Source organism: Carassius auratus, chromosome 38 (assembly GCF_003368295.1).
Source record: "Carassius auratus strain Wakin chromosome 38, ASM336829v1, whole genome shotgun sequence".
Taxonomy (NCBI): Eukaryota; Metazoa; Chordata; class Actinopteri; order Cypriniformes; family Cyprinidae; genus Carassius; species Carassius auratus.
This window is the reverse complement of record NC_039280.1, coordinates 20,472,485-20,544,573: the sequence shown is the minus strand read 5'-3', so window position 1 is coordinate 20,544,573 and position 72,089 is coordinate 20,472,485. Positions and strand designations below refer to the sequence as shown.

Below are 72,089 nucleotides of genomic sequence, written 5' to 3'. Positions count from 1 at the left end.
ATGTCTTTAATAAAATAAATAATATTACAATTTTAGTGACCTTTTTTTTTTTTATCCGTTGCTCAAATGCTGTGTAGCCTCTCAATTTTCTGTGTCATTATAGTCATCTGACTAGTGACTGGTCTCTGTGAATGTCCACAAATCTAGTCTTTCTGAGTGTATTTAAGTGGTATTTTAGAAAGCAACATTAAGAGATGTGGGGTGGATTATTTAAAGGAGGGACATTGTGACTTCACAATATCTGGAAGAAGTGCACTGTAGTCCAGCAGATCAGTTTATTGTAGTTCTTGGAAAGTGTTTTGTTAAAGGAATATCACCTTTTAGAGTGGAATTTGAGCTTTGTAATCTTGCAGTTTTTTTATGCTCGAACAGCAACATTACACACTAAAGTTGAAAAAGTGAAAAAGCCTAATAGAACCCCTATAATGAACTGACCGATAATGCAGAATATTAATAACTACATGATACATGGGCAAGTGTTTCCTGTGTTTATTCATTTGTCCCTGAGAAATGTGAGTAGATTCTGTCATGCACAAGACATTTAGAGCTGGTCAAAGAGACTCAGACTTTTGCTTTCTTATTTCAGATCAGCTGCAGCTTTCAATATTTCTACCCTTTAGACTAAGATGCCCCATATTTAATGCATCCCATAATAATGTCTGTGTGCCCTCCCTCTGCAGATTCAGAGCATCCTATGTGTCCAATAGTCAACACATAATTTGTGTATGTTCAACATATAGTTGTAAGTACCTCAATAGTTTCTGCCTGTTTCTATTTCTGCAGAAGATTGTGCGCACAAGAAGAGTGAAGCGATGTGCTCCATGAACCATCCAGCCAACTGGGTTACATTTGAAGATGAAGGGACAACCTTCTCCTCAGCCCAGAAATCTATGTGCTCTCCTGCATCAAACTCGGGTTCAGTACCTCGGCCCAACGGGCTGAAACTTGTTCTGCCATCCCTGGGAAGTGAGTCATGGAGCTTCAGCTCTGCCATCGAATCCCCTTCCATGGATTCCGGTCTCAATGGGAGTTCATGTGTGCCCAGCAACACTCCTCTGCACACTCCGGTGGGTTTGACTCCGTCTCTCTTGCACTTCGCTCCTCAGGAGCAGCCAGACTTCTCCAGAGGTCTGTCCAGCTTCTCTCAGAGAGACTCCGTGAAACTGAATGAAGGCTCGGCTTCTGTCAACGCACCCAATGATGAGCCAGGCCATTTTAACCCCTTCTGGGGGGAAGCTGAGCACAAACGAGTGTCCTGGACCTCATCGTCTGACTCCGACTCTGGACCCAGTTTGCCCCGTTTCTTCATCCGTACCAAGGATGGCAATGAGCCGCCCCAAGACCACCTTCAGTACTCCTACTCCTACATATGCCATAAACTAGAACAGCTGAGAACAGAGGAGAACCAGCAGGAAGGAAATGTTGGGAAACCAGAAAAGGAGAAGCAACCTTCAGGCTTAGGTGCTGTGAAAGATCAAGCGATGAACAGAACTCAGTCCGCCTTCGTCCAGCAGGGATTGTTCCTCAGTCAGAGGAGACAGGGTTGGTCCTTGATGCTTCGGATCCCAGAGAAGAAGAACCGCATGTCCTCACGCCAGTGGGGTCCCATATACCTGCAGCTGCTGCCCGGAGCACTGCTCCAGCTCTTCTATGAGAAAGGCTTGGAGAAACCCTTCAAAGAGTTCCAGCTGCACGCCTACTGCACTCTCTCCGGTCCGAAGCTCGAAAGTTACGGCGAGCCACGCAAGATCGCCACGCTGAAGATCGAGCATGTCTCATACATCGAGAGAAAGCGCTATCACCCCAAACATGAGGTGACCCACGAGCCAGAAGTGGAGCAACTCTTGAAGTTTGGCACCACCGAATATGGTGACTTGGAGGACTTACTGGTGTCCGTAGAAGAAGAGCTCCTGCGGTTACCAGTGCTGCACCAGCATCACAAACACTACGAAGAGCAGGAGCTGTCCTTGCAGATATCTGACCGCATCTGGTTACAGCAAAGTAAGGATGGTGCTGTTCTCGAGTGCACGGCCATTACACAAATTCACTGTCTCGCCTTCTTGAATGGGGCGACGGAGTGTTTCCTGGCTCTGAATGACCTGGGGCTTCTCAGACAAGCTCCTTCGTATGCCTCTGATGAGGATGAGGAGGTCTGGATGGAGATTGCAGACTACCATTTCCATCGGTGTGTCAGAGAGACAGAGTTTGTGGACAAGCGGCTGATTAAGTTCTGTCCTCCGGACGCCTGTCGCGTGGAGCTGGTGCGCTACAGGACAGTGTCGCTCCGCTGTGGGGAGCCGCCCCTCTCTGTTAAAGCCCTGGTGACTGTGCAGGGTGCTTGCATCGAGCTGCAGGTCTTCCTCAACGTTTTGTCCAGTTTCCCATTGCCTACAGAGACGATGATCTGTGAAAACATTGTGGTTCAGGTGCCATTCCCAGGCGACTGGGTCAAAGTGTCCAACAGCATGTCCCTGCTGCGGCAGAAGTCTCTGAAGGCTCGCATGAACAGAAACGCATGTCTGGGCCTAGCGCATGTGGCCGAGTCTCAGTCTGTGATGCACGTGTCTGTCGGCACGGTCAAATATGAGAATGTGCATCGAGCCATCGTTTGGAGAATCGAGCGGCTTCCTCCAAAGAACGTGGGTAAGAAAACACTACACAACTTCTAATGTGAATATCAGTGGTTAAAGAAAAATACATACATTATATACACAGGACTTTTTAATTTTATCTCCGTGAGGCAAGGTTTTTGAGTCGAGACCTCAGATTGCATCAGATTACTGGTGTTCCACTGCATTACAGACATCATAACAGTCATAAGGATGGAAATTATGGAAATAGTAATAGTTTTTTTGTTTAAAGTACACATTGTCACAGTAAAAAATTAAAATAAAAAAATGCTGAGAAATTTGTGTTATTGTCAAAAGACTATGTCTGAATCAGATTCAGAATGATCATCATAACATAGATGGCACAGATCGTTTTCTTTAACACATTCGAAGCCTGAATGTCTTAAACCACTTTCTGGATCATTTCATTCTGTAATATTAGCTAATATTGATTTATATGCTGATTAATGTTTGATGATCCCACTGTTTTACGCATGCATCTGCTCACACATGCGATCGCTTGTTTCTGCTTCTTCACTGTTTTGATCCAGATGTTCAGTACTCGTTCAGAACATGTGTAATATCTCCTACTGAATAACATTCAAAACAAGAAGAGCCTGGAAATTCTGTCAACGGCGGGGAAAGTGTTCATAACTGAACAGCAGAAATATCAATAAAACATTTTTCGTTTATTGGTTCATTTTATGACAGTTTTATAAACGCACATAAAGTTTAATATATGGGTTTAGTATATTAATAAATACATTTATGAACCTGACAGACCAGCCAAGAGACGTAAATGGGATTTAATATAGTTAATCTAACTGTAAAATGACTTCCTGTTTCGTGTTCATATGAGTAATTGCTGCTGATCAGAGGAAAAATGATCTGATCCAGGACAAATATCAATACTTGCACTTGCTGATTAAACTAATAGAAAAAAAACAAGCAAATATATAAATGTAAACAGAACTATTTCACTGAAAAACTGTTTAGAAGAACCAATTTGTGTACATGAATTAGACTTCCCTAATTTCCCCTCAATATTACAGATAAATTGCATTTCTGTTAGAACCCATCTAGTGTTTTACTGGATTGCTGAACCTGTGTCGTAGCTGGAGCTCACATCTCCGTTACACACAACACATATGTGAGGAAAACTACATGCAGACGAGGTGTTTGTGAGGATTATAGAGGAAACTGATGGTGTTCTCTGTGGAACGGTAAAGACTGAATGATGAACACACAAAGACCGTCACCTTCAGTCATTTCTCTTGGGATTTGATGTCTCTGTGAATTACTGCTGCCAGTAACACACAGTGCTGTCATCTCAAGTGAGGCTCAGCACAGTGAAGGTCTTATCTGGTCCTTCATGCGAGGGTAAATCTCACAGGTTTTGTGATTGTCTTGTCCGTAGCTCTGGAGCAGCCTCAGTCGTTGGCGTGTAAGCTGGAGCTTGCGTCAGATCAGGAGATTCCCGCCGACTGGTTCCCGTTTGTCAGGGTTGAGTGTGAGGTGGCAGAGGCGGTGGTGTCCCACACGCGTGTGAAATCTGTGGGCATCGAGAGTGATGTTCAGCCGCAGAAACACCTGAGCAGCAGGGCATACTTCCACTGCCAGGTACAGGATCCTCACACATCACATGCAGCGTGGCATCTCATAGCAGGTACTGCTTCAGTATTGGCTCTTTTTGCAAAAATATTCAATCGTGTACTTTGTGTCTTGAAGGTGGAAATTGAGAAGAAGCTGATCGAGGCCGAGGCGGTGAAGCAGTCGAGCTGTGCGACACAGTGAAGATCGAGCACACGGATCACCGTCTGCATGTCGCTCACAGTGAAATCACAGTATTCTCTGTTATTGTAATTATTTTTATATCATTATTTCTCATGTAGAAGTCACACTCCAGTATGCCACACATCTAATACCATTAAGTAAACAAATGTTTATTAACCATGAGAATAATGCAACTTTATATACTGTATAAATGTATTTTTCCAGAGTATTTTAATAACTTTAATGGTCTTATTCAGTGGGCGGCACTTAACAATTCTGACCCCATTTTAGATTTATATGAGACTGTAAAAATATGGGAACATGTGCATGAATACAGATAATATGTACCTGTCTGATAAATGTTTGCAAAACATACATTTAACTCATAAGCCCTGAGACTGTCAGGTGTGCCCTGGGAGATTTTGGGGCAAGCTGAGGAGAAATGATTCGCCCACAGGACACTTGATCTGAATCTGCATGCAACAGGATTGGGGTTTTGATGTACGTGCACCTTAAGAGTCTGTAGTGTGTGATTGCTTAGAACAGTTATTAAATTACGCTTATGCATTTACCCTTATTTATGTTTATTCATGATGTTATATTGACCTAAGAGGAGCATATTAATTATTCAATAAAAGTTCTTCTCGTCCCTGTCACTCTCATCTCTACCGCTTCACTTTCTGACTCTTTAAAACATTCACTTCAGTTTCCATACGGTGAATGGTTTTACTTTATTATGACTTTATCGTTCCTGTGGCTCAGTGGTGGAGCATTGCGTTAGCAACAAGTTTGTGTGTTCAATTCCCTGGGAACCCATACTGTTAAAAAATAATATATATATATATATATATATATATTTGCAGAATTAAGCTTAGGTGCAGGGTTTATTAGGATAGGACAATACTGAGGGTGCAAAAAAAAAAATCTTAAATACTAAGAAAATCACCTTTAACGTTGTCCATATGAAGTTGTTAGCAGTGCATATACCTAATTAAAAATTATGTTTTAATATATTTATGGTAAGAAATGTACAAAACATCCTCATGAAACATGATCTTTACCTAATATCCTAATGATTTCTGGAATAAAAGAAAAATCGAGAGTCATGTGTCCTGCCATATGAGTCACAAGTATTACTATCCATGCGTGCTTGGGCTATCACACCGATCGTCTTGATGTTAGTGGCCTATGACTAGACTATGTCCAGAGATTGTGGATTAAAAACAAGAGGAAAACGTATGCTGATCAAAAGAAGGCTTACAGTAAGGGAAGAAGAAGGACCCGTGTAAATTTCAGATCAACAAGGAGTGGAAAGGCCTGTGATCGGACACCAAGTTTGCTGTTTCTTCTTGATAGGTGAGTAACATTAGTTGAATGCAGGATAAATGAAGGTGGAGTAAACTCTAAAGTGTTTTGGAAGCCCTTGTCAGAAGAAACAGTCGAGCTACAGATAAGGACAGCAGTTTGTACGTGTTTTGCCTAGTTTTCTCATTAGACTACTGCATGATCGTCATTGCTAGGAAACTTTGTTTTATTTACTATGTGTCTTACCCTGGTAAATACGTGCTGAAGTGGTGCCTGGTATCAGTGTGTATCAGTCTCTCCTCTCTTCCTTCTCTGCAAATTACTTCACTGCTAAAACAACATAATACCACAACGCCTCGACTCCCCTTTGTTTGGTTTTCCACTGTATAAAAGTTGTACCTTTATCTGTTTCCAGGTACTTTTTTTCGTACCACCTCCGGCGAGGTTCTAAGCGAGCTGAGGCGATACTAAAATGTGATGTGAAAACACGGCAGACTGCTGATTGGTCAGAGAGAATCGTCACTATTTACTGCATCATCAATGCACGCGGCAGACGGAGTATCCTGAATAACCCCGCCATTTTTTTATAATTTGGCCACAGATTGATATACACATTACTATTATAGCAACTTGGAAGAATATGCCGCGGTCAAACGAGGAGTCGCAGACTTTCCTTTGTTTGATTGCCGGAGAGAGAATCCAGCGAGAGATTGATGTGGCAATGAAGAATGAAAAAGTATATCAAGAAGTCTCCGAACTGCTGTCCACACATGGCTACAACAGGAATTTCCAGCAATGTAGGGAAAAGTAAAAAAAAAACTAAAGAGTGACTACAGAGCCGTAAAGGACTAAAACAGCCTCAGTGGTTCAAACCGAAAAAGCTAGAAGTGGTACAAACAGATGGACGGTACCTACGGCCTTTGTTGGAGTCGCTGATGGAGGACGGTAAGTGTTTTTAGTTCACATTACATTATGATGATACACAGCTCAATATTTCTTCGTGGCCTGGCAAAACACACCAATTTGAAAAACTAACGGAATGCATGGGCATAGAAACTGGATGACGAGTAATTTCTTACTGCTAAATTCAGAAAAAATTAATTAATTATAGGACCTAAAAACTCTGCTTGTAATAACCTAGAACACTGTCTAAGACTTGATGGTTGCTCTGTCAATTCTTCGTCATCAGTTAGGAACCTAGGTGTGCTACTTGATCGCAATATTTCCTTAGAAAGCCACGTTTCTAGCATTTGTAAAACTGCATTTTTCCATCTCAAAAATACATCTAAATTACGGCCTATGCTCTCAATGTCAAATGCAGAAATGTTAATCCATGCATTTATGACTTCAAGGTTAGATTATTGTAATGCTTTATTGGGTGGTTGTTCTGCACGCTTGGTAAACAAACTACAGCTAGTCCAAAATGCAGCAGCAAGAGTTCTTACTAGAACCAGGAAGTATGACCATATTAGCCCGGTCCTGTCCACACTGCACTGCTCCGGGAACACTTCACATAACACCCATTGCACTTGATACATCATTAGAAGAATGGCATCTACGCTAATATTAGTCTGTTTCTCTCTTCACTTCATCTACAGCGATATCGTTGACCTGATTGCAAATGATTGCACTGATACTATTGAAACTGAACTGAGATGATGACATCACTGAATTCAATGATGAACTGCCTTTAACTATCATTTTGCATTATTGAGACACTGTTTTCCTAATGAATGTTGTTCATTTGCTTTGACAAATCTTTTTGGTTTAAAGTGCTATATAAATAAAGGTGACTTGAAAAACATGCACATTTACTATTTTGCATTAATGTATATTTTTTTTCGCCAGTGTGAGCTGTTGACAACAGAGGACGGAGTTTACAAGCAGCAAAAATGTTTGTGGTTAAGGAAGGACTTTTTATCCTTTTTAGGAACAGTGGTTGAGCCCACAAGGGGTTTTCATTTTTATTCAGCCATAGACATTCAGATGTCATTGTTTTTAATAGTAGTACTATTATCATCAACGATACACCACGTAAAAACACTACATACATATAGGCATGCTGACTGATATACTATAACATTGCACTAAATGGATCGCAGGTATGGGACAGCACAATCGACGCGCTTGTATTTGCACCTAGTGAAACTTCAGTCACAAAGCTTGTTTTCACAGGTCACATGACAGCCTCATTTCAAGCAATGCTTCAGAACACGGTTTCCAAACACTAGTGTGACAAACACTTGAAAAGTGTGTCGACACTAGGTTTCACTTATCCCTACCTGAAACACAGAGAACAACATATCATTGCTAACATCCTTACAGGTGAAAATAACTATTAGTTATTTAATATGCATAACAAAATATGAAACAAATCATGCATCCATGCTTCCACAAAACATGCTTGTATTGTTACTGAAATATGAGTTAGTAATGTAGTCTAGTAATGGTCTGGTTTGGGAAGTATAACTAATAACTAATACTGATATACAACCCTAAATTACTAGCTAAATCATTGTAAGACTGAACTGAAGACACTTTTGATTTTAAATGCTGACTGTTAACACCGATTGAACTGGCTTTTATGCTTTTGGGTCCGAGTTGTAATTATCAAATTTGATTCATAATCAGTCTTACGGTCAATTTGCTAACATGGGGCCAGGCCACAGTGTATATTAGCACTATAATATGCTAATATCATATCAGAATATGTGAATAGCAAATAAAGAAACCACTCACCATTGCCCCAGAACAGAACAGCAATTCCATGGTTGAAAGGCTCTGACGAAAATGTAAATCACGATCGTGAGGATCGATCCCTGAACAAATTGTTCTTTAAGCCTGTTTATTCATAGAAAGTAACTGAACTGAATCGAGTTTTAGTCCCTGGCTGATGATGCAAGACGCACAGCCAAAGTTTGCTGACCCCTTCGTTTATACATTGATCAATTCTGACTACAAAATCTTTAAATTCTTGTTGTCACTGATAACATACAGCACAATCTGACTTTGCTGCAGTCTGGAATTGAACTACTGGTTCCGTCTGGTCAGAGGAGAACTGACCCCAACTGAGCCTGGTTTCTCCCAAGGTTTTTTTCTCCATTCTGTCACCGATGGAGTTTCGGTTCCTTGCCGCTGTCGCCTCTGGCTTGCTTAGTTGGGGTCACTTCATCTACAGCGATATCATTGACTTGATTGCACAGATACTACACTGAACTGAGATGATGACATCACTGAATTAAATAATGAACTTCCTCTATGCTTTATTGATATACTATTTTCCTGTTTAATGCTGTTGCTTTATTACAATCTGTACTGTTAAAAGCACTATTTAGATTAGATTAGATTCAACATTATTCTCATTATGCAGAATACAGAGCTAATGAAATGCAGTTAGCATCTAACCAGAAGTGCAAGAATATATTGTTTTATATACATAAAAATGCAGAGTAAGTGAAGCTTTGATTTACAGAATGTACAGTGGAGTTGCTATATACAGTACTGATCAGAGTATATACAGAATATAAACAGGAATGCAGTGTAGGGATTGTATGTACATCATGAACAGCAGGAACGTGAGAACAGTGGTAAAAAATAGAGTTGGATGAGTGTGCAAAAGTATAGTTAAACAATGTATTCTATGCAAAAACAGTAGTGCAATGATATTTTAATAGAAATAGTTTACTGTGTTTTGTACAGTAACAACTTTAGAAAGTTTACAGTGCAATACCTTGAACAATGTGCAGTCTGTGCAAAATATAAGTAGTGCAGACAGATGTATGTAAAGTACTGTGACCAGTGCAGTAATAAATCAGGTGCAGGTTAGATTGGTGGTGTGGTGTTCAGAAGTGTCACAGCCTCGGGGAAGAAGCTCTTCCTGAGTCTACTAGAGAGTGTAGACACCTGTAACACCTGCCGGATGAAAGGAGGGTGAAGAGTCCATGGTTAGGCTGAGAGGCATCCTTAAATGTTCTCAATGGAAGTTAACTGGGTGCCGGTGATGTGTTCAGCAGTTTTCAGCTGCCTTCCGTCCATTCACTTTACACAGAGTGGAGTAAACATCTGATGTGGAGAGTGTGAGAGGCAGTTCACTGGGTTGATGCTCAGTTTTGAGTGAAATCTCATTATTATTTTTATCAAAGCGAGCATAAAAGTGATTGAGCTCGTCTGGGAAGGATGTAGAGCTGGAGGGGGGCACAGAGTTAGGTGGTTTGTAGTCTGTGATAGTTTGTATGCCTTGCCACATACGCCGGGGTCTGAAGAATTAAAGTGTTCTTCAATCCTCTGTTTATGTGTGAGTTTGGCCTGGCAGATACCCTTCCTCAGGTTGGCTCTGGCTGAGCTGTAAGCCTCCCCGTCTCCAGACCTGAAGCCTGCATCTCCTGCTTTGAGCAGGAAGCGAACCTCTCTGTTCATCCAGGGCTTCTGATTGGGGACTTTTTTTTGTGTCTGTGTGTGGTCACTCTGCCCACACATCTGTTGTTGTGTTCTAAGAAAGAGTCGGTGTAAGAGAGTTTGTGGTGGCCTGGGCAGCAATCTCACTCCAGTCTGTGGAAGAGTGGAGTCAGCAGTCAGTGGAGTTTTAACAGTTATTATTGTAGGTTTCACACATTTGATTACAGAGGTATTGAGACGGAGGAGTCACATGCTGATTTGGGTTGATTTGGGCGGGGTCTGAGCTAATCGACCATGATGGTAGGACCATGGGCAACGCCTTCAGATCTTCACAGAGGCGCGACTAAACATTCCAGAGCTCTTTAATTTTTGTGCATTAATTATTTTTTAGGTGGGACAGAGACGGATCTACAAATACAAGAAAGAAAAGGAAGGAAGTAAAGCAATGCAAAAAGATAAGGCGAAAGAAAAGGGACAGGAAGTAAGCACACACCAAGCCCAAAACCGCGGTATTCTGAGAACCTCTCAGGTATCCAAAATATACGACCCATACGAGCTCCCTGCAGCAGAATGGCACAGAGACCTGAACCATTTACCTGCATGCACACATATGGACATTTTGAATAATCATGTTTTTGGTGTAAATTACTCCACAATGCAGGAGTTTAAAAGCCTCAAGTCTTTGGAAAGTTACGAGGCTTTCTGCTGTAGCTGGGTGCAGGACTTGGCCATCTAGAAGCTTCCAGGTGGTGAAAACAGTGTTGTACTGGCCAAGGTAAGTTTCTTCACATGCGTTTTAGTGTCTTGTGCTTACATTGCATTTAGCAGACACTTCTTGACCAAAATGACAAAGTAATTAACTGCGACTGGTTCGTAAACACTAGATTGTAACGAGATGTTCAATGTACAAAAACGTTTCCAACATGTTTTGATGTAGGCTAAAGCTGTATATGTTTAGGTTTAGTTGTAATTTGATTTTAGCCCAATGACAAATACTGTACAATGTTTTTATGTTGGGTATTGGGGGCTCCAAAGTGGACAAACCAGTTCTAGGTTGGCTAGGGTAGTGAAATGTGTGATTGCAAGATGTAAATGTCCTGATGCTGTGTCCATTCTGGTAACCTAAAAAACTGTATTTCATTGTTCCTGTGTTTTCCATATGTATCGTGTGAGGTACTGGAGCAGTTTTTAATGCAGCAGTGACTTCCAGGCATGGTAAAACAGTGTGGAATTGCAAGAACCTCCTCTACTACCCAGTTAACAACACACGTTAACCATCATGTTTTGCCGCCAGCATCCTGCCAACATTGGGGAGGGGGTGAAATCGAGGGGGAGGGGCTCGGTACCATGACGACAACCCCTCACTCTCAATACTTGGGGAGCAGGAACAAAGAGAGGTGTTCAGACTGACCCAGTTAAGGGAGGGCTGTGATTTTGTAGGCATCAGTCACAAATAAAATAAACGTGGTCCAATGTTTTATGTCCCCTTGTCCACCATAAGCCATTTCTGTGTGAGGGTCCAGATCTTTAGTTTGTCCATCTTGTTCATTAGAAACCGTACATTGGCAAGGAAGATGCTGGGCAGAGCTGGTCAATGTGGGTTTAGCCTTAGCTGAATTTATAAATAAAGGTGACTTGACTTGTGCACTGTGGTCATCAGGAGTTCGAATCCTGGATCGAGGACCTAAACTATAATCTTCTTCTTTTCTTTTTAATGGCAGCTGGTTAACCCACTTAAAAGGTGCATTTCCACCACCTACTGGACTGGAGTGTGGATCATGATGTATATTGTTGACAACATCAAAAAAAATTTTTTAAGTTTATTCAAAGGAGTATTACACAAGTATACAATTATTTTATATGCTTCATTATGTAATATTTTATTATTCCTTTCCTTTCTGCTTTACTAAGCGATATGTTTATATCTATATCGGTTTGTTTTAATGCCTTCTTTGCCATTTGATCAGCTTCCTTATTTCCCTCTATCCCAACATGTGCCATTATCCATAAAAATGAAATACAATAGGTGACCAACTAAATTGATCCTTTTGACCACTGAGTGGCACTTTAAAGTTTCAACTTTTAACGTTATTAAACAAACACATCAAAGCACATATTTGCAAATAGCTGTCAGCTTTGTCTCACCGTTGTGATAAATTTGAGGGCTGCAGGGGGGGGGGGGGGGGAAACAAACACTGTAGTTATTGAATATTCACAGATAAAAGTTTAGTACTTATGAAGTTATGTGCATTTGAAGTGAAGTGACATTCAGCCAAGTGTGGTGACCCATACTCAGAATTCGTGCTCTGCATTTAACCCATCCGAAGTGCGCACACACACACACACACACACACACACACACACACACACACCCGGAGCAGTGGGCAACCATTTATGCCTCGGCGCCCGGGGAGCAGTTGATGCCTTGCTCAAGGGCACCGGCCCCCACCCACGATTCCAACCCTCTAACCATTAGGCCACGACTTCCCTTCCCTATTTCATAGAACAAATACAAGCAAGATAAATGTCAAGTATATGAGCCTGTGCTTATATTTTCTCTAAGCTACACAGTATTACACCATATTTTAGATTTGACCCATTTAGTAAGTGTGTAGTATTTTATATATAATATGAATTATGTTATATTATCCTAAAGAAATAGTGGCTTTGCATTGAAGCATTAAAAGTGGTAGCCTATTTTAGTGAGCTGGGCTACATGGATTTAAATGCAGAATGTCATTATTCTCACATTTTAGGCCTATATTTGTCACAAATATATTTTTAATTTATATTTTAAAATTCTGGCTGAACTACCAGAGCACCAACCTCACTCCCCTTTTGACGGAGGGTGGTTAAGTTTGAAAGTCTTCCCATCCGCTCCTCTATGGTGGCTGGGGAACAGATACAAAATCCCACACCGCTGGATCTGGACATGATGTAGTCCGTCTGTCACGAATGCACACAGGAAACAAGAGATCCAATGCAGTGTTTTAATGGGTAATTTAGAATTCAATATCCAAAAACAGCAAGAGGTCATAACCATAAATCAGTCAGAACCAAGAACCAAGAACAAAGAACCAAGAACAAAGAAAAACACAGGGAACACGAGAAAGCCGGGTGATGGACAACAAGGACTCCATGAAAACAGAATGAGACAGGCTGGTATATATGGACAGGTGATTTATATGGTATATATGAAAGTGGAGACAGCTGAGTGCAATAAAAGGGGTGCAATTAACAGTGATGAAAGGACAAGGCTTTGTGGGAAATGTAGTGCCTGCAGTGGGGTGACTATGGGGAAGTGAGACCACTAGTGGACACCCAGGGAAACAGAGACCAGACACACTGTGACAGACATCAGCCATTAGATCATTTTAAAATGTCAAATAGCCTTCAGTTTACAGGTTATAACTGCATCTGTCTCGGTTGTGGACTTGTGAAGATATTTTTTTTAATCCCGCACTGTAACCGAAAAGAAATGTGCTCTATTATTATTCATATTCAAGTGTTTGTGTGAAAATTATTAATGCACATGCATGACAGGGAGATGCCCCCTGGATCACTTGAATTTCTATCTGATTTTGAAATAACTTAAAATTAGGGTGCCTCACATACATGAGAAATATATCTACAGAAAGCTTGACATGTCTTTTAAATTAACCAGTTCAAAACGAAGCAAATACTCCCTAATTATGCGCATCATGTGGAGATGAGAGTCAGGACCAGAGGCGGACAGAGTACAACGCTTCATTACTTGAGTAAAAGTACAGATACCCCTTGATAGATTTTACTCAAGTACAAGTAAAAGTACTACAGTCAGATGTCTACTTAAGTAGAAGTACTGAAGTACTTGTTTTTAAAAGTACTTGAGTACAAGAGTACATTTTCTAAATATTGCATTACTATTTACACAGTGCTTAAATTTACGTACAGAAACGTCCTTCATGGAGTTATGAAAGATGTTAATGGCAATACCTTGGTGAATGTAAAAGGAATTGAAAGTAAAATCAAGTCTTTTCATCTTTTTACTATGTTGCTTTATTTAACATTTCTCACTGGCCCACAAGGCAATAGCACAATGGCAACGCTCTGACAAACTTCTGCTAGAGATTTAATGGATTTTTGCACCCACATTTGATACTGACTGTGTTAAACACACTGCATACTAAAGAACAAAGCAAATGCTCTGCTTACATTAATGTGTAAGATCAGAAAAGATAATTCAGCTAACAATTGTGTGTACATGTGAGTTTCTCTGTTTTTTTTTCATCAATCAAATAAATAAAGCAAAACCAGCAAAGAAGGCAATATAGCAATGTTCTGACACACCTCTGAACTTGACCATGTTATACACGCAGCATAGTAGAGAAAATAATAAGGATTAAAGAATCAATCAGTCAGCTAATCAGCTGTGTTTAGGTCAGTGTACAAAGAAGGGAAAAAAATATTCAGCTCATTTGAGTGACAGAATTAAGCCCCTTCTTCTCACACTGACATACAGGCAAAGGCAGGAGAAAATACTTTCAGCTGAATAACACCATTCTCACACACACAATCTATGTGTGACAACTCTCTGTGTGTGTGTCGTGTTTGTGTGTGTGTGTGTGTGTGTGTGTGTGAGAGAGAGAGAGAAGAAGAAGAGAGAGAGAGAGAGAAAGAGAGAGAGTGTGTGTGTGTGTACTGTACTTCAATTAAATCGAATGTCATGAAGTCTTTGGCAGTCCCAATCATAGACAGTAAGAGAAATGGACACAGCGACCCCATTGGAACTCAACTGAGACAATTGAAGTTTTCTAGCACTTCCGTTTCTGAGGCGCAGACTCAAACGAAGCTTGACGACGTCAGCAACCTGTCTGCCAGATGTAAATCTTCTAGTAGCTGTGCGTGCAAACTGCCATCGTTAATCTTGCAGAGGCGGCGAGCTTGAGCGGGGAGTTCTTTGTCGTGAGTGAGCAGGAGTAAGTATTCTGATTAATTATTTTGTATAGTATTTTAAAATGTAACGCCAGTACGCCATATTAAGTTAATTGCCTGCGAGCTTCTCCTCTTGTCTGTACGGTAATGCGACAGAGAGTCGAGTGGTTATGACGCAATCATTAGCCTATTTTTTACAAAAACTGTTTATACGGGGCCATAATGTAACATAGAAGGTAATGGAGCCCTTTATACATTGTCGTGTATCTTTAGAAATAAATAATGGACAAATGGAGTCTTTAAACGCCTCAGATGTAAAGTTATTCGCTGTCAAAGTGACGCCAAAATGAATAGGAGTCAATGGGAATGCTAACGCAAGTGAAGTTCTGCTACAAGATGGCAGCCCCCACCCGACTTCAACTTCCGGTCGCCTTCCTTCACGCCTGGTTCCAATCAATGGCGCCTGCACAGTCCAATCACGTTTGAGAGGGAAATGAGGGTTTCCGAGATTTTTCCTTTTTCCCTTTTCTCTATCCACACGGAGATGCGTTTCTGTGAATATGCACAAATTCTTTATTGGATCGTCCACATGGATCCGGCGTTTTGGAAGAGTGAAAACGATGTTTTTTTAAACAAGTGGATAAATTTGATAACGCTGCCTTTGCGTTTTTGTTTGGATGGCGAATCCATAGTTTATGAAACGATGACGTCATCCGCCCACGTCTCGCCCCTAGTCAGACAACGCTATGTCATGTAACAGCAACAAAAACATGAACAAACTCTGAACGATTGTCTTTTTATTAACTAACATTAGCACAGATTAATAAATGTATTGTTCCATGTTCGTTTGTGAGCAGAGTCCATGTCTTCTCAGTTTTAAGTGTATCTCTGTGGAAGAATTACAGCGACACACGCTGGTCTGGCATGTTTACTACATAGTTTTGTAGTTTCATGTGGATACGGATATTTCTTGAGACGAGAGAGAAAAAAAAGTTCAGATTGAGGTAAGCTCCATCTCCGTGTGAACGGTAATAATTAAATAATAATAATAATTAAAATGTCTCCTTTTTCACAATTATTAGTCTACTTCGGCCTGTGTTTTGTGGCAAACTTAATGCATGTGCTTGAGCGTGGAAAATATTAAGGCTCATTATAGATGCTCATTATGGATTATAGATGTTAATTTTATAGAAATGTGTGATTTAGTTGAATAATGACTTAAATGAACAACTAGGCTACTAGAAAAATCTTACGTTGGGGCAGATCTATTAAAACCCCTCTGGGCAAAGTTATGTCCAGTGGACATCTTGTGGGCATCTTTTTATGTCTTTGGAGACATTGAAAAGATGTCCACTGAGGAGCCAGAATGAAAGATTTTATGACGTCTTTTTTTTTACTTGTTCTGTACATCTGATTTAGACGTTCACAGAACCTCCTTACTAGGTCATTTAAGCATGATTTATACTGTTTCTGGACCAAATCAACACTCTCAGGATGCGTTAGATTTAGACTCAAGTTATTTCAATGTAATTTGCAGACACTATGTTTGTCCTAAAATTAAGAAAATAAAAGAATCTTTATGACATAATGAAATAAAATCTTGTGGTAAAATCATGTGGTAGAGGAGGATCTAACATTTTGAAGGTTTGTTTTGTTGTTCTTGCTAAGAATTTTTTTTGATTACACACTTTAGAATGAACTACAACAGCCATACTCTCCCCTGTCAATTTATTAACCAAAGTACATCCTAAGTATTTGCCTTCTTGTTTAGAAGTAATAGTCAAATCTCCAACCTTTACTTCTAATTTGGAATATTTTCTCAATTTAGCAACAGAACTAAATAAAATAGCTTCAGTTTTCCCTAAATGTAAAAACAGCTTATTTTGAAAAAAAAAGAAACTTGAATACTTCTGCAATCTCTCTATTTAATTCACTTTCTATTATTTCTTTCCTCTCATCAGTAACAATTATTGTAGCACCATTATCATATAATAAAAGTTGACAGAACAGGCCATTTTCAGATCATTTGTGTACATTAAAAAAAGTAAGGGTCAAATACGCTACCTTGTGGTACTCCACAAGAATTGTAAAAAAATATCTGAAAACACACCATTTAAATCTACTATTTGACATCTATTCGAAAGATAGGAGTTAATCCATTTACATGCTTTAGAATCAAAGCCCATAGCATTTAATTTAGAAACCAAAATATTATAATCAACTGTGTCAAAAAGCTTCTGTAAATCTAGCAACACCATCCCACTTAATTCACCTTATTCCAATTCTTTCTTTATGTAATCTGTCAAATACAAAATTGTTGTCTCGGTGGAATGCATCCTCCTAAAGCCAGACTGAAATTCATTTAAAATATTACACTTAGAAATATATTCTTCAATTTGATCAAAAATAATCTTTTCAAACACTTTGCATAAGGAAGATAGAATTAACACACGTCTATAATTGTTACACTCAAACCTACTCCCTTTCTTAAAAAGGGGAAAAACTCTTGCTTGTTTTAATTCATCCGGTACCTTAGCTTGGCCAGTAGAGAGATTTCAAATGTGAGTAACCACAGGGGTAATAAAATTAGATGAATCTTTAATAAACCTAGCTGGAATATTATCTTAATGCTTTACTACATTTCAGTTCCCTTAAATTCTTACAAACTGAAGTCTCATTTACTTTATTGAATGAAAAACCTCCTAAAGTGACACCACAATTAGCATAATACTCATTGACTAATTTGTCATTATATAAACCGGTTTGAGCTGCTAGCTCCTTTACCAAATTGTCAGAAACAGTAGTAAAACATCTATTAAAACAAATTGCTACCTCTTTCTGATCTACCATCAGTTGACCATTAACTTTAAGACTAATTCTAGAACCTTTACTCTTAGCCCTTTTTCCGATACCCTATATCATTTAAAACTTGCCATAATTTTTGAGAATCCTGCTTTACTTCACTAATCTTATTCTTAAAAAAAGTTTTGATTTTTTTGCCTCTTACCTCATTTCTTTTATGTTTAAATTTCTTGTAGTCATTATTATTATCCCTTTCAAATGCTTTAAAATATCATTGCTTTCCTTAATATCTTTCAAAATTCTATCTGTCATCCAAGGTTCTGTTCTTTGTTTAATTCTTATCTCTTTGTAAGGCGAAACTTTATTCAAAACTTGCAAAAAATTCCTCTTAAACCTATCCCAAGCTTTGTCCACACTGCATCACCTCAATCCAATTAACCTTACTAAGTTCTTAAACAAATATTTGTGAACTATACCTTTTAAATAATCTAATTGTTAATGAATTATGCTGCTTTATGGCCTCCCTTTAATTTCCGAATTACATAAACTATATTATGATCACTTAATCCTGCCTCCAAAACACCACTTCTAAAGATCTTGGAATTGTCAATATAATATCAATAATTGTTCTTCTTGTAGGAGTAAATATTGTAGGGTCAACAATAATTTGTTTCAAAGCATATGACTTACAAAATGAACTATGAACACTATGAAAATGTTATGCACACTAACAAATCTTTTTCCAGCATATCTGTATTTAAGTCTTAACTCTTGACCTAAAACATAATTTGACACATTTTAAATTTCTTCTAGACTCTCATAAAAGTCACTTTGATCAGGACAGCGGTTCTCAATTCCAGTCCTCGCGCCCCACTGCTCTGCATATTTTACAGATATTCAGATAATCATCTAGTTAGAAGTGATCTCCGTGCATGAACTGTGTTCCCGTTGTTCATTAATCCCTACTCCCTGAGCAAGGGAAATCTGTTGAAGTTTACCTCACTTCGGAACAATCATTCACTGATTTGTGCTGTGCAGCATCTTTACACACGGACAACTGTGACATCATATACCTCTGTAAATCAATACAATTTATATGTACATCTCATACACTGCACTCTGATTGGAACATTTACATTCACTTCTACCTGGAATCATGGCGGAATATCCTGTGATGTTCTCTTTCTCAGGGCACTTACGTTTGAATAGAACAGAAAAACATGCTAAATGTGCAGAGCAGTGGTGCGTGAGGACTGGAATTGAAAACCTCAACTGCGGTATTTGCAAAAATCTTTTCTCTCTGACCTTATATATGCACATCCCAACCTCCTTTTCCTATTCCAATCTCTTCTTAACACACAATAATTGTCTATAGGATCTCTGTATCCAGTATCAAATCATCCAGCCATGTTTCGCTACAGCTGAACAACGCCACGTTAGATTCTTGGCATAAATAACGAAGTTCACTTATGTTTGGAAGCAAACTCCTGAGACAATATCTAATTGGTCAAGACAACATTTGAGGTATGGCCAAAGGGCCAGTTTAAATAATCAGGACACCATCAAATTTAGCTTTTAGCTTTTGTTTTTAGTCATGCCTGTGTGGCAGGATGGTTAGATCCTCCCATATTGATTGTTAGCCTATCAGTAGTTATGGGTGAGCCAGTGGCAGCTGGCAGACCTAGAAATAGATGCAGAATTATTTTTTATAGTCTCAATAAAAAATGTTTACTAAACTTGGGCTATTGTTATTTAGTTAGAATATATATATATTTTTAAATCAACCCTTACACGCGTAAATTACTAATATTTTAACTGACCCCTTGTTTCCATGGCGACGCGTCACGATTGTCACGTGACACAACGTAGTCACTAACAGATCAATCGGTATTCGTTTTATTTAGTTTTTCATTTTTTATTAAAATATATACACAAACTTGCTTACCATGTCAACTATCTGATATTCTGATTCTTCGTTTAAAAACCTTTATAAATGATCTTGATCTATAACGAGATGAGTGCTGCCGTTTTCTTTTACTGTCTATGGTTCATAGTCCTATCAGCCGGATTTAACGTACAGCACTTGAATTCCCCAGTTTCTCCCGAAATACATGAAAGTAAGTGGCTGTTGAACTGGACGAAGAATAGAGTAAACTTTATTGTTCTGCTATGTGTGCCTGATATATGAATAAAACACGTCTGCAAATTACATTTGATTAGATAGACATCAGTGTGTATTTTACAAACTACCAATGTATTGTTTTACTACACTGTAAACCCTGATAAGTTCACAGAACTCAAAAAATATTTTGTAACAGATTACACAAAAACATTTAAGTGATGTTTTTAAATGTTTTAAGTTTACATAAACTTAAAAAATGTAATTCCAGTTGCCTTAAATTATCTCAGAGTTATCTTAAATAATTATATTTCTGAACTTATAATTAGGGAGTAATTCACTCATAATTTTATCTATTTTTCAACTCCTATAATGTGGGAAATACACTCAAAATTAGGCTTTTGCTGTCCATCCTCAGTCTAACCACAGGCTCTACTCTTCACCACAACGGTAACACTACAAATCCAACATAACATAAACCTAATAAATAAAAATAAATAAAATCTAATAAATAAAATCTAATATAACACAACATTTATGTATTAACTTATGTCCCTCTATGTTAATCTTGTGTAAAAACACACAAAATAACACTTAATTTCTAAATTTATTTTCCTTGTTTTCTGATGCAAAGCATGCTGGGTACTAGAAAACACAATCATTTTAAGTTCACCTCACTACAACAAATTTTTGAGTTAACAGAACTTATTTAAATTAAGTCCAATGAACTTTCGTTATTATTTGAGTGCAATTAACTAATTTCATTTGATTAATTTCACTGTTCGGTTTTACAGTGTAGTGATTATGTATATTTAAATGTATGGAACGTAAAATAAATATTATGTGGTTGAAAACACTGCATATTATTTGTGATATATGACAAGCATTGAGCGCGTCTGTCTCAGGCTCAGTGCCAGCCAACGAGCGAAAGCTGTCTGTGTTGCCAGATTGGAAATGTCCAAGTATCATACCAGAAGTTCAAAATTGTCGTATTTGGAAGAAAATTATCGTACACGAGTCAAAATAGTTATTAATCTATTCTAAACCAACAACATTTTGACACAACCTGCAAATTACCCCAATAGATAACAAGGCGTATTGTTGGATGGAAGCAGTGAGACAAAATACTATGCCATTATTTTCAGTGACTGTCTGCGTCGCGGCGCATATTAAAATGATTTTTAACACTTGCTTTGTTGCTTCCATTGAAGAAGGAATTTAGCTGTTGCTGCATGGTGCAGTTAACATCTGAGCCGCTGTCACCGGAAGAATGCGTGTTGCCAGATGTTGAAGGGGTTCCTGCTATAATTTAGCTTTAAAGCAGGGCTCTCTCCTGCATTCTTAACACACCCTCAGGTGCACACGAACGCATTTAGAGTGTCTGTAATGAGCCGATTTCGTGTATGTACGAGTAAAGAAGCCCTATGACTGCAACTACCATCATTTAAATTTTCATAAAATTCGGAAATTATCGTATATGGGGAAGTCGTGGCCTAATGGTTAGTAGAGATGTTCCGATACCCTTTTTCTCTTCCCGATACCGATTCCGATACCTGGGCTCAGGGTATCGGCCGATACCGAGTACTGATCCGATACCTGGGTGTATATCTGTATATACAGCTGTATATACTACTAGCCCTGTGTAAATTGCTAGAATTTTTTTATGGTGTGCTTCAGACAGATCCCTCAATAAAACATGAACAAATACATGGTGAACTACTGTATTTATTACAGTATTTTTATTATCTAACATGAATTTGACAGTATTATTTATTTTCTTATGCAAAAAAGAACTTCAAATGCAGCCAAAAATCTAACACCGCAAACTAAAAAAGGTATTTAAGTTTTACAATATAACTGTATAAAAAAACTGCAACAAATAAGTCTAGGAATATAAAAAAAGATCTATTAATCAGATAATCTCTAACAAGTAAAAAACAAGTAAAAAACAAGCAACCATCTAGGCATAATTATTATTATTATAGAGATGTATTATTATTACTGTAGGCTACAACAGTAGCTTTATATATTGTCAATTTACTCATGTAAACCAAACATTTATTTTAATGGGCTGCCATGAAGATCTTTGAGTGTCTGTGTTTATGATATGACAGTATTCTCAAATGAAACGGTAAATTCTCATGAAGTGACGGTTTATGCGTTCGTGTCCTCATGACACACAGCAGAGACTACAAAACAGCGAGCTCTCGCGCATCTGTGCCAGTCACCCACAGAGATGTAGATTTTGCGGGAGTAATATTTAAATAGTATTTTGCAGTTTAATATTCACAGACACTAGTATATATTCGGCTACTGTCTGGAGCCCTGCGCTTTGACTTACACGGAAGCGACTGAACGCAGTTGCCGGTACTGAATATACTCGAGAGTCTGTAACTACCGGTACTACAGAGACATACTGCTAACCACTGATCTATAATATAGAAGCGGCTTCACTGTCTTTTGGCAGTTTAAAATGTGATGAGTGATCCAGTCATATATAGATAAGGGCTGCTAACGCGTTTTCATTTCTTCTTCGCTGCTCTAAACAGGGGTTGCTTGTGGCAACACAGCACAACTTCCTGTGTTTTCAATGCATTTTGAGCAGCGAAGAAGAACCGTGCAGCGGTTAGGCAAAGCTTGCGGTCATAACTAGGTCTTTTTTAAGAAAATGGTATCGGATCGGTATATGGGTTCATGTACTCGCCGATGCCGATGCCAGAATTTGTTGTGGTATCGGAGATATTTCCGATACTAGTATCGGAATCGGAACAACTCTAATGGTTAGAGAGTCGGACTCCCAATCGAAGGGTTGTGAGTTCTAGTCTCGGTCTGGCAGGAATTGTGGGTGGGGGTAGTGCATGAACAGTTCTCTCTCCACCTTCAATACCACGACTTAGGTGCCCTTGAGCAAGGCATCGAACCCCCAACTGCTCCCCGGGCGCCGCAGCATAAATGATGGACACTGCTCCGGGTGTGTGCTCACAGTGTGTGTGTGCTCACAGTGTATGTGTGTGTATGTGTGTGTATGTGTGTGTGTGTGTGTGTGTGTGTGTGTTCACTGCTCTGTGTGTGTGCACTTCGAATGGGTTAAATGCAGAGCGCAAATTCTGAGTATGGGTCACCATACTCGGCTGAATGACACTTCACTTTCACTTTCTATACATTACATTATCGTCGTACATCGTACAGAGGTAAAAATTATCGTACAAATACGATAATTATCGTACGTCTGGCAACACTGGTTTGAATCTGACAGTTCTGTGATGCCACTGAACATTCTAAATCATACTCTCAGGGGCACAGAAATAAGAATCCAATATATGGTGCAATAATGCTAAAATGTTAAAATGTAAAATTTGAAATTATTTTTGTTAAAATATATCTGCCGACATTTGGACTACCAATCAGCAAACAGCAGCTGACTGTGACCCCAGCAGTCTATGATATAAACAGATCATTTTTGATTGCACATTGCTAGCTATCAATATGTCGCAGAGCTGCTTTCTTAATTTTATTTTTTTAGCAAAAAACCTTGGCTTGATGGACAGCCGTACACAAGGCCTTAAAGTTACACCTGAATGAGGATGTTTCTCCCTCCACGGGCCCAACATCAACAGACAGTGTTGCCAGATTGGAAATCTCCAAGTATCGTACCAGATGTTCAAAATTATCGCATTTGGAAGAAAATTATTACATTTAACAATTAACTACATTTTGAAACGACCTGCAAATTACCACCAGGAGTATGGTTGGACGGAAGCAGTGCAACAGAAATACTATCCCATAATTTTGCACAGTAATCTGACAATAAATGTGGCACACCCAGATTTTCATATGCACACCCAGAGTCTCTTTTCTGGTCACACTACTGGGGTGAGCATATAAAAGGTGGAGTTGTGTCACTTGGATGTATTGCTCTCAAGTGCTCCCCCCACACTTTCTGGTACCAGCGTTTACACTGTTGTTAGCAGTGTGGTTAACTTTGTCACGGCTCACTTAAGCATCTTTTGTGCATCTATCTGAAAGTTAAGCATTAGAGTAATGTGACTTCTAGCATCTTTCTACTCCTGTTGTACTAATGTTAGTGTTTTGTTTTTTTGTATCACTTATAACCTGTGTTTGGTCAGACTGCTTATTCGGGTATGTGTAAGAATTGTAGTACAAAGTTTAACCATACTGTGGGAACTAGTTGTTTTTCATTGCACCAGTTTGTTGCTGCCCGCTCCTTGCTCCCACACCACACCAGTATCTGATAACAACTTCTGGTTTGGTTCAGTGCTTGTGCTGGCCCTGTCCATTTAATGTGGCTGAGCTATTTTTGTCACTGTGTGTAATGTTGTGGCGTTTTTCTATTCTGGTGGGGACTTAAACCTGAATACACACAGACTCATGGGGACTCGTGTCACGGTGGGGACCTAAATTGAGGTCCCGACGAGTAAACAAGCGAATAAATTACACAGAATGAAGTTTCTTGAAAATCTAAAAATGCAGAAAGTTTCCTGTGAGGGTTAGGGTTAGGGGTAGGGTTGGTGTAGGGCGATAGAAAATACGGTCTGTACAGTATAAAAACCATTACACCTATGGAGAGTCCCCACAAGGATAGCTGATCAGATGTGTATGTGTGAATGGGTGCACAGATAGTGTGTGATAATTGCCTTTTGTGCTTCTTTAGGAGTTGATTCCAGCTGACCATAGCCCTGTAAGTCTCTACTCCTTTTTGTGATCAGCAACATCATTAGCCATGTGATCATTAACCAATCATTAAGTGTGCCAGCTCATGTGATTTTCCTTTTTTTTTTTTTTTGGTAATTTTATTACTTGGATTAATAAAGTTTTGTATCTTGTTACCCACATCTCTTGCTCTATTTTGTGGAACTGAACCTGTATTGCCTTTATTAGTACCTGCGAGTGCGTAGTATTTCCCTGGGTGCAAGTGTCTAGTGTTATAGTTTCTGTGGCTTATGGCCATGCTGCTACACCTGCTTTTAGCTTTAAGTCATCACTTTTAGCCATGTTTTTTGCCATTACTTTTTGCATTCTTTTGAGCACTGTTCCAGCGTGCTTAGCCTCAATGAGAAGAAACACCACCTATTCTCGTCAAACTTTACTTCTGTTCATTACACAGGCAATCCAAGTAACTTGCCTCCAGACTAAGCTAATATCTGTGTATAATATAATTTTACCTCATTGAGGAACTCAATTCGAGGGTTAAGTGATTGATGGCTGTTCATGTCTGTGCAATTTCACATTTTGCTTTAAACTTGGGATTTTACATTTTCCTTAAACTCATGGTTTCCTAACTTTCGCTCTTCCTGCAACGTGTGAGTACGTGTGCTTATGTTAGAGTAGTCTGTCTTAGATTTACAATGGGTACAGAAAGTATTCAGACCCCCTTTAATGTCACACTCTTATATTGCAACCATTTGCTAAAATCCTCATTTAATGTTCACACAGCACCCCATATTGACAGAAAAACTCAGAATTGTTGACTTTTTTTTTCACATTTATTAAAGAAAAACTGAAATATCACATGGTCCTACGTATTCAGACCCATGTTCAGTAGTTAGTAGAAGCACCCTTTTGATCTAATATAGCCATCTTTCCCAAGAGTCTTTTTGGGAAAGATGCATCAAGTTTTTCACACTTTGATTTGGGGATCCTCTGCCATACCTCTTTCAGGTCCTCTCCAGTTCTGTCAGGTTGGATGGTAAACGTTGGTGGACAGCCATTTTCAGGTCTCTCCAGAGATGCTCAATTGGGTTTAAGTCAGGGCCCTGGCTGGGCCATTCAAGAACAGTCACAGAGTTATTGTGAAGCCACTAGCTTTCTCCACACATACCGCTTCGAATTAGAACCAAAATGTTCTACCTTTTTGTCTCATCAGTTTGGCCGGACAGCCAGCTCTAGGAAAGGTTCTGGACATCCCAAACATCTTCCATTTAAGGATTATGGAGACCTCTGTGCTCTTAGGAACCTTAAGTTTAAGTTTTTTTTTTTTTTTGTAACCTTGGCCAGATCTGTGCCTTGCCACAATTCTGTCTCTGAGCTCTTCAGGCAGTTCCTTTGACCTCATGATTCTCATTTGCTCTGATATGGACTGTGAACTGTAAGGTCTTATATAGACTGGTGTGTGGCTTTCCTAATCTAGTCCAATCAGTATAATCAAACAAAGCTGGACTCGGCTTGTTCAGTGAATCGCTGGCCGTCTCCGTGATCCTACGTAAAACCGTGATTCTGTCCAAATTCCCTTTAAAATCTTAAATTATTCCCTTTGAAATAAATTGATCTGTTTCCCTTACACTGGTGATGTCTGTCTAACTCCAGCAAGAGCCCTTTTTAATTAATTCAATGTACAACCAGATGAACCTCTTTGTACTTCACTATCTGGATTCTCTTTTAATAAAAGTTCTCTGGATCTTCTCATTTCATCAAATATTTCTGTTACTCTGCACTTTGACAAAAGATTGCACCAACAATTCTGCTTTTTCAGTATCTGTCATTATTGGGCTTTCTTAACTTCTTAAACTTGGTATATTGTTATATTTTTCAGATTCAACCTGCAGCCTTGATACGCAGAGGCACACTGCAAGAACTAGCTCCATCTGGTCCTGCAGGAGGTCCGTGCAGGTGTAGAGGAGGTGAGGACCAGCAAGATGGTAAGCCTGTACCAGCAGGGGGCATGGATGAGGTGGGAAGGAGCGCTGAAGAATAAACTGACCTGGAATGAAATATGGAAGGCAGAGCCACAGTGTATCAGTTCATGATTCAAGCTATCTATGATCTGCTCCCCAGCCCAGTTAACCTGTATGCCTGGGGCAAGAGTGACATTCCATCTGTCATCGCCACCCCAGGAGAGGGACCCTGGATCACATTCTGAGCAGCTGCTCGTGAGTCCTTGGATAGGGTTGCTATCGCTGTCAATATGACCAAGTCCTGAAGTCTGTGGCAGATATTATTTCCAGCACAGTGGTCAATAATAGACATGTCCACAGCCAGAGGAGCATTGCCTTTGTAAAGGCCAGAGAGCTTCCACGATCGCAGTTAACATCAGTTGCCAGTTTGCTCTCATCAGCACCAGACTGGGAACTCAATCAATCAATCAATCACCTTTATTTATATAGTGCTTTAAACAAAATACATTGCGTCAAAGCACTGAACAACATTCATTTGGAAAACAGTGTCTCAATAATGCAAAATGATAGTTAAAGGCAGTTCATCATTGAATTCAGTGATGTCATCTCTGTTCAGTTTAAATAGTGTCTGTGCATTTATTTGCAATCAAGACAACGATATCGCTGTAGATGAAGTGACCCCAACTAAGCAAGCCAGAGGCGACAGCGGCAAGGAACCGAAACTCCATCGGTGACAGAATGGAGAAAAAAACCTTGGGAGAAACCAGGCTCAGTTGGGGGCCAGTTCTCCTCTGACCAGACGAAACCAGTAGTTCAATTCCAGACTGCAGCAAAGTCAGATTGTGCAGAAGAATCATCTGTTTCCTGTGGTCTTGTCCTGGTGCTCCTCTGAGACAAGGTCTTTACAGGGGATCTGTATCTGGGCTCTAGTTGTCCTGGTCTCCGCGGTCTTTCAGGGATGTAGAGGTCCTTTCTAGGTGCTGATCCACCATCTGGTCTGGATACGTACTGGATCCGGGCGACTGCAGTGACCCTCTGATCTGGATACAGACTGGATCTGGTGGCTACGGTGACCTCGGAATAAGACCGAAACAGAAAAATATTAGTGTAGAAGCCATTCTTCTAATGATGTAGAAAGTACGGTGTTATGTGAAGTGTTTCCGGTTCCAGATTACCTAATTAATGCAGCCTAAAAATCCTTTAACGGATTTGGATATTAAAAGCATATTAGTATGTTATGTGTATGCCAGGTTAAAGAGATGGGTCTTTAATCTAGATTTAAACTGCAAGAGTGTGTCTGCCTCCCGAACAATGTTAGGTAGGTTATTCCAGAGTTTAGGCGCCAAATAGGAAAAGGATCTGCCGCCCGCAGTTGATTTTGATATTCTAGGTATTATCAAATTGCCTGAGTTTTGAGAACGTAGCGGACGTAGAGGAGTATAATGTAAAAGGAGCTCATTCAAATACTGAGGTGCTAAACCATTCAGGGCTTTATAAGTAATAAGCAATATTTTAAAATCTATACAATGTTTGATAGGGAGCCAGTGCAGTGTTGACAGGACAGGGCTAATATGGTCATACTTCCTGGTTCTAGTAAGAACTCTTGCTGCTGCATTTTGGACTAGCTGTAGTTTGTTTACCAAGCGTGCAGAACAACCACCCAATAAAGCATTACAATAGTCTAACCTTGAAGTCATAAATGCATGGATAAACATTTCTGCATTTGACATTGAGAGCATAGGCCGTAATTTAGATATATTTTTTAGATGGAAAAATGCAGTTTTACAAATGCTAGAAACGTGGCTTTCTAAGGAAAGATTGCGATCAAGTAGCACACCTAGGTTCCTAACTGATGACGAAGAATTGACAGAGCAACCATCAAGTCTTAGACAGTGTTCTAGGTTATTACAAGCAGAGTTTTTAGGCCCTATGATTAACACCTCTGTTTTTTCTGAATTTAGCAGTAAGAAATTACTCGTCATCCAATTTTTTATATCGACTATGCATTCCATTAGTTTTTCAAATTGGTGTGTTTCACCGGGCTGCGAGGAAATATAGAGCTGAGTATCATCAGCATAACAGTGAAAGCTAACACCATGTTTCCTCATGATATCTCCCAAGGGTAACATATAAAGCGTGAAGACTAGCGGCCCTAGTACTGAGCCTTGAGGTACTCCATACTGCACTTGTGATCGATATGATACATCTTCATTCACTGCTACGAACTGATGGCGGTCATATAAGTACGATTTAAACCATGCTAATGCACTTCCACTGATGCCAACAAAAGTGTTCAAGTCTATGCAAAAGAATGTTGTGGTCAATTGTGTCAAACGCAGCACTAAGATCCAATAAAACTAATAGAGAGATACACCCACGATCAGATGATAAGAGCAGATCATTTGTAACTCTAAGGAGAGCAGGCTCAATACTATGATACGATCTAAATCCTGACTGGAAATCCTCACATATACCATTTTTCTCTAAGAAGGAATATAATTGTGAGGATACCACCTTTTCTAGTATCTTGGACAGAAAAGTGAGATTCGAGATTGGTCTATAATTAACAAGTTCTCTGGGGTCAAGTTGTGGTTTTTTTTATGAGAGGCTTAATAACAGCCAGTTTGAAGGTTTTGGGGACATATCCTAATGACAATGAGGAATTAATAATAGTCAGAAGAGGACCTATGACTTCTGGAAGCACCTCTTTTAGGAGCTTAGATGGTATAGGGTCTAACATACATGTTGTTGGTTTAGATGATTTAACAAGTTTATACAATTCTTCCTCTCCTATAGTAGAGAATGAGTGGAACTGTTCCTCAGGGGGTCTATAGTGCACTGTCTGATGTGATACTGTAGCTGACGGCTGAATGGTTGCAATTTTATCTCTAATAGTATCGATTTTAGAAGTAAAGTAGTTCATAAAGTCATTACTGTTGTGGTGTTGGGAAATGTCAACACTTGTTGAGGCTTTATTTTTCGTTAATTTAGCCACTGTATTGAATAAATACCTGGGGTTATGTTTGTTTTCTTCTAAAAGAGAAGAAAAGTAATCAGATCTAGAAGTTTTTAATGCTTTTCTATAGGATATGCTACTTTCCCGCCAAGCAATACGAAATACCTCTAGTTTTGTTTTCCTCCAGCTGCGCTCCATTTTTCGGGCTGCTCTCTTTAGGGTGCGAGTATGCTCATTATACCATGGTGTCAAACTGTTTTCCTTAACCTTCCTTAAGCGTAAAGGAGCAACTGTATTTAACGTGCTAGAAAAGAGAGAGTCCATAGTTTCTGTTACATCATCAAGTTGTTTTGGATATGCTAAGGAATTCGGATACATCAGGAAGATAACTTAAAAAGCAGTCTTTTGTGGTAGAAGTGATGGTTCTTCGATACTTGTAACAAGAAGTAGAATTTACAATTTTGGCTATATGAAGTTTACACAGAACTAAATAATGATCTGAGATATCATCACTTGGCTGAATAATTTCAACACTATCAACATTAATTCTATGTGACAGTATTAAATCTAGAGTATGATTTCGACAATGAGTAGGTCCTGAAACATGTTGTCTAACACCAATAGAGTTCAGAATGTCTATAAATGCTGATCCCAATGCATCTTTTTCATTATCGACATGGATATTAAAATCACCAACTATTAAACCTTTATCTGCAGCCAGAACTAACTTGGATGTAAAATCACCAAACTCTTTAATAAAGTCTGTATGATGCCCTGGTGGCCTGTATACAGTAGCCAGTACAAACATAACAGGGGATTTATCATTAACATTGGTTTCTCTGGATAATGTTATATGAAGCACCATTACTTCAAACGAGTTATACTTGAAGCCTGCCCTCTGAGAAATCCTGAAAACGTTGTTATAAATTGAAGCAACTCCTCCCCCTTTGCCTTTTAAACGCGGCTCATATTTATAGCAGTAATCTTGGGGGGTGGACTCATTTAAAATAATGTAATCATCAGGTTTTAGCCAAGTTTCTGTCAAACAGAGCACATCTATATTATGATCAGTTATCATATTATTTACAAAAAGTGTTTTCGTAGAAATGGATCTGATATTCAATAAGCCAATCTTTATCATTTGTTTATCCATATTGCATTTGTTTTTTATTTGTTGAACCTCAATTAAATTGTTAACCTTAACTTGGTTTGGACGTTTTTTGTATTTTCTAGTTCGGGGAACAGACACAGTCTCTATAGTGTGATATCTAGGTGGGATGAAGACCATCTCTTTTAAACAGGTCAGGTCTGCCCCAAAAGCTCGTCCAATTGTCTATGAAACCTATGTTATTCTGTGGGCACCACTTAGACAAATCTGCTATGCATCTCGTCACCACGGTAAGCAGGGAGGGGACCAGAGCATATAACAGTGTCTGACATCGTGCTTGCAAGTTCACACACCTCTTTAAAGTTATTTTTAGTGATCTCCGACTGGCGAAGTCGAACATCATTAGTGCCGGCATGAATAACAATCTTACTGTATTTACGTTTAGCATTAGCCAGCACTTTTAAATTTGCCAAGATGTCAGGCGCTCTGGCTCCCGGTAAACATTTGACTATGGTGGCTGGTGTCTCTATATTCACGTTCCGTACAATAGAATCACCAATAACTAGAGCACTTTCATCAGGTTTCTCAGTGGGTGCATCACTGAGTGGGGAGAACCTGTTTAATGTTTTGATCGGAACAGAAGAGCGGTGTTTTGACCCATGACTACGCTGCCTCACCGTCACCCAGTTGCCCTGCTGCAGGGGCTCTGCTGGAACCGGACAATGTACAGGAATCCCTGAGCTAGACGCATCCAAAGCCGTATCTAGAGCCCTAACATTCTTACTGTCCTCAATTAAAGTTTGGATGCGTGTCTCTAATTCTGAAATCTTCTCTGTCAGCCTAACTATTTCCCTGCATTTATCACATGTGAATCCCTCATCAGCGACAGAGATAGATAAACTGTACATGTGGTGTAGCAGAAATGAGTCGAACCAGACAAATTAAAGAGTCTATCAGAGCTGTGTGCATTGAAACGAGAGCCGAACTCCTCAGGAAGTCATAAATCAGTTCTAGTGCCACAAGAACCAAGCAAGATAACCAACCAACCAACTTGTTCACACAACAGCTTTCAACATTAACAACAATAGAACAATTATTAACAATTTTAATTCGAAGAAGAGATTGTCAAATGTATTGTTCGTGATTGAAATGCAACGCTGGACATCACATGTAAACCCAGGAGATCAAGTTAAATACTTGCATTGACTTCCCCCCCAGCCAGTGAAACCAGACTGAAATTCCTAAGGGGGAAGGGCTTTAAACCTTTGTCTTCACAGAAAAGTCCCTTTGCCAGAGAATGGCAAAGAAACTGCTTTTTGTACATTATATAGGGACCAGAATGAACTCAAAAGGACTTATAAATGAATCATTCCATTGCTTAACTCCATATTCATTTATCTGTAACCCACACATTTGACTATCATGTATAATCACTTATTGTGTATGTCTTTTGATAACTATAGGATACATAGTCATGTCTAGTATTGATATAATCGAATTTTCTTGCTTGATATTGTCCTGACAATCATTTATTTGTAAAATATATCATAATCGTGTTATAGGAATCATGTCCAAAATTAGATCCTGCGAGGCAGGAACCACATGCTTGGTAAGATAAACAAATGATTTATGATACCCCCGAGCCAAGACAATATCTGATTGGTCAAGACAACATTTGAGTTGTGACCAACAGGGAAGTTTAAATACTTTGGACACCATGAAATTTGGCTTTTAATCCCTAGCTGCTGCTTTTAGCCATGTCGGCTTTTAGTTCCAGCCTTGCTCGTGCTATCAGTCATGCTATTAGTCTTGCCTGCTCTTAGCTTTTAGCTTGTAGCTTTGCTACCTAGCTTTAGCTTGTAGCATCTAGCCATGCGGTTAGTCATCATTGTTCTTTGAGCGCGGTTCCAGCGTGCCTGCCTTCTGCTACTATGCCACGATGAGAAGGAACACAACCTAGTCTCGTCAAACTTTATTTCTTTTCTTTTCCGTTTGAGAGTTTCGTGTTCTGAGTTAAGTTTTGTAACGTCCGTTCAACTTCAACCAGCGCCCACGACTCTGCACTTTCAGCCAACGCCCAACAACCACGGGCTTCCCAAGACGTCACTTCACTACTGAACTTCCAGCCAATCAGCGACACCGGGATACCCCTTTCAACGGGAGTCTCTTTCACAGCAAACGAAGGCAACGTATTCCCAGATATTTGTTGTGCTGGTGCATCTAATCTAATTTTAGTCACATTGAGGAACTCAATGCAAGGGCTAACTACGTGATTGATGGTTGCTCATGTCTATGCAATTTAACGTATTGCTGTAAACTTGGAATTCCATATTTCCATTCTCTTAAACTCATCTTTTCCTAACTTTCGATCTTCCTGCAACTTGTGTGAATGTGTGAGTGCGTGCGTTTATGTGTTAGATTAGTTTATATGTCTTAGATTTATCTAATAAAGCCTTATTCATATTGAAAAGAGAAGTATCTTGTGTTTTGTGCTTACAAGTTAATGTCTTAAACTGCCGATCTTGTTACTGTGCTAATTGATAGTGTTTTCACTATAGTTTGAATATTAGTATCCAGCGCAGATTTGATGTTAAATGGCTCGTTCACTGAATCGCAGGGCGTCTCCGTGACCAGCCGTGAAACAGTGATTCTGTTCAAATTCCCTTTAAAATCTTAAATGATTCCCTTTGAGCTAAATGGACCTGTTTCCCTTACAGTGGCAAGGGGTGCAAATAACGATAGTAGGCGAAGCCATTACTCACCGTGCTTGATGAAATATTCTTACTGCGGTTGTTTGATGAACTTGTGAAAAACTGGAGCGAGAGAGAGGAGAGGAGAAAAGAAAACGCTAATGACAAGCTAACGAGTGCTAACGCTTTGCAGGTGTACTGCAGTCACGGAAGAGTGAACGATCAAAGTTAATCTGATAAGATTGATCGATAATATCAGAAATATGGTGTGAATTAAGTTATATTTTACAACTTAAAAAACAAACAAACAAACAGACAGTGATAGTAAGAAAGATTATAGAGAAAAAATATAAAATAAAAACAGCTACACGGAGCTATGATTAGCTACAGAAGGCCAACAGGAAGAAGAGAAAACACTGTCCAACAGAACTCTGGATTGACTTGGGTAAGCAGCTCAAGTTCCCAGATTTTGTAACATCAACCTGTTTAAGACCAGATGTGGTGCTGACATCTGCTTCATCTAAGCAGGTTCTCTTGCTGGAAAGACCTGAAACACTCAATGATATAAGGAAACATCACTGATGGTTTTGTTCCAGCGCATCTACGGATGTATCTATGTACAATATATTTTTGTATTCCTTCCATCCACCAAATCATACCCCATATTTTACTAACTTCTATTTTTCCTCCAATATTTCCACATAATTTTCTTCCAATAATCTTTTACATGCACGGATAACCTTCCAACTGCCTGTGCTCTCTTATAATTGATCAGGTCATCAAAGTAAAATGACCTTCTGACCCTCCTAAACATTCTGTTCCTAATTCTAATAGCATCACTGCATTTGTCTGTCCACCAAGGTATTGTTTTTCTTCCTTTTTATTTTACCCCAATGACTTTTGCTGTACTGTATACAATTGTAACTGTTTGTTTTATTCCTCTATATTATCATGCATTTCTTTAATTTCTCTTTGAATTTCTGCCAGTTAGCAGTTTTAAACTTCCATCTAAGAATTTTGTTTATCACTTTGTTCTACTTCTAATCCTATTTTACAACAAATTGGGAAGTGATCATTTCCTATAATACTGTTCAAACACTTCCCATGTGAATTTCCTAGCCAATTCTTCTGAAACTAGAGGTACATTTATTGCAGATTAGTGACCGCTGGCAACATCAATCCTTGTTGCTTTACCATCATTCAAACACTAACCTATAATATTTCCATTTTGATCTTTCTTTACACCACTCCATATCTTACTGTAGGCATTAAAGTCCCCACACCACATAGCTTCTGAACTGAGCGCTGTTAACAACTTGGGTTGTCCTTGTCCTCTTTAGTCCGGGTGACATGGTGTCCCAGTTTTCCAAAAATAACTTCTTATTTGGAGAACAGTTTTCCACTTTGCTACAGTCCATTTTAAATGAGCCTTGGCCCAGAGAAAAGCCTGCGCTTCTGGATCATGTTTAGATATGGTTTATTTTTTTACCTATAGAGTTTTAGCTGGTAACGGTGAATTGTGTTCACCGATTATGTTTTCTGGAAGTATTCCTGAGCCCATGTTGTGATCTCCATTACAGTATCGTTCCTGTATGTGATGCAGTGCGTCTAAGAGCTGAAGATCATGGGAATCCAGTATGGTTTTCCGGCCTTGACCCGTACACACAGAGATTGTTCCAGATTCTCTGAATCTTTGGATGATATTATGCACTGCAGATGATGATAACCTCAAACTCTTTGCAATTTTTCTCTGAGAAACTCCTTTCTGATATTGCTTCACTATTTTTCACCGCAGCATTGGGGGAATTGGTGATCCTCTGCCCATCTTAACTTCTGAGAGACACTGTCACTCTGAGAGGCTCTTTTTATACCCAATCATGTTCACAATTGACCTAATAAGTTGCAAACTGGTCCTCCAGCTGTTCCTTATATGTACATTCAACTTTTCCAGCCTCTTATTGCTACCTGTCCCAACTTTTTTGTAATGTGCAGCTCTCATAAAATCCAAAATGAGCCAATATTTGGCATGACATTTCAAAATGTCTCACTTTCAACATTTGATATGTTATCTATATTCTATTGTGAATAAAATTTAAGTTTGAGATTTGTAAGTTATGCCATTCCTTTTTTACTCACAATTTGTACAGTGTCCCAAATTGTTTTGGAATTGGGTTTAAAAATAACAAATCAGGGTAACACTTTAGTACAGGGTCCAAATCACACTAATAACTAGTTGCTTATTAGCATGTCTATTATTAACATTGTTTATTAGTGCTTATAAGGCAAGGCATGTTTATTTATATAGCACATTTCGTACACAATGGTAAAGTTAAATAATCATGAAGAAAATAAATAACAAATGGCAAGTAAATGGCAAGTAAAATAATCATGAAGAAAATTAATAACAAATAAAACAAGCAATTTTAAAACATTTACTTAAAATGAATTTAAAAACCGTTAGAAAATGATTTTACGTAAAAAAATTAAAGAAAAACCAGTGAAAATTATAGTGCAATCAGTTCGGACATTGGACAGTGCTCATTCAATAAATGCACAGCTAAACATATGGGTTTTGAGTCTAGATTTAAATGTGACTAGTGTTTTAGCACATCTGATCTCTTCTGGAAGCTGATTCCAACTGCGGGCAGCATAGAAACTAAAGGAGGACTCCCCTTGTTTTGTGTGAACCCTTGGTATTTCTACCTGACTTGATCCTAGTGATCTGAGTGCTCTGTTAGGTTTATATTGTCCTTGTGGGATATGTCAACCACATGATGACTCGGACCCGGTGTGTGTGTGCTGAATGGATTGACACACTCTGCTGAAGGATGACGAAGGGAAAAGTAGATATTGTCCTTAAGCACTCTAGCACCAAGTTTGTTTGGGTGGAGGCCATCCGGTTTAAACAATTGTCTATGGCCCCAGAAAAGATAGAAGTTGTCGATGAAATTTACTCCTTTTATATTACAAGATCTTTGTAGCCATGTGTTCAGCCCAAGCATCCGTGAAAACATATTTGTTCCCCTTGCTGGGAGTGGTCCACTGATGAACGACTGAACTTTGAGTCTTTGAAGTGTTTCAAAGAGTTCACTGAAGTCCTTCTTAAGGAGTTCTGACTGCTCTTTCCGAATATCATTCTTCCCCAGATGGATGATGATTTGATTTGCAGTCTTGTGCTTCATCAGAATGTTCTGAAGTTCCTTGTTCACATCAGAGACCGTTGCTTGAGGAAGGCAGCATGTTGTTGTAGTCCTGCTACGGATGTTTCTGATAACAGAGTCACCCACTATCAGAGTCCTGGGCTCGGCTGCGCTCTGAGCTGAAAGCCGCTGTCTGCTCGTCCTTGAGCGCCTGTTAGTAGCGGTGTTAGCTGCTGGTTGATCAGATCCATATTTAAATACATTTGGGGATTCCTCACCCACATTTATTAATGCTTGAAATCTGTTCCCCAGATGTATAGGGGGTGGTAGAATACCAGTATTTACAAGCCTTGTCATAGTCGTGACTCGTGACAATCTGATGTCTCGTGTTCCTTTGGGTCTCGCTCCCTGTTTGTGTCATCGATTAGTGTGGCGATCAGTTTCGGCTTGTTCCTCTACACTTGGTATAAACTGTTGAGATTCAGCAGATTCATGGGACTCACCGGCTGTTTGCTGAGAGGTTCCATGACGACGGTCTGCTGAGTGTTCCGTCTGTTTTGGAAGTCCAGAAAGTAACTTTGTTTCAGAATCACAATCGTTTGTAGAAGTTTGCAGCAGTTCATGCAACAAGTAGATCCAACAGGAGGCATTTTCTCTCTCTTCTGTTTGGTAGGCAGTTGTTTTCCCGTCACCGGAATGTGAGCTGTTCTCAGTGGGAGACAAAGTCTTCTTTTTGTAGTATTATTCCCGTCCCAATGTTTTTAGTTTTAGCGTTTGTGCAAAAAATCTGTTGTTTGAGCACTGTGCTGATCTGCTGAAGTAAAAATCTTAGAAAAATCAGAGAAAAGTACAGAAATAAGAAGCAAAGCGCAGAGCAGTAAGCTAGAATATTCGAACAGTAGCAAAGCCGGAAGCATATAAAGTACATATAATGCATGACATCCATAATCCTACCCAATATCTGACTTTGCTGCAGCCTGGAATTGAACTACTGGTTTCGTCTGGTCAGAGGAGAACTGACCCCCAACTGAGCCTGGTTTCTCCCAAGGTTTTTTTCTCCATTCTGTCACCGATGGAGTTTCGGTTCCTTGCCGCTGTCGCCTCTGGCTTGCTTAGTTGGGGTCACTTCATCTACAGCGATATCGTTGACTTGATTGCAAATAAAAACAGACACTATTTAACTGAACAGAGATGACATCACTGAATTCAATGATGAACTGCCTTTAACTATCATTTTGCATTATTGACACACTGTTTTCCAAATGAATGTTGTTCAGTGCTTTGACGCAATGTATTTTGTTTAAAGCACTATATAAATAAAGGTAGAAAAAACAATACCCTAAACTTAACAACTACCTTATAAACTATTAATAAGCAGCAAATAAGGGGTTAATTGAGGCAAAAGTCATAGTTAATGGTTATTTAATAGTGAGAATTGGATCCTAAAGTAAAATGTGACCCAAATCAGATCTGTGTGTGTGTGTGTGTGTGTGTGTGTGTGTGTGTGTGTGTGTGTGTGTGTGTGTGCGTGTGTGTGTGTGTGTGTGTGCGCGAGTGTACCTGGTATTCACTATGTTATGGGGGAACAAATGTCCCCACAAGTATAGTAATACTTTTCGATTTTGACTTTGTAGGAACATTTTTTGGTTTATAAAGTTTAAAAATCACATAATGTAATTTGAGAATGTAAAAATGAGGGGTATGTTTAGGTGTGGGGTTGGAGAGTAAAAGGTACAGTTTTTACAGTATAAAAACCTATGGAATTAACCCATAAAACACTGGAAACCTGTATGTCTGTGTGTGGGGAGGCGGTGTGCGTGCACTTATGTGTGTGTGTGTGTGTGAGGGTGTATCTGTTGATGTTTCTGTCATTCTTTTCATTATCATGTTTTTTCTTGAAAACCAGTTTAACTTGTTCTGTAAAGTGAAAGAGATTTCAGATTTACGGTTCAACATGACAGTTCAGAGGAGAAAAATAGAAGGAAATACAAATATAACTTGTGGTGAGTGTTTAATCTTTCTTTAGTTGTTTTCATGTGTGAATATCATCTTATGTGTCATTGGTCACTTTGTGTGTTTCTGAGACATAAATGTTGTGCTGAGGTCATTGTTACGTTTTTTTAAAAAATTATATAAATCTCTTCATGTTGATCAAATATGATCAAATGTGTCTTTGTCATTGAATCACAGAAAACTGTTTGTTCTGATATTGTTACAGTGTGAAATTTTACTTTATTAGTGAGTCTGTGATTCTCAGGCGGTATTTCTTAAACTATCACTCGATTGCTTCATGCGTCTGCATTCAGTTTTGATCTGATACTGTTTCTAAATGAGTGTTAATGTGTGTGTTCCATTCTGAATTGTGGCATAAAAATTTTGTCAGCTGAATTGTCCTTATTACTTTGTTTTCTTAAATACTTATTGCTTTTTTAATTTTTTTGGAGTGAATTTTTAGCATTGAGAGACAATAGTAGAGCTGACATATTGAGTCACCAACTTTGCAAAAAAAAAAAAAAAAAACCTGTCTTGACAGTCTAAAAACATGCAATAATCATTTGGTCTAATAAGCATATTTATATGCCACACCAGTGAGGTGGATGGATTATCTTGGTAAAGAAGTGCTCACTAACACAGATTTAGACAAATTTGTGAACAATATTTGAGAGAAATAGGCCTTTTGTGTACATAGAAAAAGTGTTGTATCTTTGAGTTCAGCTCATGAAAAATGGGGGCAAAAACAAAAGTGTGGAATTTTTTATTTTGTTCAGTGTATATCTAGACAATTTAATTGAAAGAAAAATCTTCATAGGTCATATAACCCTTTTAATTATGTTATTATTGTATTTCAGTAGCGACAAATTTGGGGAGAGTAAAAATGTTCCAAAACCTTTTGGAAATACAACAAGAGAATTAACTGCACAATTTCTAGAAACGTGTACCTTAGATATTATATAATTTGCATACATAAAAAATAAGAGTTTTCATCTCTTGACTTTGGACCAAATCTGTAGAATGATCCATATATTTAAAAGCATTTAAAATATATTTTGCCCAGTCCAAGAAAATACACTGATATGTCAAAGTTGAAGTATGCAGACAAACCGGTTATGGGTGACAGATCAGAATACATAGTCAAACACAGGCACAGGGTTGAGAAGGCAGCTAACAATCTCAATAATAATCCGGGCAGAGCAAATCAGGATACAGTCATGAAAACAAACAAACAAACAGAACAGGAGTAACAAAAAAAAGTTAGCATGCTCAAGATTACACAATAAACAGCGTTTAGCTTAGCTAAATAGTCAAAAACAGTCAAAAACAGAAGTTGAGAACAGGAGAAACTAATATTCCTGTGAGGGCATATATTGTTGCATCCATGTGTTTATTGTCAGTCAATTCTATTATTTTTATTCAGCTACAGTGATAGTCTTTGTCCATATTAGGGATTTGCTGGAAATGTCTTTAGATATATTCCTTTGGTGAGGCCACAACAGCTCACAACTCTTTTTGAGACATTTAATGCAACACATATGTTTAGCTGAATTCAGCACTGCTCTGAATATGGACCCCAGTGTAGACTAGAACTTTATAATAAAGAAAATGCGTTATTTTTCAGTTTGTCTAAAGATGACTGTTGTGTGTACCTGTATGTCCAAATGCAGAACATTAAATCTTTATGGAAACACAGAAGAAGTTGTAAAATGAGTTTCTATCAGGAGAGAAAGGAGGAGGATGTTGATCACTCTCAGTCCCAGAGAGCAGCATCTCCTGAGCCAAGCTGTGTGTCTATGAGTGATACATCCATGACAGAACACCCTAAATTCAGTGATGAATCAGTGCCCTTTCACCCCAGGTGAGACAATAACTACTACTGGAAACAGTATTACAAGAATGATAAACATTAGTAATACAGAGAAAAAATCTGAATGATTGATGCTATTTTCTCATTATCACCAGAAAAGAGAAAAAGAGGGCAGCATCTCCAGAGCCAAGCTGTGTGTCTATGATGAGTGATACATCTATGAAAGATCGCCCTAAATTCAGTGGAGGATTAGTGCCCTTTAACCCCAGGTGAGACAATAACTACTGCTGGAGACAGTATTAAAAGAATGATAAACATTGGTGATAGAGAAAAATAATCTGAATTATTGATGTGACTTTCTCATTAACACCAGAAAAGAGAAAAAGAGGGCAGCATCTCCAGAGCCAAGCTGTGTGTCTATGATGAGTGATACATCCATGACAGAACACCCTAAATTCAGTGATGAATCAGTGCCCTTTAACCCCAGGTGAGATAACAGACCATATTTAAACATTAGTGATGAGGCTGTGACCTCTGAGCCTGTGTGGTTGCAGACATGCAGCTGATTTAACTGCTGCTGTAAAATGAAAGCAAGACAATATTTGAAATCACTATCTTCTTTAACCATCAACACCATAACTGAATGCACATTACACGGTTTAACTATATTTTGAGCATCATCACAAATGTACCATTATAGAGCGATTATAGAGGATTTTTACTAAGTCTCATTTTAAGAATTAAAATAGTTCTTGACCATCTGTGATTAGTTTCTGCATAAAAATAGTCTGAGTCTGTATTAAAGCTGTTCATTGTGTCTCAGCTGGTCCAGAGAATGACACACATGGCTTTACTAGTTCTTTTCATACTCTACTCATTCAAGTTTCAATTCAATTTAAGTTTATTTGTATAGTGCTTTTTATGATACAAATCATTACAAAGCAACTTTACAGATAATTAAGTTTCTACAATTTTTAGTAGTTGCTTATAAGTGGTGACTGTCAGTTTATGTGCATATGACAGGATTTTTAAGAAAAATCAATACAAGACGTAGTCAGCCAGACAATGAACATTATTAACATCAGTTATTATATGATGCAGTCACACTTGTATCAATAATTGTTAGTTCTGTTGTTGATTCAGGGTTAGCATCATCTGAGGTCCTCTGAGGGTCAGCATCATCTCTTCTCAGGTGTTCCGGATCCAGACTGGAGCTTGTGTAAATCCTAGTTACATAGAAACAAATAGAGACATCATTAGCATAGCCTCTGATCCAACAAAGTACAATTAATTAGTTTAAACCAAACTAAAGAATAAGAATGTGCATTTGATCAGATACAACTACACTCACAATTTAAGAGATACATTATTTGAATTCTTAGCAAAAGAGATGTGTTTTTACTCTGGATTTAAACAGAGAGAGTGTGTCTGAACCCCAAACATTATAATGAAGACTATTCCAGAGTTTGGAAGCCAAATGTGAGAAAGCTCTACCTCCTTTAGTGGTCTTTGCTATCCTAGGAACTACCAAAAGTCCAGCGTTTTGTGACCTTAGGGAGCGTGATGGGTTGTAGCGTGGTAGAAGGGTAGTTAGAATGTAATTACTAATAACGCGTTACTGTAACGCAGCTACTTTTGACAGTTACTAATACTGTAACACATTACTTTTTAAATAAATTAACTCCGTTAATGTTACCACATTGTCTGTTACTTTTTTTAATTAATTAATTTTGCCTGAAGTGCAGCCTAACATGTTTGCAGCAGCGATGCATTGTAGGATTGGTGGATGCCAACCGCTGTAAACACGAAGACGCACTGTGGGCGTGTTTCCGTTTATTCAAGTATGTGCGGCAGTCATGGCGAGTCAAGGCGAGAGCAACACGAGTTTCTCAAATTGGACATATGCTCATTATTTCACTTTAGTTGAACATAAAGACAAAAACCTTTTAGTCAAATTTAAGCTGTGTCTTTCTGGTTCGAATGTAATACGGAGCACCACACGTCACCTGTAGGAGAAAAAAAATCATTCCGTACTCACAAATTCAGAAACTGTTCCCTCGGTTTAACAAACTGTGCCCACGAATTTCCAATCCGTGCACTTAGATTTTGTATACTGTACACTCGGTTTTAGAATCTGTACCCACAAATTCATTATTTGTGTGCACGCTTTCACAATCCGTTCCCTTGGATTTGTAAACCGTACTCACGGATTCATACAGCAAGCTCCTACGTGTTAACATACAGTCTTAATGAATATCGTTATGTGTAATAGGTTTACAGCAAAGTGTCTGAAGTGTACGAGGTTTAATACAACGATTTAATAAGAAAGATATGCATCAAAATCTAGTTAAATTTTTGATAATCTTAGCACTTGATTATTATTATAAAATAAACCTGGCATTGTGACTGACATGTTGCTCATGTGGCTTAATCAATGAGTGCACTTCAGACAGTAAAAATGTTTGTCATGAAATAATTCATGAATGCCTTATTTTTAAATAACCTTTTACAGTTTTGAAAATGTTTGTGTACTATTCTTTCTTAACATTAAGACTTATTTTGTTGAGCTCCAAACAAAGTTAGATGCATGCTTCATTTTTAATGTTGGTATTATTAATTAATTAGGCCTATTATAACATTACATTCAGTTAGAAAAGAAATGACAACATAACCGGCACATTATTTGTTTTGTATCGCTTTTTACCTATTTTTCTTCTTCTTTTAGCGTTCATATTAGACTATAAAACACAGGCAGCGGTGTCTTATCCTATTGGTGGTTAATGTAAAACAAACGCAAAAATGCTGGTCATGGTCTCATATGATATTATTTCAGAAATCCTTGTGATATACAATATTCAGTTTGTGCTGGTCTGACTTAATCAAAATAGTGTTTAAAAATTACTTTCTGTTTAAGTCAGTTTTGTGTTTGTATAGACCATAAACGCATAAAAGGGCATTAATGGAAACATTAAAGAACATTCTTTAAAAAAGTAACTAAAAAGTTACTTTTAACAGTAATACATTACTTTTTGGTGTAAGTAATCAACAAAGTAATTGAGTTACTTTTTGAATGAAGTAACTTTAACTAGTTACTATTTCTTAGTAACTAGCACAACACTGTTTGTAACTGATACGGAACTTAATAGGTAGCCAGTGCAGAGACTGTAAAATTGGGGTAATATGATCATATTTTCTTGACCTGGTAAGGACTCTAGCTGCTGTGTTTTGGACGACCTGTAGCTTGTTTATTGAAGAAGCAGGACAACCACCTAGCAGTGCATTACAATAGTCCAGTCTAGAGGTCATAAATGCATGAACTAGCTTTTCTGCATCAGAAACAGATAACGTTTCGTAGCTTGGCAATGTTTCTAAGATGGAAGAATGCAGTTTTTGTAACATTGGAAATATGATTTTCAAAAGACAAATTGCTGTCTAATATAACACCCAGATTTCTGACTGTAGAGGAAGTAACAGTACATCCGTCTAGTTGCAGATTGTAATCTACGAGATTCTGTGTAGTGTTTTTTGGTCCAATAATTAATATCTCTGTCTTATCCAAATTTAATTGGAGAAAATTATTGGTCATCCAATCTTTTACATTTTTAACACACTCTGTAAGCTTAGATAATTTAGAAGTTTCCGTTCTAAATTATCTAAGCTAAGTTTCTCATTCATTCATTATATTGATCTTCTTGTTTCTGTTATGTGGATAGCAATAATCAGCCTGATCATCCTCCTCAACCACTGAATGATGAACTACAAACAGTCAAAGAGCAGCACAAAACCAGCATGAGGAACAAGTATGAGAGATTATTTGAGGGAATCAAACTCCAGGAGAATGAAACCCTCCTGAACAGCATCTACACACAGCTCTACATCATAGAGGGAGAGAGAGAAGGAGTGAATGAAGAACATGAGGTTTTACAGATGGAGAAAACAGCCAGAACACAACACTCACAAGACACTCCAATCTACTGCAATGACATCTTTAAAGCCTCCGCTGAAGCAGGATCTGAGGAGAAAGAGCAGATCAAGACTGTTCTTACTAAAGGCATCGCTGGAATCGGAAAAACCGTTTCTGTGCAGAAGTTCATTCTGGACTGGGCCGAGGGAAAAGCCAATCAGGATGTAGATTTCATGTTTGTGCTTCCATTTCGAGAGCTGAACTTGATCAGAGATCATCAGTACAGTCTTCACAGACTTCTGCTGGACTTTCATCCTGAACTTCAAGATCTGGACTCACAGATTTATGAGGAGTGTAAAGTTGTGTTCATCTTTGATGGTCTGGATGAAAGCAGAATCACACTGATGTTTTCAGACGCTCAGAAAGTTTGTGATGTGACTGAGACTTCATCAGTGGCTGTGTTGATGTCAAAGCTCATGAAAGGAGAGCTGCTTCCCTCTGCTCTCATCTGGATCACCTCCAGACCAGCAGCAGCCAATCAGATCCCCTCCAAATACATCCACCGTCTGACAGAAATTCAGGGATTCACTGAGCCTCAGAAGGAGGAATATTTCAGGAAGAGAATCAGTGATGAGCATCAAGCCAGCAGAATCATCTCACACATCAGAAGAGCAAGAAGCCTCCACATCATGTGCCACATCCCCGTCTTCTGCTGGATCTCATCCACTGTGCTTCAGAAGCTCCTGGAAGAAGATCTGAGTGCAGAAATCCCTCAAACTCTGACTGAAATGTACATCCACTTCCTGCTGATTCAGATCAACATGAGGAAGCAGAAGTATGAAGAGAGAGATCCAGAGAAACTCCTGCCGTCAAACAGAGAAGTGATTGTGAAACTTGCTGAAGTGGCTTTCAAACAGCTGATGAAGGGCAATGTGATGTTCTATGAGGAGGACCTGATTGAGAGCAGCATAGACGTCACTGACGCCTCAGTGTATTCTGGGATTTGCAGTGAGATCTTTAAGGAGGAATCTGTGATTCATCAGAGGAAAGTCTACAGCTTCATTCACCTGAGCATTCAGGAATTTCTTGCTGCTTTTTATCTGTTTTACTGCCATCTGACAAAGAACATGGAGCCATTGCAGGACATTAATTATGAAAGATACAGTTCTCAGGAAAACTCTTTGTATGATCTACTAAGATCAGCAGTAGATGAAGCTCTTAAGAGGGAAAATGGACGTCTGGATCTGTTCCTGCGGTTCCTGCTGGGCGTCTCATTGGAGTCCAATCAGAGACTCTTACAGGATCTACTGACACACACAGAGAACAGCTCAGAAAACATCAAACAAATCACACAATACATTAAAGACAAGATCAAGAAAAAAGACTATATCATGAAACTCTCCACTGAAAGATCCATCAATCTGTTCCTCTCTCTGTTGGAGGTAAAAGATCAGACTCTGTCCAGAGAGATTCAGGAGTTTGTAAAATCCGATAATCACTCAGAGAATGAACTCACACCTGCTAACTGCTCAACAATCGCCTACATGCTTCAGATGTCAGAGGAGCCACTGGATGAGCTGGACCTCATGAAATACAACACATCAGATGAGGGTAGAGGAAGACTGGTACCAGCTGTGAGCAACTGCAAAAAAGCTTTGTGAGTATACATTCATGTCATCACATAAGAGACAGATAAGTCTGCAATTAAAGGTGCTGTAGGGAACTTTTGTAAAAAAATATTTTTTACATATTTATTAAACCTGTCATTATGTCCTGACAGTAGAATATGAGACTGTGTGAAAAAATCAAGCTCCTCTGGCTCCTCCCAGTGGTCCTATTGCCATTTGCAGAAAGACATGAGCTCCCGGTAAAAAATAACCAATCAGAGCTGTGGTCCGTAACTTTGTTTGTGTTCAAAATTTAGAAAAATGAACATAATAAGCGAGTACACCATGAATCCATTTTCCAAACCGTGTTTTTGGCTTGTCCTGAATCACTAGGGTGCACCTATAATAAGTGTTTATATTTGGACTATTTTAGATTGCTTCGGGGGTACCGCGGCGGAGTAACCCAGTACCTTTTTGATTCTTCATAGACATAAACAGAGAGAAGTAGTTCCAGTTACAATGTTCTTCCGCAAGATGCAAGCAGTTCTGTTTATTAACCGCTAGAGCGTCAAAAGTTCCCTACTGCAGCTTTAAGACAAACTAATCTATAAGATTTTTTATTTTTCTTAAAAAATATATTTTGTTGTAATTTTTAACGAGCCGAAAAGAATACACGTCACACCTCTGTTTATTAATTTGCACTGGCTGGCATTGATGTTTGCCTACAAAACTAGCACTGGCTCTGCAATCATTTACCTAAAGAGTCCTTAGCCATCTTCAAGAATCGGCTTAAAACACATCTCTTCCATCTTTATTTGACCCTCAAACTTTAGCATTCACTATTCTAATTCTAATCTTAAAAAAAACTACCTTTCTAATCTTTTTGTATTCTATTTTTTTTAATTTATTATGCAATTTTTTTTGCATAAGACATTAGCTTGCTCTATTCTTTTTCTATTCTATCTGTTTTCTTATTTATTATATTATTTAAAAGCTTTTGCTATGTGTACTGTGTTAAGCTAACTGAGACTTGTTATAGCACTTATATATCATTGCATTTTTTGTTGTTTTTGATGGGTTCCACTGTCCTCATTTGTAAGTCGCTTTGAATAAAAGCGTCTGCTAAATGAATAATTGTAAATGTAAAATGTAAATATAAATGTTGGTGTTTACATGTTGGTGTTTACATGTTGCTCATGTGGATGACTAAGCTGCGCTGTGCATGGGTGTGATCAAATTACAGATAATGAGTTGAGACAGGAAAGTTTGCACCTCGCTTTGGTTTCATACTGATTACTTTATGAGTGAATATTTTTTTTCAGTTTGAATAGGTTAATTTAAAAGTAGACATTTCAAGCTTTCTATAGATTCATGTTACAGACACATGTATGTTCTCATGTAAGTATTCTGCAAGTATTCAAAGAGTTTCATTTAATTTTAGTTATGCATTTCAGAATATTCAACCTTTATTTGTATCAAGCCACTAAGAGTGTTTGGGAATTTAAAAATACTTCAAGATTATGCTGCAAGGCTATTCGGGGCTGCACTCCCTCTGGCTGAAGATAGGCCCACAACATTAAAGATAAAGCATTATATTTAATTGTACACATTTTATACATTTTATCACCATGAACATTAAACTCAAATTGAGTGTTTCCTGCTGACACAGCTAGTTTGATTTGTGACGTGAGACTTGATCTGCAAGTGTTGTTTGGGAATGTTGATGTGAAGGTGAGTCTCAATACCCACTGAAGAATACTTGAGCAAAATGTGTCATTGCATCTTTAACAGGCAATCTCTGTTCATCCTGTTACTATGTAAATACATAACGGCTGGATTGTCTTTAATAGAACATATTTACAGTGAAGAAATGCCTCACCCTAACTTTGATTTACTTTGAATAAATCATCAAACTACACAAAACTTAAAGGGGACCTATTTTGCAATTTTCACTTTCACATGTTGTTTGGACATAAATGTGTGTAGGCAGTGTGTACACAACCACCCCGTAAAATGACTTTTAATCCCCATAAATAATAAGCAGTGGCTCCCTATGACCAGTTTTCAGCATTGCTACTAATGTGATTTCAGCAAGTAGTGTTTATTTGCAAAGGCTAGTATTGCCAGAGCTTGAGCTCTTAAAGCTCCGCCCTCTTCCCCGGAGCACCAGCTAATTTGCATTTAAAGGGAAAGGCTTGTAGCCTAAAAGTGGCAATTTAAACAAGCTATAAAAATTATCTGTAAGATATTTTAAGTTAAAACTTCACATATACACTCTGGGTACATCAAAGACTTATTTTACACCTTGTGAAAATGGCATGATGGGTCCCCTTTAAAGCACTGTTTGACTGAATATTGGACACAGACATGATGTGCTTCTTATCAATGCACAAATGATCAGAAAAAAAACATTATTGAAAATGTCAACATTGATCTTAATTTATAATTATGCCTCAGTGTTATTCTTAACACTGCTTGTGGCTACATTATAAATACAGAGCAGTGTTAATTTTACAATGGGGATTTTCATTTTTCATGTTTAGACTCCACCTAATGTCCTTACATTAGGATTTACAGAATGCCACTGAAACCATCATGACATGTGTTCAGAGACCTTCATGTCAACCAGGATATTAAATATGTGATCAATAAAATACATTTTGTCAGACACAGAATACAGAAAAAATGACATTAACCATCCATCTCCTCCTCACTGCACTGTCATGTTCTGTTATAGACTTGCTGGATGTTGCCCTTTTGATCAGCACTGTGAAACTGTATGTTCAGCTCTCCAATCACCAAACTCTCATCTGAATGAGCTGGACCTTTGTATAAATGGCCTAAAGGATTCAGGAGTGAAGCTGCTTTCTTATGGACTGAAGAGTCGAAATTGTCAGCTGGAGATACTAAGGTTTGACTTTCATTTTTATTTATTATGTATAAATATGTTGTATGAATAGCTGTTTTATTAATATGACTAGCAGATGAACTCTATATTGTAGTATGAATCTATCAGTGGTATTTTCTTGGAGGACAAAAGCAGTGTTTCTTCAATAACACCTTATGAGAAAGTAATCATCTGTACAAAAATCAGGGTCCCCAGGTGTCCTGCTAAATATGACATTTTCATGCTGCTAAGAAGAGAAGCGGCCACATGCTGGAAAGTTTTTGGAGTGACATTTGCATATAAAAGCATGACTCACTCTCATAATTGCAATGATTGACAGATTGAATAAATTTTACCTATAAGCCAGCACCCCCCATTATGGGACTCACAGCTGAAAGTGCCCTACCTAACTTAAAATCGTAACAGTTCCTTACTTCTGTGTTGTGTAACACAAAAAAATTGGTGTCTTTGGAAAGAAGACCCTTTGGGCTTTACCTTTTATCACCCAGATTTGATAATGCTCAAAAATATTAAGTTATTGACACTAAAGTGCCTTAGAATTTTTTTTTTTACCACACTGATTTTTCTTTATTTGATATAAAAATACATGAAATCAGTCCTAGAGCAATCTAGAAAAGTAATGGGTTGAAAGTCACGTCTTATGAGTTTATATTTCAATTCTGAAGAAGATATCATAAAAAATTTGATTCCTGAAAACATTTTTTGAGACTGTCTAGTCTCCCCCACCGCCCCAAATATAAAGATATATTTACCAACTGTATTGAAGGCTTCTACAAACTATTTAGTCATTAAACATACCACTGCATATTTTTTCAATTATAAACACTAGACAGAAACTTAAACATAATATAAGTGATCTATTTGAGCGCTAGAAAAATACAATAAGAATAATATGAGTACGAAAATTGAGAAAAATTATGGACATAGCACAAACCCAGAGGTGCTCCTCTAATGCAGCAACTGAAAAAAGACATGCACAGGAAGTCACTAGTATATCATACTGCTCAGTATCAGTGAGATTGCCTGCAGCTCCAGAGTCAAACATAGCAGTAGTACAAATTATTTTCTCAGACACAGTCAATTGAACAGGTAATTCCATACAAGAACATGAGTAAGACATTAATTAACATGCACTTACCTAAAATGGATAATCTTGGTTGGGCTGTACTTGGCAAGTGGCCTTCACATGATCGGGTTGGCCACAGTATCTCTCTCCTCAGGTAGGAGAGGTGCATGACTAAGCTGCATTGAATTTATTCAAATCCTTTTCTTCATCACGAAAAGCCAATTCTGACAGAAGTTCTCAATTTAGCCCATGTGGAAGAGCTGTTACAAGGTATCCTCAACCCAGATGGTTTGAGCCAAGCCACTAATGTGCAAAAATGGAGAGCAAATGCCTCAGCAGTGCTCTCACCCTGTCGAAGGAACAGGAGCACCAGCATCTCGGCCATTCTCAGGAAAAGTGGATCACTGGGTCTCCTAGATGGCAGTGGCCCAGCCTAAAACCTTCCTTGTTAGAAACGAGCAGACAAACAAAATCCTTCTTTCAAATATAACGTGGACTGCTGGTTAATATCACTGTTTATTTATTGATTTATTTTTTCTCTCTCTCTCTGCACAGGCTACCTGGGTGTAATCTCACGGCTCAGTCTTGTGAGAGTTTGTCATCAGTATTACAATCCTCAACCTCCCGTCTGAGAGAGCTGGACCTGAGTAACAATGACCTGCACAATTCAGGATTGAAGCTTCTTTCTGATGGGCTGAAGAGCCCAAACTGTCAGCTGAAGATACTAAAGTCTGAATTCAAACACTTTGGCTGATTTATTTATTCATTAAATTAAAATTGCATTGCTAAGATTTATTCTGTATGCAATGACTTTGGGTTTTTCTTGTTCAGATGTTCCATATGTAGTCTCAGTGCTCAGTCTTGTGAGAGTTTGTCATCAGTTTTACCGTCCTCTACTTCCTGTCTGAGAGAGCTGGATCTGAGTAACAATGACCTGCACAATTCAGGAGTGAAGCTTCTTTCTGATGGACTGAAGAGTCCAAACTGTCAGCTGAAGATACTGAGGTAATCTAAAGGGGTTATACAGTGAATCGTACTGTGATGTTTTGGTTGACCACAAAAGAGTTTAAGTCTGTAAATGCAAGTCCTAATGCATAATTTGTAATATTAGTGTGAATGTTAAAGTCTCTGACCATTAGTGCCTTATCAACATTATCCAGCAGGTCTGAGGGGAATCTGCAAATCTTTTAGAATATCAGCATACTTTCATGATGGTCTTTGCACAGTAGCTAGCACAAGAGATAGAATATATTTTTTTGTATAACAGTGTAATATTAAGCAGGAGTACTTCAGATGAGTTAGACCTGTGTCCTGTTTTCTGAGTAACATTGAAAATATCTCTGTATATTGTTGCAACACTGATGCCACAGACAATCTAATGGTGCTCATGCTTATTATGATTGGTGTTAATTCCTGCATTTCAGCCCAAGCCTGATGGAGCTCAACTTATTTAAGACTCTAGTGCCAGGCTTTGGGACAATTTTTTTACATCATAACTCACACGTGGTCCAGGCATTCAGCCTGATTTTGAAATGACCTGCATAAGCTGACCAGATCCGGGAAAGGCCATCTGCGTTGGAGTTGGCCGTTCCGGCCTCGACTGCTCCCCGGTGTCCCGTTGTTCAATTCAAGTTTATTTGTATAGCGCTTTTAACAAAATAAATCGTTACAAAGCAACTTTACAAAAAAGACAAAAAAAGAGACATCATTAGCATAGCTGCTGATCCAACAAAGTATGCTGCTGTTGGGCAGCATCCACCAGTTTCACCACCTTGTTGAGCTCGGTTATAGTGGTAGGGTTTCACATCCCAACCACTTGCCGGTGAGTCTGGAGAAGGGCCCGGAGGAATCAGTCCACGACAATGCGATCTACAACTTGGGCAGCCGTGGGCTGTCTGGTGAGCAACCAATGCCACGCAAGGCGGGACAGTTCAGCCGCCTAGGCTCAGGCTGGGAGACGAAGTTTATAGTCCCATTCGTGGAAGTGCTGGGCAGCGCAAAACCGAGGAGAGCCCCAGTCGGGACAGGATTTCCTTTTTCAGCTCGCCATAATCGTTTGCCACTTCCATCGGCAGGGTGAAGAAGGCCTGCTGAGCCAGTCGTCGCTCTCCCAGCCCTCCTGGCCGGCTGTGGTTTCGAACATCTGGAGATAGGACTCTATATAATCGCCATCAGTGGTCATCTTGGGCAATAGCTGGGACACTTTCACTAGCGGGTCGGGCAGTGGAATACGTTGAGCGGGCGCCGCCCACAGCTCGCCGAGTTCCCGCTCGGTCTGGTCCACTCGAGCGACTAGGTGTTCTGTGATCTGTTGCTGGCAGATGCTGACCTCCATTAGATGCTGGAGGCTTTCTTCCATCCTGGAGGTTCGTGGCGCAGCAGCCGCCTGGCAGAGAAAAGACAAGGAAAAAAAACAAGGAGTGTGAATTGCTGGGCAATCACAGATTTGTATTCCTTCCACAGTTCTGCCCACATTCTCCACCAGTTTGGCGGGGTGGAAGGAATACACAAAAGCAAACTCAAGTGTAAAGCCCCGGAGGGTGGATTTTATTATAAAGTTAAGGGTTGCGGGGGTGATGGGGGTGATTTGGCATGCAAGGGTGCTCTCCCTCTGGTCCAGGTGCAGGTGACTTGGTGGAGTGATCGTGGCAGTGTCTTCCGGTCACAGGCTGCTTTCTGGAAGGAAGGTGAGAGAGACGTATCAGTGGGGTAGCTTGTGGAGAGGCTTCTCACCCTTTTCCTGAGTGCATGCTGTTTATATGAGGCCTGGCTGATGAGATGCAGGTGCAGGTGAACAGCCCGTGATGAGCTTCAAGCAGGTGCTCCTCGTGAATTACCAGGGCGATGCTGATGTGGAATCGGGACGCTCGTCAAAATATAATGAATATATGAAATTATGTTATTGTTATGACTTAGACATCTTTACATATATTGCAGTGAAAAACTTTTGATCTCCCGCTTGCCGGACAAAAAGCAAGACATGCACATTCGAGAGCAGTCTACATTGCTCTTACAAAGTTAAAATACTGTAAAATATTAAATAAAAATATTAAATATTAAAATATTAATATAAAGTATTATAAAATACTTTATTTTTTAGGGTGATGGCATCCTAAAATATGACAACAAACATTCAAAGCTTTATTGTAAAACCTCAAAAGAAACTTCAAATAATATTATATGACAAAGATGGCATTCAGTTCAGTCTTGTATACAGTTCGGTTTGTTTCACAGTTTTAGGGTGCTTTAAAAACAAACACTTTTGGTGCACACCCGGGTTCGATTGATGTCAGAGTTTGGTTCGTTTGGATGATGTGAACACTGTCATCTGAACTCGGGTGCGCACCTGCGAACCGTACCCGAGTCCGCTTAAAAATGGTGGTCTGGGGTACTGTTCATTTGAACTCTGGTATGGTTCGCTGCTGATGTGAATGCAATCGTACCAAATCGAAGAAGTGAACCAATATTAATGACGGCCAGTAGGTTGCCAAATTCACAGATTAAAGTTTGGTACTTATTATGGAAGTAAAATAATGGCATATGTCTTTGAAACAAAAAAGCATGCTGAAAAGGACCAACTGAAAAAAAATATGCATTGCATTAAGAGTACTTGCATTTTAATGTCTTGTATTTCCAGGGCTTGCATTTTTAGGTCCTGAAATTTAACATAGTTGTTCGTTTAAGCTGTGAATATTTCAATTGAAAATATTTAACACACCTTTTCCTAATAAAAAAAATCAATAATTAATATTCACATTCCAGAATTCACGTCCCTTTACAGTTTCTCAGATCATCTTTATGCACCAAGAGCTTGTAACATTTCAAAGAGAAAGTAAAAATTTAAATCAGATCATGTGACCACTTTAAAATGACAGTTTATAAAATTGTTTTGAAGATTAAAAGTAAAATACACTCACCTAAAAGATTATTAGGAACACCATACTAATACTGTGTTTGACCCCCTGTCGCATTCAGAACTGCCTTAATTCTACGTGGCATTGATTCAACAAGAAAAAATTCTTTAGAAATGTTTGCCCATATTGTTAGGATAGCATCTTGCAGTTGATGGAAATTTGTGGGATGCACATCTAGGGCACGAAGCTCCTGTTCCACCACATCCCAAAGATGCTCTATTGGGTTGAGATCGGGTAACTGTGGGGCCATTTTAGTACATTGAACTCATTGTCATGTTCAAGAAACCAATTCGAAATGATTTGAGCTTTATGACATGGTGCATTATCCTGCTGGAAGTAGCCATCAGAGGATGGGTACATGGTGGTCATTAAGGGATGGACATGGACTGTCCAATTCTGGTGAGCTTGTGCAAATTGTAACCTCTTTTTCCTATTTGTAGTGGAGATGAGTGGTACCCGGTAGGGTCTTCTGCTGTTGTAGCCTATCTGCCTCAAGGTTGTGCATGTTGTGGCTTCACAAATGCTTTGCTGCATACCTCGGTTGTAAAGAGTGGTTATTTCAGTCAAAGTTGCTCTTCTATCAGCTTGAATCAATCGGCCCATTCGCCTCTGACCTCTAGCATCGACAAGGCATTTTTGCCCACAGGACTGCTGCATAGTGGATGTTTTTCCCTTTTCACACCATTCTTTGTAAACCCTAGAAATGGTTGTGCGTGAAAATCCCAGTAACTGAGTAGATTGTGAAATACTCAGACTGGCCCGCCTGGCACCAACAACCATGCCACGCTCAAAATTGTTTAAATCATCTTTCTTTCCCATTCTGACATTCAGTTTGAAGTTCAGGAGATTGTCTTGACCAGGACCACACCCCTAAATGCACTGAAGCATTTCCCCTATGATTGGTTGATTAGATAATTGCATTAATGAGAAATTGAACACGTGTTCCTAATAATCCTTCAGGTGAGTGTGTTTATATGAATATAATTATATTTTCTAGTGGTATATGGTGATTGCATAACATTATATAACTTAACTGTGACAGGTACTGTCTTGAAATGTTTATAAATAATGTTTTTGACCATTATAGGCAGGAGGGGCAATATTATTAGTCTAAACTAAAACTAAAAAAGTGACTAAAAAGTGGCTGGGTTTAAAAGGCCAGAGGATTGTTAATTTACAAGATTCAAACCCCTTCCTGAACCAGTCAGGCCAAGCAAGTCTTCGGACATCACCAATGACATCATTGCTCTAAAGCAATTTTAGCCTCAATAAGTACTTCATTGAAAGCTGCCGGGATTTCTCAACACACGCTCCAAAGCATTGGACTGACACAGTGATATTAGGTTTCTTCAGTTTTCGACCCGGGCTTTTTAGTGTGGAAATACTTTGTTCCTTTTCATCAGTACATTTCTACTGAAAATTTTACTGGAGTGTAAATGTATCAGGTGTCTACACTTTTTTTTACATTGGCGATTAAACCTATAAAAACTGACAGTTACCACACTGTGACTGTGTGTTTGTGACATCTTTCAAACTATTGTGATATTGACTATTTCTGTATTTTTAGATTGTCAGGTTGTATGGTGACAGAAAAGGGCTGTCGTTATGTATCTTCAGCTCTGAGTTCAAACCCTTCACATCTAGAGGAGCTGGATCTGAGCTACAATCACCCAGGAGACTCAGGAGTCAAGCTGCTCTCTAAAAACCTGGAGGATCCAAAGTGCACACTGGACAAACTCAAGTATGCCAAAAAGAATTGTTTATACTCTTCAGACTCTCTCTCTCTCTGTTCTTCTTTGGTCATCTTTACGACCACATTAAAATTGGAGATGTTTCAGACACATGCTCCAGCTTCACTTTAGCACAAGGGAAAGCACTTTGAGAAATGCTACTGTGCTCGGAGCACATGCTCTTGAATTGCATGAACAAAAGTGCTGGTGTGCATTGTAGCCTATGTCATTTTATAACAAAGCACAAAATAAATTATGAGCATCCAATGTCATGGTCAGTTAAGTTAAAATTGACCAAAAAGGTGATTAAATCTGCTGTAAAACTTTGTATGCATATAATGTGCTATATATAAGTCATATTTAAGAAAATCTCCCTGAAATGGTTTTCAAAACTGTCCTGGAGTAGCCCAGCACTGACTCCCTCATCTTATACACTTGATTAAACGTCAGCCCATTAGTAGAGTTTTAAGATCTGAAGTGGGTCCAAAAAAGGTAAAGAGAGTTGTGAGAAAATACAATGTGTGTCAGAAAGAAATAGCTTTTAAAGAAATATCAGCCAAATAACATCATAACCCAGCTACTGTAACGCATGTTAATCAAAGAAAGAACAAAAAAGAGGAAATCAATAACTTTTATAGCTTTAAAGATTAATCTGTATTTAATTTAGATTCTGATAACTTTATTCAATTTCTGTATGTTTCTGCTGAAAGGCACAGGTGTATATGCCATTTATTTTAATGGGTTTAAGTGAAGATCATTTTAAGTTCTCTTAAATTAGAAGGTATTTTCTTTCTAATAAATGTTAAAATTGATAGCTCTCAATTATACTGTAATGTTGAATGACTATAGTCAATAGTTAAATATAAGGAGGGTAAACAATTTTATAGTGATGTGTATTGTATCAGTGATACTGGCCTTCAGTTATAAAAAAGATGCCATAATTTTCATTTTTTATTAAATATAATATCTTTATATTGTTTCTACATAAATGTAAATATTAAATGTGAAATGAATGCAATATAAATATATATATATATATATATATATATATAGTGATCATATGAATCCATTTATTATCACATAAATGTATGGCCTATTTTTAAATAATAATGATAAAAAAGCACCTAAATTGCCCTGATTATAACATTTAATGTTTTGGATTCCAGGATTGAGATGCAAATCTCTTCTTCCAGGAAGTTTTGGCTAAAATGGCAGTACAAACATTTTCACAATAAAACAATTACAAACACACAAAACCAAAAAAAGGATGTTCTACATTCAGATGATTACAAAGGTTACAAAAAAATAAACTATAGATTAATAAATTACTATAGTTGTGGGTTACTCTCACAGAAATAAAGTGGCTATTAAAAGCATTTACTATATTCTCTATATCTTTAAACCCTTAACTGTCACTCACATTTTTTAACATTGACTTTGTAGTGCATGATCCAAACTTACATTTTTATAATTCAAGAATGAAAATATTTTGTAACATGATATTGATGTAGCATTTACATGGTAATGCAATGTCTGATTTTAAAATGAGTTTTAAAGGATGAATTTTGAGATTTTAAGTTTTCAGTTGATATATGACTTCTGATGATTTCTAAAATGTGACAGAGAAAAAGGCTACAAAGAAGTCTTTTTTTTAAACAAAAGTAAAAAAAATACTTTTCCTTACACAATTTTCATCAAAAAATATTGGTAAAATATATATTTAGGAGTCTTAGACCTTTCCAATGATATATGGTTTGTCAAGATTAGATTCAATTTAATTGTTAAATAGTGAAGTAAATGTAGGCGTCCCACAAGCTTCACTTGAAGCCAAAGGTGGACAACAGCATCCGACAACGATATCAGGACCATTAAAAAAAATGATTTGCCAAAAGTTAAAAACATTTTGGTTTGCTGATGGAGAGAATACAATTGCTGTTTAACTTAGACTCAACATAAACTGTAGTTCCACCACCTTTTTTTGTATGTTACAATCTAAAAACATTATATGCCTCAATGTATATCATGGAGTCCAAGTGTGAGAGAACAGTTATGTCTGAAATATGTTCTTTAAATCAGATTCCCATATTCTTATTAAGTCAATTTTATTTACCAGACTGCAGAATTTCAGATGAAAAAAATGCAAGCCATTCCTAGACTAGCCAGAAATTAATAGCAAATGAAAACAATTTTTTGTTCCCCCAGGCCAACAGGCACCGCGAACCTCTCGTTTCAACACTGAATAAAAAGCGCCCGAAAGACGATGCAAGTCCCATACATCTTAATCTCATACATCTTAATCCTCACAATAGTACCTCCACCAACCAGCTCCAGAGAAGTCACAGCCCCTGGGAAAATCCACAAATATAACCATAAAATAATCTGCCGATTGTCCACAGAACCATAAAAACTGAGCAGGTAGACAAGTGCAGGATATGACCACATGTTAAGAGTAGATTTGAGATGTAATTGTAATGGAAATGTAGGACCAACACAAACTTTAGAAGACAATATTTGGGTGGAGATGAATGGAGCCGTAGGTGATGAACACAAGATGCTGAAGGTAGAGGACACACACACACACACATGATGGAAACTTGGAGACACTGGAGATTGTTGGAGAGAGTTAAGTAGAGAAATGGGTTAATCCTAAGAGTAAGCAGGCAGGTATGACCTTGTTGCAAACGAGACCGGATGGTGACTGGGTGCGTGTGTGTGGTTTTTATGGGAGAGGGTGATTGCCGGTGGATGAGGAGCAGGTGGGAGTCATTAGTATTCAGGTGAGGGAATGCACTGTGATTGGTTGGTGTTGGAGCCTGGCGTGTCTGTTACAGTACCCCTCCCAATGGCCCTCTCTTGACGGTCGCGGACCCTGACGACGTGGTCGAAATTCTCTTCCTTGAGCCATGAGTGTTCCTCTGGACCGTTTCCTTCCCAGACCACTAGATACTCAAGTTGTCCACCACACCGCCGGAAGTCCAGGATGTCGTGAACCTTGTAGGCAGCTCTATCATCAAGGAGGAGAGGTAGGGGGACTTCGGCTATGCCAGGCTCTGTGGAGGGAAAACAGAAGGATGACAAGGTTTGAGGAGTGAGACATGGAATGTGGGGTGGATCCGATACTCAGGTGGAAGGTGGAGTTTGAAGTTTACTGGTTTGATCTACTCTATGATGGTGAATGGGCCAATGAATCTGGGACTCAAATTGCGGCATGGTAGGCGCAGATGAATGTCACGGGTTGACAGCCAGACCTTCTGTCCAGGTTGGTATGCTGGAGCGTCTGATTGGCAAAGGATGGCTGTCATCCTGCGCTTACGTAGGGCCCAGATGCAGTTGATGGTGGGCTGCGTCCCAGACCTTCTTACTCTCTCAGAACCAGTAGTTGAATGATGGAATGTCCGAGGGTTCTCCTGACCATGGGAAGAGTGGTGGCTGGTAGTAGAGCACGCACTGGAATGGAGTGAGTCCGGTGGAAGGTTGGCGTAGAGAGTTCTGTGCATACTCGTCCCACCCTAGGAACTGGTTCCAAGAGTCCTGGTGGTCATGGCAGAAGGTACGCAGGAAGCGGCCGATCTCCTGGATCTTCCTCTCCGTCTGCCCATTACTGAGGATGGTAACCAGAGGACAGGCTGACGGCCACACCTAGCAGTGAGTGGAAGGCTATCCAAACCCGGGAGATGAACTGGGGACCTCTGTCGGAAACCATGTCTTCAGAAATGCCAAAGTAATGGAAGACGTGGTTAAACATCACTTCGGTGGTTTCCATGGCTGTGGGCAGACCTTTCAGGGGGAGAAGACGACATGATTTAGAGAATTGGTCAACTATAACGAGGATGCATGTATTGTTATCAGAGGGAGGTAGGTCTGTTATGAAGTCCACCCCTAGGTGTGACCAAGGGCGGTTCGGAAAGGGCAGAGGGAGGAGCTTGCCGGATGGTAGGTGGCGTGGGCTCTTCGAGATGGCGCATTCCTTACATCCATGCACATACCTTCTGATGTCTGATGCATCTTGGGTCACCAGAAGCATTCCCTCAGCAGCGAGAGGGTTTCATTGACCCCTGGGTGGCCAGTGCCAAGAGATATGTGTGCTGAGTGGATGAGTGGAGTGCACTGTGTCCTGGTGATGTATTTCAAGCCTGGAGGGCAACCCGGTGGAGTGTTGGTGGAGCGATTGGAGGAGGGCAGCATCTCAGTTGACCAGGTGATAGGACTGACCTTATCTGGAAGTATTGTTTCAGGTTCTTCCAGGTTTTCCTCAGGAGTGTGACACCGGGACAGAGCCATCGGCCTTGATGTTCTTGGCCCCTGGTCGGTATGAGGTGGAGAAATTGAAACGAGTGAAGAATAGAGCCCAGCGGGCCTGTATTAGTTTTAACCTCTTAGCCATGCATAGGTATTCTAGATTTTTATGATCTGTAAGAACTAGGAATGGGTGTTTAGCTCCCTCCAACCAATGCCTCCTCTCCTCTAGTGCCAACTCGATGGCTAGTAGCTCTCGGTTGCCGATGTCGTAGTTGACCTCCGCCGGGTTGAGCTTGCGAGAAAAGAAGGCGCATGGGTGGAGGCGGCTGGGGTTCCCCTGCTGCTGAGAAAGGACCGCTCCTACTCCGGTGGTGGAGATGTTGACTTCAACAATGAAGGGTCTATTTGGATTAGGATGGACTAGCAGTGGAGCAGTAGTGAAAGCCTCCTTAAGGGTGTTGAAGGCCTCCGTGCCAGCTGGGGTCCAGGACAGAGACTTGGGCTTGTTACCGAGAAGACTGATGAGTGGGTTGGTGATGGAGTTGTAGTCTTGGATGAATCGGCGGTAGAAGTTAGCAAAGCCGAGAAATCACTGGAGTTCTTTGATTGTGGTAGGAGTGGGCTCAATGGTTTACCGGTTATTCAATAGACCTGGTAGGCTGACGGCGTCGCCAAAGTAGTGAGTTTGAGCTGGCAGCAGAGGGCGCCAGAGATGAAGTTTCCGGCTGACCCAGAATTGAGGAGGGCGGAAACTGGAACAGAGATGTCAGCGGTAAGTGTCACTATAGGGGTGAGTGGTTTCATTTTATACTTCGAAGGGAGGATGGCACTCACCATGGGACAAGTAGGACGGACAGGGCATACAGAGATGATATGCCCCAGAGATGCACAGTAGAGGCAGAGATTCTGGGCCAGCCGTCTTTGCCGTTCCGCAGTAGTGAATCGATTTGAGTCGATGAGCATGGGTTTGCTGGCTGGTTCTGGGGAGCTGATGGTCCCTGGACAGCAGAGGGGTATGTTGGGGACTGGCCCTGGTGGTCTTCGAGGCACGACTGCATACGAGTGGCGAAGCGGATGATAGTTGGATGAAGCACTCGAGCCCGATGGTGTCCTCGTATGCAGCGAGATGCAACAGCACTCAAGGCTCCAATTCCTGATGGTAGGTGGTCAGCAAGGCTTGCTCATTCCATCCGCTAGTGGCCGCAATTTCATTGACAGACATTTTTCCTTGTTTCAAATTATAAAGCTTACGGTAGTCTGGGACAGGAGACTGGAATAACAGGAGAACATGGTTTATTATGGCACAAGCAGAGGAGCATGTAGTGAACAGAGAGGATATGGTGATGGAGGTTGTAAAGGAAACAGGTCAATTTAGCTCAAAGGGAATCATTTAATAATTTAAAGGGAATTTGAACAGAATCACTGTTTCACGGCTGATCACTGAGACGCCCTACGATTCACTGAACGAGCCGTTTAACATCAAATCTGCGCTGGATATTAATATCCAAAGTATAGTGAAAACACTATCAATTAGCACAGTAACAAGATCGGCAGTTTAAGACATTAACTTGTAAGCACAAAACACAAGATACTTCTCTTTTCAATATGAATAAGGCTTTATTAGATAAATCTAAGACATATAAACTAATCTAACAAATAAACGCACACACTCACACATTCACACAAGTTGCAGGAAGATCGAAAGTTAGGAAAAAATGAGTTTAAGAGAATGGACATATGGAATCCCAAGTTTACAGCAATATGTTAAATTGCATAGACATGAACAACCATCAATCACGTAATTAGCCCTCGTATTGAGTTCCTCAATGAGGTTAAAATTATATTAGATACACCAGTAAAGGTCACAGTCTGGAGGTTACTTGCGTCTCCTGTGAAAATGGAGTCCTCCTTTGTTGTCCGATGAAGCTGATTGGCTGGAAGTTCAGTAGTCGTTGAAGTGACGTCTTGGGAAACCCTGCTTGGGCGTTGGCTGAAGATGCAGAGTTGTGTGTGGCTGGTTGAAGTTGAACTCGATGTTACAAACTTAACTCAGAAAATGAAACTCTCAAACGGAAAAGAAAAGAAGTAAAGTTTGACGAGACTAGGTTGTGTTCCTTCTCATCGTGGCTAAGTAGCAGAACACGAGACCACGCTCAAAGAACAGTGATGACAAACAGCATGGCTAAAAGCTAAAGCTAGGTAGCAAAGCTACAAGCTAAAAGCTAAAAACATACTAAGCAGACATGGTGAGATTTTATGGTGTCCTAAGTATTTAAAGGGGGGTGAAATGCTATTTCATGCATACTGAGTTTTTTTTACACTGTTAAAGAGTTGGATTCCCATGCTAAACATGGACAAAGTTTCAAAAATTAAGTTGTACGTTTGAAGGAGTATTTCTGTTCCAAAAATACTTCTTCCGGTTTGTCACAAGTTTCGGAAAGTTTTTTTCGAGTATGGCTCTGTGTGACGTTAGATGGAACGGAATTTCCTTATATGGGTCCTAAGGGCACGTCTGCCGGAAGAGCGCGCTCCCGTATAGCAGAGCACTGAGAGCACAACAGACTTCACTGATCAGAGCGAGAGCGTCGCGAAATGTCACAAAAGGAGTTTGTTTTTGGTTTCCAGGGCAAGACAACCCTGCACAGATTACCAAAAAAAAAAAAAACAGCATTAAGGGACCAGTGGATGGAGTATATTTTTACAAAGCATCAACGGAGTTGTGCAAGTGTTTGTGTTTGTTCCCCTGCATTTCGAAGATGCTTGTTTTACAAACAAGGCCCAGTTTGACGCCGGATTTGCACATCGTTTATTTCTTAAGGATAATGCAGTCCCAACGAAAAAGGGTCACGATCGTGTGTTGGAACCGAATGCGGTGAGTAAAACTCCTTTCCTCACGGTAGTCACAGCTTCCACATCCTCTCAACGCAAAAGCCTATTCGCGCTCGTGATTCTTTAGCTCCGTTTTATGACTTCCTGAGGAATTCGGCTCCGTGTTTCAAACACAGCCCTGATAGACTCTTTCATTTGTCTGGTTCGAGTCATTTCTGTTACAAGGTAGTGCAGATGAATGGAGCCGTAGGTGATGAACACAAGACGCTGGAGGTAGAGGACACACACACGCACTGATGGAGACTTGGAGACACTGGAGATCTCTGGAGAGAGATAAGCAGAGAGATGGGTTAGTCCTAAGAGTAAGCAGGCAGGTATGACCTTGTTGCAAATGTGACCGGACGGTGACTGGGTGCGTGTCTGTGGTTTTTATTGGAGAGGGTGATTGCCGGTGGATGAGGAGCAGGTGGGAGTGATTAGTATTCAGGTGAGGGAGTGCACTGCGATTGGTTGGTGTTGGAGCCTGGCGTGTCTGTTACATCTATATATATTAGGGGTGTAACGGTACGTGTATTCATACCGGACCGTTTCGGTACAGGGCTTTCGGTATGGTGCACGCGTTCCGAATGCAATATTTTGTATGCTGAACATAGGTACATTTTCGTGTTTCCAAACGAATATATTAAGTGGCGGAAGTCTCCGCGTTCAGTGAAATTCCCGCCCTGCAGCTGATTCTAAGGCGAGTGACACAATGGCTGCGTGGCGTGCGCTTGACGTTTCTGCTGTGTATCAGTTGCGTGACGGCTGCCTCACGTTTTCTGTGTCTTTACACACCAGAATCATGCCTGACTCGGCGCTGGCACGCTGCTGCTACTGGAGGTGACATAGAGGGAGGCCGCCGAGGCGCCAACAGACCAGGATCTTGTCTTCACGACAACAATATCTATACTTCATGTTGAGCATAAATATAAAGCCTACTGATGAAGGACACCGTCAACAGTATTGACGGAAAAATAAACTATGTTTGACCAGTGCAATAAGCCAGTGTGTCACAGGCCTAATATTTTCAAAAGGCATCATGCGAGTGTGAAAATCACTACAACTAGGGAAAAAATTATTGTAATTCAAACGCAGCTCCCGTCGGCATTTAAACAGACCTTTACTCCAACGCAATAACGATATATAAATATTGTATACACTCCTAAATATATACTTCACACATCTATAGCCTCTTCAAGATCACCTCTTTTAACAAATTCCAATAATATCTCCCAAATATCATAAAATTCAGAAGACTTCCTCTTTATTATGTATGTAAGCTTTTCAAGGGCCAAACTGGCTATTAAGTTTTTTAGCCAAAGCCCCAAGGGGTGGATGGCCAACGCTCTTCCAACAAAGGGCAATCGAACGCCTTGCCTGTAGCAAACACAGAACCAACAGTTTTCTTTCTTTGGCGGGCAGAGAGCAACTATCCTCATACATACCCAATACACATATTAAAGGGCTTAAAGGAATAGGAGAGGAGGTAGATTGAGATATAGTTCAAGTTCAAGTCTTTATTTTGCCAGAACGACCCACATCGCCTGGAATTCATTTTGGTGAATTGGCTCACACAAGACAGTACAACATAACATATGATACAATAAAAACATGAAATCTAAACAAAAAAAAACAAATACTTAAATTACTGCTAATAATTAGTAATAAAGCTAATCAGACAAAGTGCTAGTGCATTTAGTAACCCTAAGAAGAAGGAGGGCATAGCTGTGTCTGTAAAAGGAAAGTAGATAGAGATTGTTGTTGTGAGTTGAGAGCCCTCACAGCCTGTGGGTAAGTACTATTAGAAAAACGGGTGGTTCTGGATCTCATGCTTCCTAACCTTCTGCCTGATGGCAAAGGGATGAAAAGGGAATCCATGCTTGAGAAATTTATGAACTACATACCATATCATGAAGGTATTTTTTACAAATGGATTGTCAGTTTTATTTTTTAGTTCTTAAGGGGTGCTGAATATATAAAGCTGTCAAGTGTCATGCCTTTTGTGGTCAACTCTTCAACCTGTATTCAAGGTATATTCGGATCTTATGAGAACCAGAACATTGCAGCCCTCATTTGAGCAGCCCAATAATACCATAATAAGTTTGGTAATTGTAACCCTCCCCTGTCATAAGGCAGGTACAAAAGAGAAAGTCGAAGCCTAGACTTCTTATTACTCCAGATAAAATTAGAAAGAAGCTTATTCACTTTTTGGAAAAAAGCAGGAGGAGGGGCAAGTGGTAACAACTGAAAGATGTATAAAAATCTTGGTAATATGTTCATCTTAATCACATTTATTCTTCCGATTAAAGACAGGGGCAGTGTCATCCATCTAGTAGTTTCCTCATACACCTTCAGCAATAAAGGTTCATAGTTAGCTGAACTAAGGGAACTTATTTTGGGGGTTATTTTAATTCCTAAATACTCAAAACCATTAACAGCGTTAACAAAGGCGTGTATTACTTTTGGGTTTATTCTCTCTTGTTCATTTAGGAACATAATTGATGACTTATCCTTATTTACCTTAAAACCAGAAACCATAAGATTTAAAAGGGAAGGTATAGATTTTTCAAGCTCTGATAGAAATACAATAGTATCATCAGTGTATAAAGCAATACGATGTTCTAAAGCACCTGAATGAATACCACAAATTATTGGATGTGATCTAATTGCTATTGCTAGTGGTTCCATGGATAAAACAAAGAGCAGAGGTGAAGGTGGGGGGCCTTGTTTGGATATGCGACTTAATTTAAATGGTTGCGAGACACGGTTGTAAGTACCTCTGCAGTAGAATCAGCTAATATCATTTCCATCCATCTACGAAAATTGTCACCCAATCCAAATCGCGCAAGCACCTTCATCAAATATGGCCATTTAAGTCTGTCGAAAGCCTTTCGGCATCAAGCGACAAGATGGCCGTATCAGGGGTGTCATCCCCGGCGTGTACCAGATTGAGCACCCTTCTAACATTGTGGAACCCTTGATGGTTCTTTACAAAGCCATTCTGGTCCGTATATACCAACCACGGAAGGACCTTTTCAAGTCTCATTGCCAAAGCTTTAGCAATAATTTTTGCATCTGTATTTAAAAGTGATATTGGCCTATATGAGCCAGATTCTTCTGGCGACTTTCCGGGTTTCAAGATGAGAGTGATTAGTGCACTCCTCAGCGAGGGAGGGAGACATCCTTGCCTAAAAGCTTCTATATACATATATAGTAAGGGACCTATTAGTTTATCTTTAAATTCTTTATAAATATCAATTGGGAGCCAATCTGGACCCGCCGCTTTACGGCCCTTCATTTTAAGAATAGCCATATAAACCTCGAAACCTCTTCTAACTCCAGCGTTCGATCTAGTTCAAGCTTGTCCTCTACAGAAATAGAGGGGATATTATATTTTATTATATGATATTGGTTTGAGACTGAGAGTATTTTATTTAGTGGAGAACTTTGCAGCAGTATTTTATTTCTTATTCTTTTTTTATTTTATATATATATTTTATTAAAAAGTATTTAAAAAACAAATTGTTAAGAAAAGTTTATAGTAATAACCTGCAGTTGGTATATATATATATATATATATATATACATATATATATATATATGTGTGTGTGTGTGTGTGTGTGTGTGTGTGTGTGTATGTATGTATGAATGTACAGTACTGTGCAAAAGTTTAAGGCCACTAGTATTTTCAGTAGCTAAAAAATAGTTTTAAGATTTTCCAAGATGCTTCAAGAAACTTACCTGCAAAGCTACATAAAAAAAATTCTGCAACTGCACCTAGGGCAAAAGCTTCTTTAAATGCAAAGGATGGGCACACCAAATGATGATTTAACTTAGTTAAATAGAACAGAAGTTAATTGATAAAGAAAATCTATTTATGACATTATTTTTGAAAGCATCCCCATTTTACAGCATAAGACTTTTAACTGTACTGTTTGCAAGTAGGTTACTTGAAGCATTTTGGAGACGTTGCCACAGTTTTTCTGGATTGAGTCTGTCTCAGTTTGATCTGTTTGTTCATGTAATTCCAGACAGACTGCCCTTATGAAACAAAAATATATTGCAATATATTGGAAAATATCATGTAATATATTAGGCATATATTCTTATATATATTTATATTTTTCCAATATATTGCAATATATTAAAAGCGGCAATCATTTGTATATTTTGCAATATATTATATAATATATGTCTCATCAATATATTATTAAATGTATTCAAATATATTAAATATTAGAAAATAAAAAGGGAAAATAATATATTGCAATATATCACAATATATTTTAAGAAATATATTGGTAAATATATTTTCCTTTCGTAAGGGTGGATGATTAGATCAGATCTCATCATGAACACAAATCTAACCAGTCTCATTATACCACATGCAATAGCAATGGAAAATTAATGATTCAGAACATCATCCTGTGTTGTTAAAAACCTTAAAATGGAGACATTCTCGTATTTCTTACTCATGTTACATTTGTGTACAACAGTTTAGTTGCTTGAAAGCAACACACACACTCAGGTTACTAAAATAATAATAAAACTCCTAATAAAATATAACTATTTATTTAACATTACTTATTTTTAATGCAGCAATATATAAAGAACACTAGTTTGAGCCTTCCCTTGGCATATATTTAATTATTTATTTTGCGTTGTCTTGCTATTTTGTGTGAGGTTTAATCAAGAAGTGAAAGACTGAAAGCATGTAAGAGCTGGCAACCCTTATGCTAGTGCTATTCTAGCTTGTTTAAAACACTGAAAGTCTGTATAAGCATGTTTTAACTCATCGTTATCTTGATTATCTTGTTCTCATAAACATTAGAAGCCAAATTCATAAATGAAAATATATTAATTTGATTTTGTGCTTCTTTACTGATTGAATATGTACCTGTGTGTTTTATAGTATGGATCATAGAGGAGAATCCAGGATTACAGCAGGTCTAAAGAAATGTATGTCTACACACATACACACACACACACAGGCATTTTAATTCTTTGTGATTTATAAGCTTGTTTCCTCATGAGGTCAAAATTAATTGGTCAATACTTGCACAATACTTTACTTGTGGTGACACATACAAACACACACACACACACACACACACACAAACACAAACACACACACTTACAGCTTTAGTGATTTTTGTTGTTCTAAATGTTTCTGTTCTTGTGTTTAGATGCCTGTTTTCTCACACTGGATCCAAACACAGCAAACACTGAACTCATTCTGTCTGAGGAGAACAGAGAGGTGACAAATGTGAGAGAGGATCAGCCATATCCTGATCATCCAGACAGATTTGATGAGTGTCAGCAGGTGTTGTGTAGAGAGAGTGTGTGTGGACGCTGTTACTGGGAAATTGATTGGAGTGGAGATAGAGGCGTGTATATATCAGTGTCATATAAGAGCATCAGCAGGAAAGGAGACTGTGACGAGTGTGTGTTTGGAAATAATAATCAGTGCTGGAGTTTGTTCTGCTCTCCCTCCAGTTACTCATTCATACACAATAGCATAGTGACTGATCTCTCTGTAGAGTCCTTCAGCCGTAGAATAGGAGTGTATGTGGATCACAGAGCAGGAACTCTGTCCTTCTACAGTGTCTCTGACACAATAAGCCTCATCCACACAGTCCAGACCACATTCACTCAGCCGCTCTATCCTGGGTTTTGGGTTTGGCCCGGATCAGTGAAACTGTGTTAATGAATGAGAATGGACTGACAAGAGATTATAATGCTTTGAGCTTCATGATAAATCAGTAAAACAGACGTTATAGAGTCTCTTCTTTTCTCTTAATTACATTTCTGTCACTGAAATAAAATGTCAGAATAAATGTTTGTAATAAATCCCCATATAGATTTATTTTATCAAATGTGTGTGTGCTCGCGTGTGATTCATGCTGAGTGACGATATGTTTCTTACATTTGTGTTTTTATTGTAATGTTCCATCATTTATATTATGACTATGAAAAGTTACCTTTCAGCTGAAAAGTAACTTTAACCATCATTCCTCATTAATGACATGTAACACATATTTGATAATTCATGTGATTTTTTCCTCCTCACAAATAAAGAAACAAAAAGACAAATTAATCTTTCCACTGGATGATAATATGTGAAATATCTGAATGCTGCATGAATAATGAATATAATCTAATGTGCGTTTTTGACGTTTTTGGCGTTACGTAATTTAATTACAAAATTATTGTAACTGTAAAAATGAGAAAATTAGTAATTAAATTACAGTTACTTATGGAATTTTTAACTATTACAAAGGGGATTACATTTGAATATTTACACACATCCACATAAAGATTTAACTGATTTCTTTCCCAAATTGCACTGACTATTCTGAGACATATCGCCCTAACAATTTCCGGGATGCGGAAATACAGTCTGGTTCGTAGAATCCAGTCATAAAAACGGAATACCTAACGCGGACGGAATATGCCACATTTTGGATGACTACATCAAAAGTACGTCAATACACGTGAATCAAAACATGACATGGACTAGTGTCTGTGAATATTAAGCCCAAAAAATGCAATATATGACTCCTGCACATTCTGCGTGTTGGAAATCAGGCGCGGACTGGACACCAGGAGAACCGGGACAATTCCCGGTGGCCTGGCAGATGATTTGGCCCTCTATTTTAATATTGTTAATGTATAATTGTACGCCGAATGTACTAAAGCAATCATTTGCAAATCCGCCATTTGATAATTAAATCTCTAATAAGTCATGAAGTGTAAGTCATGACTCACGCGTTCTCCACGCCTCCGACAAACGGTTTGGATCAGACTCCGAGTAATCAATGCGTTAGAGAGAGAATAGAGTGGACTGCGGAAGCACGGCTGGAATACTAACTACAATCAAACACTCACAGCTATACAAAGACTTCTTAAAGGGGTACAAGGATACGATATCTCACGAGGCTGACATGTAGAAACACATATGAGGAAACAATGAACCGACAAAAGACAGAGCACACTAGGGGATCTAAATAGGGGAACTAATCAAGACACAACAGGTGGCACAGATAAGGCAATCACGACAAGACTAGGATAACAAGGGGGGCAGGGCAAGGGAACGAGACAACACAAGCACATGGCCCAAAGACAAGGCCATGTGCTTGTACACAAAACACGGGTCTGTCATGATCCTGCCTCAAGACTAGAGAAAAGTCAGGACATGAAGGCAGAATCATGACAGAACCCCTCCCTTAAGGAGCGGCTTCCAGACGCTCCTAAAGGGAACATCAAACGCAGGACATGACTGACTGGGACAGAGACAAAAACCAACAAGACATGACAAATAACAAAGGCAAACATGAATACACTACGACAGGGTTAGGGTGACAAAAAAAAAAAAAAAAAACAAGGAAGGGGAGGAGGCGGGACAACAAAGTTCATTGGGGACAGACCAGGGTGGGTGGATGGGTCAGCAGTCTTAGAAGGACGGGACGAAGGCTGACGGCGAGGGGTCCGGGCAGGTCTGGGTGGTGAGTGGTCTCAGGACAACTGACAGAGGACATGACAGGAGAAGTCACAGGACAACATCAGCTGGACACGGGGAGACATCTACTGGACACGGGACTACATCAACGGGACACTCGACAAGATCAACAGGACACATGACAACCTCAGCGGGACACATGACAACATCAGTGGAGACAGAAACTGGGTCAGGAACTGCGCTAACTGCGGCTGGCTCGGGATCTCTGGGGACAGGGTCAGGGGACAAGACAGGACTGGTAGGGACTTCAAGGATCTGGACAAGACGAGAAAAATAATTAGACAGAGTCTTGGCAGCGATTACAACAGGCATCTCCTTACGAGATGAGACAGACTGTAGCAATGCTTCGGCTGCAGAGTCAGCCGCGGCTCTCTCCTCCGCCCTCACAACTGCGGACTTGGAAACAGTTCTCTTAGTTGTCGGTTCAGGGTCAAGGGTCACAGCTGCTGGCTCGGGCACGCCAGCGCTCACCGCTGCTGGCTCAGGAGGCCTCGCCGACTCAGGAGGAGACAGAGTCGAAGGACCGGAAGACCCCTTCTTCTTCCTCTTCCTCCTTGGCCGCGGTGCAGAGGTCACAGCTGGGTCAGAGACGGGTTGGGGGAGTTTGGTCTCAGGCAGGGCAGACTCTGACGCTGACGATTCCGAAGCTGACTCCCACGAAAATCGTCTCCCTCACTTCCTGGGGAGACTGATGGCTGTGGAAGGCGCCTCAGGACTCTGGGAGGGATCTGCCTGTTCCCCCAGTGTAGTAAAAGCCAGGAGATGACCTTCTGGGATCACAGGCAGCAGGGTAGATGGTGGGGACCTCTGGGGGGAAACCTGCGGCTCCTCCTGGGAGAACTTCTCCCACAGCTGGGCATAATTGCGAAGAACCCACTTGCTCTCAGACGAGTATGGGAGGGCAACCCTCTTCTTGTCGGTGGGGGACGACATCCAGCATTGCTGGCGGAACTCCAATTGGGGTTGTGGACTGGAGGACATCCTGTCTGCTGAGTTCTTGTTTGGTTGGTTCATTCTGTTATGTGGAGGGGTTGGGATGAACTCAGATGCAGACAGGAAGTACCAAACACAGGATTTATTAACACAAAAGGGGAAAACAAAACCCACGAGGGGGAAAACAACGACTAGGGTAGACACTAAATAACTTTACAAGACACGATAAACAAAGACTCTGAACACTAACTACAATCAAACACTCACAGCTATACAAAGACTTCTTAAAGGGGTACAAAGATACGATATCTCACGAGGCTGACATGTAGAAACACATATGAGGAAACAATGAACCGACAAAAGACAGAACACACTAGGGGATCTAAATAGGGGAACTAATCAAGACACAACAGGTGGCACAGATAAGGCAATCATGACAAGACTAGGATAACAAGGGGGGCGGGGCAAGGGAACGACACAACACAAGCAAATGGCCCAAAGACAAGGCCAAGTGCTTGTACACAAAACACGGGTCTGTCATGATCCTGCCTCAAGACTAGAGAAAAGTCAGGACATGAAGGCAGAATCATGATAGTTACAGTAGTAATTTAGCTGGAAAAAAAATCAAAATTTTTTAATAGGTTTAGGGGGAGATACGACAGACAACAACACAACCCTTGCGAAAATTAACATTTTAATATTTAACTATAAATCCAGAGAAAATGGTTACTATTGTTTAACTGTGGTAACCAAAAATGTAAAACTATTTTACAAATGTATTTATTTAAAAATAAATACGAATCCATTTGCAAAAAAAAAAAAAAAAAGGTTATTTTACTTTTATATAGGCTAATAAAAGCATGGTTAATTTTTGTAAGGGAAAAACATGACTCGTGTACAGTATTAGGATTTTTATATAAATATATTGTAGTATTGTAGAGTATTGAATTGTAAAGTATAATTTGTGTTCAATCTTGATTATTAAAGTCATGAGAGAGATGGATAACAGGGCAAAACAAAGAGACTGAAGAGAAAAATGGAAATGAAGGTGCAGTTCAGGACAGAACTTTTAATTATTTTGCATGGTTGTTAACCCTCTGAAGTTGATTAACACATATACGCGTTATGAGGTATTTTTTCCTGATAACCCCAAAAA

General features: G+C 39.3%; 2 protein-coding genes across 5 annotated transcripts in view; both read left to right on the top strand.

The window, feature by feature from the left end:
- Positions 1 to 5,038, top strand: part of ston1 (stonin 1) — a 10,909-nt gene extending 5,871 nt beyond the window's left edge. For both annotated transcript variants that reach the window (XM_026224695.1, XM_026224696.1), the window contains exons 2-4: positions 784 to 2,643; positions 4,027 to 4,229; positions 4,338 to 5,038. In XM_026224695.1, the coding sequence (XP_026080480.1) occupies positions 813 to 2,643; positions 4,027 to 4,229; positions 4,338 to 4,403 (2,100 nt within the window). In that variant the 5' untranslated portion in view covers positions 784 to 812 and the 3' untranslated portion in view covers positions 4,404 to 5,038. The remainder of the gene's footprint in view (positions 1 to 783; positions 2,644 to 4,026; positions 4,230 to 4,337) is intronic.
- Positions 5,039 to 37,788: 32,750 nt separating this feature from the next.
- Positions 37,789 to 68,571, top strand: LOC113057332 (NACHT, LRR and PYD domains-containing protein 12-like). 3 transcript variants are annotated; one of them, XM_026224687.1, is made up of 11 exons: positions 37,793 to 38,446; positions 40,106 to 40,296; positions 40,401 to 40,514; positions 40,619 to 40,732; positions 43,959 to 45,806; positions 48,494 to 48,667; positions 50,286 to 50,401; positions 50,678 to 50,735; positions 55,212 to 55,385; positions 67,394 to 67,440; positions 67,668 to 68,571. In XM_026224687.1, the coding sequence occupies exons 2-11, from the start codon at positions 40,145 to 40,147 to the stop codon at positions 68,186 to 68,188; spliced, it is 3,318 nt and encodes a 1,105-aa protein (XP_026080472.1). In that variant the 5' UTR covers positions 37,793 to 38,446; positions 40,106 to 40,144; the 3' UTR covers positions 68,189 to 68,571. The 3 variants fall into 3 exon arrangements, with proteins under 3 accessions (XP_026080473.1, XP_026080472.1, XP_026080471.1); XM_026224686.1 differs by having other exon boundaries at positions 50,286 to 50,459; positions 50,562 to 50,735; XM_026224688.1 differs by lacking the exons at positions 48,494 to 48,667; positions 50,286 to 50,401; positions 50,678 to 50,735; ... (1 more) ...; positions 67,394 to 67,440; positions 67,668 to 68,571 and having other exon boundaries at positions 37,789 to 38,446; positions 43,959 to 45,810.
- Positions 68,572 to 72,089: the final 3,518 nt, after the last annotated feature.

What these genes read in the sequence shown, in the direction of transcription:
- LOC113057332 (XM_026224686.1), top strand. Translation starts at nt 40,145, where the DNA reads ATGAGTTTCTATCAGGAGAGAAAGGAGGAGGATGTTGATCACTCTCAG. An exon ending in AGCAACTGCAAAAAAGCTTT is followed by an intron (nt 45,807 to 48,493) that starts GTGAGTATACAT and finishes GTTCTGTTATAG; the next exon opens with ACTTGCTGGATGTTGCCCTT. An exon ending in TGTCAGCTGAAGATACTGAG is followed by an intron (nt 50,736 to 55,211) that starts GTAATCTAAAGG and finishes CTGTATTTTTAG; the next exon opens with ATTGTCAGGTTGTATGGTGA.